Source organism: Stegodyphus dumicola, chromosome 7, assembly GCF_044657685.1.
Source record: "Stegodyphus dumicola isolate Sdum_Otavi_A_Nest chromosome 7, ASM4465768v1".
NCBI lineage: Eukaryota > Metazoa > Arthropoda > Arachnida > Araneae > Eresidae > Stegodyphus > Stegodyphus dumicola.
In genome coordinates, this window is record NC_140774.1 from 82,493,399 (window position 1) to 82,565,487 (window position 72,089).

At 34.8% G+C, this 72,089-nt stretch overlaps 1 protein-coding gene across 1 annotated transcript; it reads right to left on the bottom strand.

Moving 5' to 3' along the window:
* Positions 1-22,449: 22,449 nt before the first annotated feature.
* Positions 22,450-48,819, bottom strand: LOC146996247 (uncharacterized). Its single transcript, XM_085819773.1, has 3 exons — positions 48,585-48,819; positions 32,820-32,941; positions 22,450-24,057 (listed from the first exon to the last, which is right to left on the bottom strand). The coding sequence occupies exons 1-3, from the start codon at positions 48,613-48,615 to the stop codon at positions 23,887-23,889; spliced, it is 324 nt and encodes a 107-aa protein (XP_085675899.1). The 5' UTR covers positions 48,616-48,819; the 3' UTR covers positions 22,450-23,886.
* Between the last annotated feature and the right edge of the window lie 23,270 nt (positions 48,820-72,089).

Sequence of the window (72,089 nt, forward strand, 5' to 3'; positions counted from 1 at the left end):
ATACATACTCGTTGTCATTGATTACTTCACCAAGTGGCCTGAAGCTTATCCTATTCCTGATCAAGAGGCTGTCACAGTAACTGAGGTAATGATACAGCACTGGATTTCCAGGTTCGGAGTGCCTCTTCAGTTACATTCCGATCAGGGAAGGAATTTTGCCTTGGCAGTAATCAAAGAACTATGCAAACTACTCGGCATTGACAAAACTCAAACGACGCCATTGCATCCCCAGTCGGACGGCATGGTAGAGCGGTTCAATCGAACCATCCTTAATAACCTCTCATTAGTGGTTTCCAGAAACCAACAGGACTGGGACAAGAAATTACCACTCTTTTTACTGGCTTACCGCAGTGCTGTCCACGAGACTACCGGCTATTCTCCATCACAGATGCTCTTCGGTCGTGACCTTCGTCTGCCTTGTGATCTATTGTTTGGCCGCCCTCCGGATGCTCCTTCATCGTCTGAGGAATATATTCAAGATCTCCAGGCCCGGTTTGAAGTGATGCACAACTTTTCACGAGAGCAAGTCAACTTGGCGACGGAGAAGATGAAGACCCGATACGACACAAGAGCTACTGAACATCAATTCCACGAAGGAGACAATATGTGGTTGTGGAATCCGACTCGACGGAAAGGACTTTGTCCGAAATTACAGTCACCTTGGGATGGCCCGTACACAGTCCTAAACCGGCTGAATGACGTCGTGGTTCGGATCCGTAAGTCTTCGAACTCTAAACCTAAAGTCGTTCATTACGACAGGTTAGCTCATTACTATGGCCATAGTGCGTAATGTAAATAATTGTAAATAATGTAAGACCATGGTCCTTTTTGTTTTTAAATGTGTATTTGATTTGATTTCTATTTAGTATTTGTTTTGTATTTAGTATTTGATAGCATTTGATTTGTTTAAGTTAGTTATTGCATTTATTGTTTATATTGTTTGATATTGTAATGTAATGTTTATGCCTCAGTTGCATTTATGCCATAGTTGTAAGTTTAGCTTCCTGTCCAGGGATTGTACTGCCCGGGACGTGCAGTCCTTGGGAAGGGGGCAGTGTTACGAATTTGGTATTTAAAAAGCTAATGTTAGTTCAATTATAAATTAAATGGTTTTATTTCTCGCGCAGTGCAGCGCGTGACGAATATTAAAAGAAAGCTAAGCCGGAAAAATTAAAAATACAAGAGCGCGTGCGTTAAATAAATAAATATCTCTTTTTGATTTCGAGAAAGTACTGGAAAATTCTAGCGCGTGATTTTAAAATCTTATAAAAGGAGGAAAACATCTCAGTTTGTGAGTAGTTGCTTAGTTTGTTGTTGTTTAGAAAACTACTGTTGTTGATTGTAGCGAATTCGAGGATTAGCGTTCTTTAGCTGTTTTGAATTACGTTCTATTGGACATTTGAGTAGTTAAAAGAAAACTACTGTGAGATATTGTGATACTGCATGATAATTTGAGAAAATTTAAGCATTTCTGTTGTGATAATAATAAATTTTTGTTCATTTTTCATCGGACTTGTGTATTCATTTCATAACGAACCCGTACGCACGCAACAATTTTTGGTGTCAGAAGTGGGGTTTGAATGCCAATAACAAGAGGGATGGAAGAACAATTGAGGCAGCTCATTACTGCTTTTGCTGCTTTCCAAGAAAAGATGGAAGCTGGCCAAACAGCTTTTAAAGAAGAAATTGAAGAGAAAATGGATGCTGGTCAAAGGTCCGTTAAAGAAGAAATGAAATTGGGCCAGGAATCCCTCAAAGAAGAAATGAAAACGGCACAGGAACAAATGAAGTTGGGCCAGGAATCCGTTAAAGGAGAAATGAAATTGGGCCAGGAATCCGTTAAGGAAGAGATGAAATCTCTTAAAAATGAGATGAAAGCGGGTCAGGACGAAATGAAAAGAGAAATTACCTGCGTAATAGAAAATAAATTTGAGGCTATGGAAGGCAGAATAGACGCGGTTGAAACTAAAGTTGGACAAATAGAAGAAAGAGTTTCTTCGGTAAAAGAACAAGTAGAAGAAAGAATTTCTTCTGTAAAAGAACATATAGAAGAGAGAGTTTCTGCCGTCGAACAACAAATTGATGATAGGGTTTCTGCTGTCGTCGCCAAAGAAGTTGACAGCCTAAAGAAGTGCATAGCGACGGTAGGAAACAATTCTGAAGGTTTCAAATTTTTATCGATGCCTGCTCGTTCCGTTCTGAAACTATCTACATATGATGGGAAGACCTCCTGGCAGGTGTATAGGACACAATTTTCTATCGTTGCGGATGCGAATGGATGGGATTCCCAAGCTAAGGCCTGTCATCTCGCCGCTTCTCTGAGAGCAGACGCAGCGGATATCCTGCAGACGCTTCCCGAAAATCAAAGGCTAGATTTCGAAGCTCTATCCAGCGCTTTGGAGCTGCGCTTCGGCGAGAAATGCTTAAAAGACTACAGCAGGCTCCAATTAAAATCTCGTCAACAGAAGCTCACCGAAACGCTTCAGGAGCTCGCCACGGATGTTGAAAGGCTGTCACATCACGCCTTTTCGGAGTGCCCGACAGAAACAAGGGAAATCCTGTCCCTGCAATATTTCATCGATGGCATCCGGGACCCTGAAATACAGAAAGCACTGCGAATGGCGGATGTTAAAGATCTGAAAAGCACTTTAGTGTATGCCATGAAATTTGAGGCAGCCCAGCAAGCCACCCGTCGAGACCGCCATCCAGTCAGAGCTGCTCAAGTCCAGGAGCCAGGGGATCAAGTCACTGCTCGTCTAGATGATTTAACTAGACAACTGAACGCCTTGAGACAGAATATTGGTGACAAGAAACCGACCGTAAAGTGCTATAACTGCGGTGCTGAAGGACACATCCGACGAAACTGCAGAACACCCCAGGGCACGGATGCTAAGACCGCTCCTAACAAACAGCAGGGAAACTAATTAGTGGCCATCTCGCGGGACGGAGGTTGCCAGATCATGAAAAGCCCCAGTTTAAAGCGCTTCAGATTTCTGCAGTGAGAGGCGGCAGTAATGGACTTTTCATAATAGGACATATTAATGGAGTTCCCTGCAATATGACGATAGATACAGGAGCCAACGTTACCATCATCCGAAAAGATTTGGCTCAACAACTGGGAAGCAAACTTATCTGGACGCCGCCCTGCGTTACCCTACAGACTGTGTCCGGTGAGAAGATCAACATCGATGGAAAAGTAAATGCTAACATCACGTTTGAAAGTGCCGCTTACCATCACACGGCATATGTAGCAGAGATCACTGATTCTTGCATACTCGGATTGGACTTTCTAAGGAAATACAATTTTTCCTTGGACTTTAAAAATAACGAATTGCATTCTACATCTGAGGACATAGCGTTATTTGGAGTCAATGATGAAGTTAAATCTGTCCATAAAATCATAGCACAAGACAATATCACAATACCGGCAAGAACAGAAATTTTACTTCCTGGATCCATAGCCGAAAACAGAAATTTCCGCTACGGCATCATAGAATATCCCAATAACTGTAATAGCCCAAAAGGAGTACTAGTAGCCTCAACACTCGTCGACCTATCCAGAACGGTTATCCCGGTGAGAGTCGCCAACGTAACTGAGAAGGGGAGAATTATTAAGAAAGGTGAAGTGGTTGCAGCATGTACTCCAGTAACCACCGTTGAAAGAAAGAGTAACATCCAAGAATCCGTGTCCTCAGAGAGAATTACATCGGAGTTATTGCAGAATGCGCAATTAAACGATAAAGAGAGGAATGCTGCCGATCGCGTCATTAAAGATCGTCAAGTTGTTTTCTCCCGCTCGTCTTCTGACGTGGGTCGAACTAGTTTGACACAACATAGAATAGATACCGGCGATCATCCCCCGATCAAGCAACATCCAAGACGTCTACCGTTTGCTAAACAGGAAGAGGTGCGAACACTGTTAAAAGATATGAAAGAAAGCGATGTCATCGAGCCTTCAGTAAGTCCATGGGCATCTCCCATCGTCCTAGTCAGAAAGAAAGACGGCTCAACAAGATTTTGCGTCGACTATCGCCGGTTGAATGAGGTTCCGAAGAAAGACAGTTACCCTCTTCCTAGAATTGACGACATTCTAGACACTCTTTCTGGCAGCAAGTGGTTCTCAACATTTGATTTAAAGAGTGGGTATTGGCAGGTAGAAATACAGCCTGAAGACCGAGAAAAGACGGCATTTACTACGGGACAAGGGCTTTGGCAATTCAAGGTGATGCCGTTTGGACTGTGTAATGCGCCGGCAACATTCGAACGTCTTATGGAAACTGTTTTGAAAGGCCTTTCCTACGAAGCCTGCCTCATATACCTGGACGACATCATCATCGTCGGAAAGAGTTTTGAAGAACATTTAGAAAATCTTGGGAAGGTGCTTCAGAAACTGAAAGAAGCCAATCTGAAGCTGAGTCCCGCTAAATGCAAATTGTTCCGAAAGGAAGTGACTTACCTGGGACATGTCATCTCTGCAGAAGGTGTACGCACGGATCCTGAAAAGGTATCAGCGGTTAAATCCTGGAAACGTCCCGAAAATGTCCATCAGCTGAGAAGCTTCCTAGGGCTTTGCACCTACTATAGGAAATTCGTGAAGGACTTTTCTTCCATCGCAAGACCCCTACACAAGCTGACAGAGAGCAACCAAAAGTTCTTGTGGACAAAAGAATGCGAGGATGCATTTAACAACTTAAAGGAGGCTTTAACATCTGCTCCAATCCTGACGTATCCTCAGCTTGACCGACCATTTATTCTCGACACCGACGCGAGTAATGAAAGTGTTGGTGCTGTTTTGTCCCAAGAAATAGACGGCCAAGAACGTGTAGTGGCATACTGGAGCAAGTGCCTGTCTAAACCGGAGAGGAATTATTGTGTCACCAGGAAAGAGTTGCTCGCCATAGTCAAAGCTGTAGAACAGTTCCATCACTATCTATACGGCAGAAAATTCCTGCTCCGCACCGATCATGCATCATTGACCTGGCTTTTAAATTTCAAGAATCCTGAGGGTCAAATAGCCAGGTGGATACAGAGACTCCAAGAATATGACATCACTATCCGTCATCGTAAGGGATCATCACACGGAAACGCCGACGCCCTGTCTAGAAGACCTTGCCAAGAAAGCTGCCGATATTGTTCCAGGGTGGAAGCGAAATACGAGCTGCTGACTCCGGTCGCAAGACAAATTACAACATCAACATCGGCTGATCGAGAACCGTGGAGTGATGATGAAGTCAGGAAAGACCAGCTGGAAGACCGCAACATTAAACCCATAATTGATTTAATGGAGTCATCAAACAGAAAACCTACCTGGCAGGACATTTCTATCTGTAGTCCTACAACCAAACAATATTGGGCACTCTGGGATTCACTTCACATTCGAAACGGCGTCTTATACCGGAAATTCGAATCGGATGATGGGAAGACGTTCCGATGGCAACTTATACTTCCAAGATCCCGCATTCCTGATGTCCTTAAAGAGTTACATAGCACCCCTACTGGAGGTCACTTTGGAATAATGAAGACCTTGCAGAGAGTTCGTGAGCGCTTTTACTGGAATAATGCAAAGGATGACGTGCAAAAGTGGTGCCGATCTTGCGATGCCTGTGCAGGTCGGAAAGGACCGAGGAGACGCAGCCGAGGCAAGCTGCAACGTTACAACGTAGGGGCGCCTTTTGAACGTATCGCCTTTGACATCCTGGGACCTCTGCCACGAACTGCTGATGGCAACAAATACATACTCGTTGTCATTGATTACTTCACCAAGTGGCCTGAAGCTTATCCTATTCCTGATCAAGAGGCTGTCACAGTAACTGAGGTAATGATACAGCACTGGATTTCCAGGTTCGGAGTGCCTCTTCAGTTACATTCCGATCAGGGAAGGAATTTTGCCTCGGCAGTAATCAAAGAACTATGCAAACTACTCGGCATTGACAAAACTCAAACGACGCCATTGCATCCCCAGTCGGACGGCATGGTAGAGAGGTTCAATCGAACCATCCTTAATAACCTCTCATTAGTGGTTTCCAGAAACCAACAGGACTGGGACAAGAAATTACCACTCTTTTTACTGGCTTACCGCAGTGCTGTCCACGAGACTACCGGCTATTCTCCATCACAGATGCTCTTCGGTCGTGACCTTCGTCTGCCTTGTGATCTATTGTTTGGCCGCCCTCCGGATGCTCCTTCATCGTCTGAGGAATATATTCAAGATCTCCAGGCCCGGTTTGAAGTGATGCACAACTTTTCACGAGAGCAAGTCAACTTGGCGACGGAGAAGATGAAGACCCGATACGACACAAGAGCTACTGAACATCAATTCCACGAAGGAGACAATATGTGGTTGTGGAATCCGACTCGACGGAAAGGACTTTGTCCGAAATTACAGTCACCTTGGGATGGCCCGTACACAGTCCTAAACCGGCTGAATGACGTCGTGGTTCGGATCCGTAAGTCTTCGAACTCTAAACCTAAAGTCGTTCATTACGACAGGTTAGCTCATTACTATGGCCATAGTGCGTAATGTAAATAATTGTAAATAATGTAAGACCATGGTCCTTTTTGTTTTTAAATGTGTATTTGATTTGATTTCTATTTAGTATTTGTTTTGTATTTAGTATTTGATAGCATTTGATTTGTTTAAGTTAGTTATTGCATTTATTGTTTATATTGTTTGATATTGTAATGTAATGTTTATGCCTCAGTTGCATTTATGCCACAGTTGTAAGTTTAGCTTCCTGTCCAGGGATTGTACTGCCCGGGACGTGCAGTCCTTGGGAAGGGGGCAGTGTTACGAATTTGGTATTTAAAAAGCTAATGTTAGTTCAATTATAAATTAAATGGTTTTATTTCTCGCGCAGTGCAGCGCGTGACGAATATTAAAAGAAAGCTAAGCCGGAAAAATTAAAAATACAAGAGCGCGTGCGTTAAATAAATAAATATCTCTTTTTGATTTCGAGAAAGTACTGGAAAATTCTAGCGCGTGATTTTAAAATCTTATAAAAGGAGGAAAACATCTCAGTTTGTGAGTAGTTGCTTAGTTTGTTGTTGTTTAGAAAACTACTGTTGTTGATTGTAGCGAATTCGAGGATTAGCGTTCTTTAGCTGTTTTGAATTACGTTCTATTGGACATTTGAGTAGTTAAAAGAAAACTACTGTGAGATATTGTGATACTGCATGATAATTTGAGAAAATTTAAGCATTTCTGTTGTGATAATAATAAATTTTTGTTCATTTTTCATCGGACTTGTGTATTCATTTCATAACGAACCCGTACGCACGCAACAATATATTGTTTGGCAAATGACTGGATATAAGATATCAAGGCATATGATAGATATCTACTGCAGTAAAGTAAGTCAAAAAGTAGAAGTGAAGCAGTTACATGAATAATAATGTTACGAGTTACTAGTGTATAATGATGTTATGAGTTACTAGTGTATAACAATGTTACTAGAGTTTCTACAAATTATTTATTATCCAAATTCAAGATACAATCATAGTGAGTACAATTTTTTTTACACTGTTTTGCTAATAAGTTAAATGATTTACTTATTTTTTGGGGAAGGATGGAGGAAAAGTTAATATACCGCTTAATTTGGGTAGAAAGTTTATACTTTGTAGCAACAATATCAGTTTTAAATCCTAAAAGCCGATCTGCAGTGAGATTTTGCATATTTTATATTAGTAAATTTCTTATTACCGACATAGGCATAATTAAATACTAATAGAACTACGGTATGATTTTAACTGAGCATATTCAGCTTTTGAAAGGCATTTATAAAATTATATTAGATTCATAACAAAGCCTGACTTAAAAAATATAATGATTCTAAATGAGGTTTAATTTTTTTATACAGGGTGTCCCGTAAATGTTGCGACAAACTTCTAGCGGAGGTAGAACACACCATAAGGATTAAGAATTGCATAGAAACCTCTGCCCAGAAACATCATTGTACACCGCCAGAGGGTGTTGTACAGGAGAGGCTAGTGGAAAGTGAAGATTGTCTCGTTCGAGCGGTAGGCACCATATGAAGGGCATGGAACACTATACGAACGGAGAGCTTGTAAACATGTGGTTCCAACATGATGGAGCACCTGCTCATTTCGGACTCGATGTTCGTAGCCATTTGAACAGATCATTCCCGCATCGACGGATTGGGCATGATGGTCCGGTTCCCTGGTCCCCACGCTGACCAGATTTATCGAGCCTTGATTTTTTTGTGGGAAGCCATCAAAAGTGTCGTGTGCCACGATTCTTTTGTGTCTGTGGTGTCTGAAATGGATCTCGTGGCAAGACACTCCTGCGCAGCTGCTACAATCAAAGAAACTCCTGGTGTGTTTGAATACGTCCTGCAATCAATGGTCCGTCGGTATCAAGCATGTTTGGCGTCTAATGGTGCAAACATCGAGCATCTGTTTCAACCTTCAAGCTGTCGTACACCATTTGCATTCATGTCCAATAAATGTTTCAAATTAATCACTCTTGTTTCCTTTCCCATCTTCTACCTCTGCTATCACTTACCCCTGATATTTCCGGACATGGGTTCCTATGCAATTCCTAATTCTTATGATATGCCCTACCTCCCCCAGAAGTTTGTCGCAGCATTTACGGGACAGCCTGTAATTTTGATAGCTATTATTATGTAAGCATATTTAGATTTAACCTTGATTCGTCTGTAGCCGAGGAAACAGATTTCTTAGGGTAGTATATTTTTTCGAAGGGCAATTACTGTTCATTGTTGAATCCTGCAAACCTTGCTGTCCATTAGTAACCCACAATAACCACACGTTATTAAAAACATTTGAAATATGGCTGCTGCAGTAAAGGATATTTTAACCTATTTTAAATCAGTTTTTAATTATTTAAACTTATGCAAAAATATATTTATCATTACTCAACTTTTAGATTTTTTTGTATGAAAATAATGTCTATCACTGATAATGAGGTACTATTGTTTCAAAGCCAAATATAAAAATAATGTTAATGTGAAAACGTATATGTGGTCATTAAAGAAAAGTGATTTCACAGTACTACAGAAATTCAGAACTAAGAAAATATTGTCTATGTTTGGAAAAATGGAAATTGTATATTTTAGCAGCGAAGTTTGTAAAATAAAAATAAAAATCTAATATTACTCATCAAAATTTATGTGCAATATTCAGATATACAGGAAACATAAACGTAATATTACAAATAGAAGAATTAGGCAAAAGGCAAAATGTTAAATATATCCTGTTAAGATTTGTGATAATTTTAAAATAATATATTTTGTATTAACCACGGTTATTGGTGAAATAATATATTTATAGCCCCTGTGATTCGTGTTAATCATAATACTGAAGTTTGAAACGTAATTCAAAATAGTAAAGTGTGCTATAAGCTATTTGAAATTTTTTTGCTGATATTTCCATGTGATTGAGAAAATTTCACTATACTTATCCGATTGAAAGATATCGAAAAGGATGTTATTAACAGTTTACTATAAGTGATTTTAATCTTGCAGAATAATTGTATGAAAACACAGAAAAGATTTCACGGAAATTTTATGTTTCACAGAAATTTTTTCTTTTATAGTTTTCGATACGTTAAATTAAAAAATAAAAAAAATAAAAAAAATGAGGAAACGTTTATAGGTTGATAACTTAGTGTATTTGAGGTGTTACTTTATAGTTATTAACACAAAGAATCATATAAAACTACTATTTAAAAACTATTTGAAATTTTAAAAAAGGTATTGAGGGAAAACAATTGTGAGGTTTATCTATTTATTTTCAGCTAATAGCACATTTTAAGTTGAAAGCCCTTTCCTATTATTCTGTTTTCAACCAAGCTTTTCATGCCAGAATGTAAATGAAATAGTGAAAGTTATTCAAGTTAAGGCAGAATGAAGTGCTATTTAAGTAAGAGTTTCAGAAGTTAGATTCAGAACGTGTTTTCCTGTTCCCGGCCACGTTGTATTGTGATTATTAGCAACTTGCGTTAGCGGCGTTAATGTGTTCCTGCCTTTAGGCTTGTCTCGCCGGTTACTACAGACCAGAGCTCTTCCTGCGTGTTAAAGTATTCTGTGAGTCGTTAGGCTAACCTACCATATCTTGAAATTATTCTTTGTTACGTATTTCTGTTAAGCCAGAAGTGTTGTCTTCCTGTAACCCAAGTTGGGTCATTTGTTGATTTTATGCTTGAATAAAAGGGTCTTATACACTCTTCTTCTGATCTCTGTTTCGTTTCACAAGAGCTAGAAGATAATTATTCAAGAGTGCTTTTAAAAGTTTATGCTTACAAAGCGACATAGACTTCACACTGCCACCCAACGTTTAAAAAGAACTTGGATGTTACAGGAAACTTCACCATTTAGCATTTTGCCTTGAACTCGCGAGCCCCGTCGACTACGGTGAATCCCATATAAGGATTCAGCTCTATTGTCTACACCCTTAGAGCTGCTACGAAACCAACAGCAATATTTGACGGAAAGACGTCTGTCTTAAGTTTTTTGGAGCAGTTAAATTCACATTGTTCGCTGCATCCGATACAAGAAGTTGCTATCGCCACGTCCGTTCTTAGAGACCAGGCTGCTAGGTGGTATAAGAGTATTGGGAAATTAGTCTTGAGTGAGGAAAGCTCTCAGAAATTAAATTAAATAGTGGGACAAAAAGAAATTTAGAACCGCCAGGTAGTGCACATTTTGTTGAATAATATTCCTGCTGAAGCTCTTATTGATAGCGGAGCTCAATGCACTTTTATTTCAGAAACCTTCTTTAAGAAATATTTTTGTAAATTTAGACCTTTTTAAGTTAAGCGGTGAAAAGCTTATCGCTGCGCATGAAAAACAGTGCACATGTATCGGGGAAATGTTACTGCATGTGCAGGTGAAAGATGAAGTTTTGAAGGTAACCTTTTTTTGGTAGTGCGAAACTTATAAGCGGCCGTAATTCTAGGGATAGACTTCTTAAAAGCGGCACGGGCTTGTCTTAACTTTTCTGATTCTACTCTAGAATTACAGATGAACACAATCGAAGAGCAAGAAAGCCATCCACCACAACTCGACTTGCAACATCTGCAGAAAGAAGAGAAAGAAAAATTAAAAGTTTTGGTAAGCCATTTTTCAAATCTTTTTAGTGACAAACCAGTGTTTACTAACATAGCTACCCATGAAATTAATACTGTTGATTCGGCCCAACCAGAAGCAAGCACTACCGATACCAGACTGTCAAAGAAAGTATAATTAAAAAGCATAATTGAGGGCATGCTAAAAGAAAAAATAATTATACCTATTAGCAGTTCTTACGCAAGCCCCATGGTGAAGAAAAAAAAATAATTTACCTCCGAAAAATCATAAGAGATGGAATTTTGCAGTTGATTATAGGAAACTGAATTCAGTTATTAAATATCTTGTCTATCCCTTGCCCATAATTGAGGAAATAATCCGAAAAATAAAATCCACCAGAAACACGACAAGTTGGACCTTACGTCGGATATTTGCAAATTGGCTTGAAGCCTGAAGATTTATCTAAAACAGCGTTTACTACAAAGTCCAAAGTCTACTCTTTTCTACGAATGCCGTTTGGATTATGTAGAGCACCTGCCATTTTCCAAAGAGCTATAGACACGATATTGCGGACAGTGCTTGGGAAAAGCACTTTAATTATTTAGATGATATAATAATATCAAGCGAAACAATAGACCAGTACGCAAACGATTTACACAAAGTATTTTCGCATCTAAGAGAAGCTGGACTAAAAGTAAATGTCGCAAAATGTAAGTGCGCCCAGAATTTCGGTATCTAAGGCTACAAAATATCAAGTAAAGGCATAGAAACAGAAAACTAAAAAATAATAGCGATTAAAAATTACCCTCCGCCAAATACTGCAAAGAAAATTTCATTCCTTTTATCCATGTGTTCTTACTATAGGACATTTATTAAAGAGACTTCGCTCAAATCGCAGAACCATTATTACAGTTAAAACGAACACGGCCGGCCGGCCGTGTGTAAAGCCGGGGCCAACACGGCGTTTGAAAAGTTAGCGGTACAGAAATTCCGAGTTTATTTTGCCAAATCACTGATCACAATTTTTCAGATCATGCGGCTGTAGGACGTTTATACTAAGAAAAGAATTTATCGCCAAGACTGATCCTTTGGGCACTTAAACTGCAGGAGTTTAATTTAATCATAAAGCATATCCTGGGTAAGGGAAACACAGTGGCTGATGCGCTCTCAAGAGTAAAGTTAGATGATGAAGGAAATACATTAAAATGCGCAATGTTAACAGCGAAAATACTTGACTCACGAGAAACAGTTATTGAAGAACTGAAAAGGGATCCCGAATTTAAAAATATTTATTTTTACCTATACGATCCAGATCATTTTGAGCACCCAGACATTGCGTCAATTAAACAGAGCTGAAAATTATGAAGTCATTGACAATCTCTTATTTTATTCAAAATCTACAAATCAAAATTATGACACACCCCGTTATTCCAGCGACGTTAAGGTTAAATATTTTAAACGAATTACATGATCCGCCCATGTCTGTCCACCTGGGATTTATCAAAATAGTAAAACGAGTTCGTGAGGCGGTATATTTTCCGCAGTTACAAAAGTTCATAATTGCATATGTCAGGTCCTGCAATACTTGTCAGTTACATAACGACGTTAACTACAACCCGGCCGGGTATTTAAAAAATATAAAAGCAACGTTTTCTAAAGAATTGGTCGGGATCGACTTGTTGGGCCCGTTTCCATGAAGCGAAATAAATAAAAATCGTTATTTACTTGTTATAGTAGATCATTTTCCTAAATGGGTTAAAATAGTCTCCCTGAGAAGTGCCATGGCAAATATAGTAACGGATTCTTTTCTTAATAAATATGTCTTAAAATATTGAGCTCCATTAAAATTAATTTCTGACAACAGCAAATAGTTTGATTCGCAAATATTTGAAGGGCTATCCAGCTTCGCAGGAAAAGGCCAAGGTTCTGGAAGGCAGCAAGGAAGCGGAAGCTCAACGACGGATCGAAGGGCCAACCCCAATAAAGGCTTAGGATCCTGCATGAGGCCTATCCCAGCTGGAATGAGTTTCTGAAAAAACATATTGGCGAATGTCAAAGATCAAAAAGATAAGTTTAATTTTATTTTCACTTTAGTAAAGTTCAGTTTTGTTTTATATCTAGAAGGACTAGTTGCTAAATTCATTTAGTTTTTACCTCAAGTGGAGTTATTCTATTTCTTTTAAAGAGTAAAAGGGATCTCAAATTAAATTGTACTTTTCTGTGTTTTCGTCAATGTAGTCATGAAATAAGAATGCAATTTCACAAGAAACTGCTGTAAGGAAACGCGTGTGCAAATGTCCAAAGAATTTCTGAACAACTCGTGAATCTCGATGTAAAGAGCAAGCTGAATTTTATTGTAAATAGTTATTCAATATATTTTATTTTATTGTGAAAAGTATTCGCAAATATATGTTTGGTTACTTGCTTAGTTACAAGAGTTTAGTTCTATTGCATGAATGAAAGGTGATTACAAACTTGCGAATCGAGAAACTTAAAAGTAAATTTAGTTGTGTGCATTCAGTAAGTTAGGCTCTCCAGCCAAACTTAAATTTAAATCACGCTCTCTTTATTACATTAGATGCAGTTTTGTAAATAGGGAGTCCTCGAGGTCTTGTGTGTCAAATTCTAATAATTCGTAGATTGTGGTTAGTTGGTAGAGTCTGTAAATACACTTACAAAAGACACTGTTGTCACATCTACACTCCAGTTCCTCTGCAGAGCATAGGGGAAGAGATTTAATTGTGGAATAAATGTATGGCTTGAAAGTACAAAGTGAATCAATGAAAAGATGTAAAATGTTTATATATCATGTTTGTAGAAATTTTGTTAAAGTCTCTTTCTTTTCAGATTTTCTGGAAGGATGTGAGCAGGATGTTTCTGGAGGGTGTGAGAATGTAAATGAGATAGTTAGAGTTGTTCAGATTAAGGTAATAGAATGAAATGCTATTTAACAAGAGTTTAGGAAGTTAGTTTTATTTCCCATATAGAAATAACAGTTTCACGTTTGTTTAACTTAGCTACTAATCTAAGTTACGGGAAAGAACTTATGTTCCTATTTCCAGCCAAAAACCTCAGAGCACAACACTAACTTTAGAGGTCAAAACTCCTAGCGGTTGATGCCTCAAGTACCACCAACGATGTCCGATATCCGAGTTAGTTTTAGAGCGTGTTTGCCTATTTCAGGTTACGTTGTACTGTGATTATTAGCAATCTGTGTTAGCTGCGTTGATGTGTTCTCGCATTCAGGCTTGTCTCGTCGGTTACTACAGACCAGAGCTCTTCCTGCTCTCTAAAATATTCTGTGAGTCGTTAAGCTAACCTACCACACCTTGAAATTATTATTTGCTACGTATTTCTGTTAAGCCAGAAGTGTTTTCTTCCTGTAACCTAAGTTGGATCAATTGTTAATTTTATGCTTGAATAAAAGGGTCTTATACACTCTTCTTCTGATCTCTGTTTAGTTTTACAAAGGCTAGAAGATAATTCTTCAAGATTTTTTTCAAAGTTTATGTTTCCAAAGCAGCATAGACTTTACACTATCAATAAAAGAAGTCATACTTTGTTTTCATTTTACCCATTTCATCAGGGGCAGATATAAATACGTAAGTCAGTAGCAGATACAGTAAGAAAGAAATAATATTAAAAATCACTATCTCCCTTGTGTTCTGCTTTTCGTTACAAATGAAAATAATAATTTCTTCCAGTTCTCCCACAATAATTTCCATTTTCAGAGACACATAAATTCTCAACAGTTATAAGAAATATACAAGTATATATCTTGGTTGCAGTTTCGACAGAAAAAAATTAATCATAAAGCAAATCAAACACAATAAAATATTTCTGGTAGCTTTTGAAAACAATCAACAAGAATTCCAGAAAGATGCAACATAATTACTCATATTTTTATTCGAAGGAGGGTAAGCTTAGAAATTAATTATAATTTTCTTATCCTGTTAATGTAAGTTTAATAACGATTCACGTATCCTCATTTCTTATAAGATATTTTCCATAACTATGTTAAAATTAAATTTGCAGAAGAGCGGGATGCATAAAAGCATTCCGTACCGCGCCACGCGCGTAAGAAAAAAATCTGTACTTGTGATTGGACATATTTTCCGATCATATAATTTTTTCTTGGCGTAATGATATTTAAACGTGATTCTTACCGTTTTGTTTTCATTGAATGACCCGCATGAGTGACAGCATGAAAATTATCTTTAAGTAATAATGCCAGACGAAAAAATTTACAATGCAGCGTTCTGCAAATGGCTTCCTGTTTCACGGAATAATAAAATTATAAAATCCTTCAAAGATACTGTTCATATCAGAAGCAATCTTAAGCGCTTAGATTATATATAGCTGAGTTCATGAATTTAGTAGAAAAACCAAAACACATTGGATTACACGACGATCTCAACAAAGCTGTAAAGCCATTGTGTGGTATATTACTCTTGAAATCCTGTTGCATTCTTTTGTGTTCCTTTCACATTGCAGAAAATATTTTCTTTGCAACTGTACATGTTATTTACATGCTACTATCATTGTCTTACATATTTTTTATATTCTGTTGCCTTAAATGAAAGAAAAAGTACATTCAGTATTGTCGATGAATTTAATACACCTGTATAAGAAAAGAAATTTCCTTCCCTGATAAACACTATTTTTATACAAATGTACAAAAGATGTTAATTATGTCAATATCCATTTAAACACATGTATCTCTATTACTCTCTTCCAAATCTATATTGGTCTAACTTTAAAAATAAATTTTATTTTTCGGACTGACTACAAATATTGTTAATTTACTGTATCTATGTTAGATCCCAACGTTTTGCTATTTGCGAAAACGGACTTATCTCATGCTGTCGGAAAAATGCAACTGCCAGGAATGGATATATAAGGAACATGAAATAATGAATTAGTAATCACAATACCTTTCATATGAACTGTTTTAAATTACGAATACATTTATTAAAAACCTCTACACCTAATATTAATTCACATTTACGGAGTTTTCGCACTAGAAGAAATGATACGTTTTCACTCTAGAGAAAAAAAAAAAAAAAAAAAACGCTGCTTTTTTAATATTAAATTCACCCTATTACAGTGCCGTAAGAAGTATAATCTAATCCCATGGCAATAAAAATACAACTCACGTCATTTATAGTAATAATTGGTTTTGTACTTTTGGTACTGCTATCAAAATGAAAAAAAGGGGGGGGGGGTATGGAGGTGTCCTCTCGAGCCGAAGCAAAGTGTTCTAAGCGTGGAGGAAATATCATCGGAAGACATACCCAAACACAAAAATGTATTCTTTCCTATACGCGTGGCGCTGTGTGGAATGCTTATATGCGAGCGGAATATGCTACTTGCATATTAAGAATTTGCTTTCTTACTCATTTATTTTATTATGAGAAATATACTGCTATACTTCTAGTGATAAATTAAAGTCTTAAGCCGTTTCGAATGGCTGCTTGAAGAACTGGCAGTTTAGCAGGTTCAAGAAATGTGTTGTTTGAATGACACCTAGTGTTTTATGGGATGATTCTTCTCTTCATGTTTTTTTTAGCATGACCGTTAAATTACATATTAAACCTTTTTAGCTGAGGATTTTGTGAAATCTTCTCAATTCTACAGTTAACTGAATTAAAAAAAAAAATTTTTTTGCCAATGGCATCAATATTTTAACATTCCTTTACACGTTACCTGAAGACGTATATGGATTTCTTTCGTCTGATGACTTACAAATTATACAGTGGATTTCATAGTAGTGTAACAAATTGATTTATTAAGAAACAATACATGCATTTAATAATTTTTCTCTTTTCATTTTTAATAAAATTTATGATACAATTTTAATTAACACTTGCTACGTCAGTGTAATTAATAGAAGACATATATTTGGTAGTCTATTAAAAAATTTTCGATCACCCAACAAGGAATTTATTACATCTTAAAGTTTAATTCATATCAAATTAAAATTTAGAAAGAGAGTAAACTAAATGTCCGATTAAATTCTTAATTAAAAGTTAAAAAACAATATTAAAACGCCGGATAAAAGCTAAGCAAATTTCCTCTCTGTTATCTCAGTAAAATATCCTGGTTTAAATTCATTATTGTCATCCCATAAACATGAATAATATCTGTGGCATAAATCCTAATTTTTAAAGGTTTGGCTACCATTTATTGCTGTAAGGATAAACATCTTGGGAGACTGGAGTGTTGCAAAGTTGAAAGAGCTTCATTTCAACTGTCTTCACATGAAAATAAGCAAAATGTAATTTTTGAGGAAAGTTTATAAAAGAAACTACATTTTTCCCATGTAAACATTTTCAGTTTACTATAAAAAATTAAATAAGCTCTGTAAAACCGCAAAAATACTAATAATAATTTGGATTACTGGAAATTAGCATCACAAATACTTATCTAGCAACCTTCATCGACCTTGATTCAAATCGACAGAAAATGTATATTTTAATATTTTAAAATAACATTTGGTAAAGACAAATGAAATTTACAGCTGCACATTTCTTTATAACATATATAATGCATAGCAATATGTATTTGAAATGAAAATTGCTAAGAACATTCTTTTCTTTCTAATAAAAAGTATCAGTTCTTAATAAAGATAATTATGTGACTGATCTCATATGAAAGATGCCTTGTCTTCTCTTAAGCAGCCAACACTCTTTCATTCCTTATTACACACTTAGATTATCATTCCAAATTTCACGTTACTACTTCTTTACCATATTTAAAGGGAAAATATAAGCAGCTAATAAGGAGTTTTGTTTAATATAATGAGAAACACATTGTACTCTCTTGTAATAAAACTACTGGATATCCAGCGATTTCAAATGTTACATGGATATTGTCTAAAATCACATGTAAATAACATTTTAAGATATAATAAATTAATTGCACTAACAATAAAATAGACTAAGCAAAAGAGAAAAATGGCATATGAAAAATACACGTCTCCTAAAACTATTGTGACTGTTAGGATTTCTTTTTTTTTTTTTTGGAATGCCAAATAAGAAAAATCAATCGTGCCTTCACCAGGAATTCAATCCAACGCGTTTTACTATATTTATTGCTGGATGGGCTAAACACTTAACCCAAAGCACACATGGAAGGACAGCATTTTACTCCTTAAGAAATCAGAACGCATTGGAAGTTCTGGATAGGTTAAGGCAGAAACTCGAAGCTTAGGCGTAAATGTCATTAAAAAATTTGTAATAAATGTATCTCGAATGACTGATGGGTGTTAAAAAAGTTCACTTGAAAAATGAATTTCGTCAGAAGCCAGCAAATATCTGGAATCCAGAAGCTTAATTTTACAGAAAAGAACAAGTTTTTTCGAAGTGTCAGTAAAGAAATGATTGAATAATGCTCAGTGTTTTTGACATATATCAATAGATTTTAACAAGATTATTTCGAAGCTTTCTTCAATATCAGAATCTGCGTCAGCATCAGATAAAATTATCTCAACATGATGAATATGATCAACATCTAGTTCAAATTTTTTGGCAGTTAGCTTCTTAGTGTCGTAACTATTCTTTTTTACTATTTATTTTTCTTTTTCCATATATACGCTTTTATACAATTGAAGGAGATAATTCTTATTTAATTATTTTGAAGGTGAATGCAGTAAGTTTCGCGTATATTCATTATATGTTACATTACACTTAGTATTTTGTAACTTTGCTAGCTTACCCCTCCTTCCCGCTGCAGTCTGGCAACAAAAATCTAATGCAGTGTATACAAATTACATTAATTCAGAAATCTTCCTCTTAAAGTATGAAATAAATCATTTCATGGAATCACGTTAACTGATTACCGAGCTTATTGAAGTCATGTTAAACAAAGTTTTTCTGTATTCTTTTCTATTGTTACCATTACAGATGGCCTATTCTTATTGTCTCATTTAACTTCCTAAATTTTGTGCTAAATTTATACAAGAATTTAAAATATTAAGTATTCATTACTGATCGGTTAAATTATTATGTATGCTATGAATAACTGCCAATATACCATTAAGTATTACATAATAATTATTAAAAATGTATAAAATAGTAAATATATATATATATCTGATCTCATGAAACCTAACCATTTACATATATATATATATATATATATATATATATATATATGTAAATGGTTAGGTTTCATGAGATCATTAAAAATTTATCACATAATTCATAAAACTTTCTTTTTTTATGAGTTTTTAGCAAAGAAAGAACAACAACTTATTTTTAACTTATTAAAGTGCTTAAAAATTCTGTAAATGAACTAACATTCTGTAAATGAACAAACATTCACAGTTTTTAAAAACATTAGAACTTTGCAAAACTATAAATGATGTCAACAAATATACAAAAAATCACAGGCAATTTAGAGATTTAGAGAAAATATCAAGTATTTACAAGGAATGCTAATAATTTACAAAGCTTAAATAATGGGATACCAAAGATAACTATGAGATATACAAAAAATTAAAGTACTAAATTGCAACATGTAATGTCTTGATGTAACTATAATACACTACTTTTATTACTGCGCAACGAATCCGCGCAACAAAAATACATAGTTACAATAAATTCTTTCATTTGAGAAATCGACTTTGATATAAGAAAGTTGAGAGGCAGTAAAATTTTTCTCTTATAACTGAGCTTGAGTTCAAAACGGATAACATTTTACTAGTTAGTAATTTTGAATTGATTTTAGTGAAGTACCCTTTACGATGAGTTTTTATTATTATTGTTATTAGCATTTTGTTTGATTGACACAGACTGGTACTTTGTTAGCATCTTGTAGTTAAAGCTTTGTTATACAAATTTTGATTCGAAGACCAGCGAAACATAATAAAATGCCAACAAATGAAAGAAATTTAAGAAAATCAACATCATATGGGCCAGTCAAAAGAATGTGTATTATGCATGCCCGACTACATGCTCGAAATCATTGAGTGATATTTTATTCGTTTGCTTTTATGACCGTGTCATCTTATCCGCCAGAGCTAATACCGAACTACGAAAATTCCTTTATTGCATTGAAAAATGAAAATAGGCGAAACTCTTTCTATACTAAATTCTTGATGTAAAAGAAAGATAATTCGTTTATTGTTTTCAAGTAAACTTTTATCCAGAGAATAAAAATGAAAAACGTATATAAACATAGTTTGGCGGAAAATTTCAGGCCCTTCTCAAACACGAAATTCGATAAATAGGTTCGATATTCAAAACTCTTATAAACATGAAATCTCCCTTATTCTAATATTAGTTAAACCAACAAATTATTTTCCTTAATTTTTGGGGTATTTGGTTTATTATTATTATTATTATTATTTTGGTTAGAATTTTCCTAACCAAAAAATTATTTTCAAAAATTTATTTTCCTTCTGATAAATGAAGATTTCTTACTTCAGAGTTTCTTAAAAACTCGAGTCAACTGTATTTCAAAACTGATATTCAAATGCCACCTACGCTTGCTATCAATTTTACAATGAAAATTAAAATTTATCGGCTATTGCGTTTTAATTTCGCACAAGCAACCTAGGTAACAGATAACTGAAACTGATTATTAGGAGAATGACTCATTTGCATGCCTACAAGTAATTCACACACAAAGATTTTACATTTGTGTTCACAAATTCATTTTTAGCAATAGAAGTTGTTAAACAAAAAAAAAAAAAAAAAAAAAAATCCAAAAATTCCAAAAAAAAATCCAAAAAGATAGATATGTCCTCCAACACTTGCACGCACAGAAGTTCACTCTGAAATTCTCGCAGACTGAGGTACGTTTCCTAAAATACTGGACTATAATCTTTCGCCCATTATAGGTTAATGATAAGAAGGGCTGTTTTTTAATATTTGCATAATCTCAAAGTTCCAAAATGCTTGAAAATAAAAATGGAAATGCAGAAAGAAGTTTTAATACATATGCAAAATCTAGATATGTATTGTGTTAAACGTGCCCAGTGATTCTCCTTTACACTTCATGTAATGTGTGTACAAAGATATCTACTCGTCTCAGATGCGAGATTCTCCATGGTATTAGATATATTCAATGCTAAAATGCAGCTGAAGTTTATTGTAGATTTGTACTTTTTATTGAAATGCTTAATTATTTTTATTCTGTTTAAACGGCAGTGTTGTCTGTAAAAAGTGTTAGAAATTTTAAAAAGGACGAATAAGTGTCAATAATCCGAAAGGTATGAGGAGAAAGTCAATGGTGACTAAAGATTTCCCTCAAATTAAGAGATGGATTTTCTCACTGTTCGAGGGCCAAGATTCTGTGACAGCATGACAAATAGGCATTTATGTATTATCGCGAACACCTCAGCAGAAATCATCAAAACTTCAGAATGTACCAAACTTTGGTAACCACGCGCATAGCTATTACTCAAGCAATCATGCGCATGACAAATATTCAGCTTCGAACGTAGCAATTTTCGTATGTGTTCGTTTTGTTGTATTTCAAGTTCCACGAGCGTTTATAAGAAAATTATGATTATTTTTGTCTTAAATTAGATTTCAAAATTTGTATTTGTAGAATTTTCCTTTAATTAAGGTTCCTATACATTCCTGTAAAGAAATCTTAAAATGTTAGCATTAAAATACCCAGAAAAGGCCGTAAGAGTACTTGAAGGCAACCTATCCTTATTTTCAGAAACACATTGCAAAAGGAAAAATTTTAATAAACAATTTTTGAACCAAAAATGTTTATATAACATGAAAAGTGGAACATAAGAGTGCAAAAATATTTGTTAATCCCCCTTTGTTCAAAGCTTCAAACAGAACTTGTCAAGGGAAAAGTGTTTTGAAGCTTCAAACCAAGTTGATTAACTAGACCAACTAAAACAAGTTTCATTCCAACTTCAAATGGTATAATCGAAATTAAATTTTTTAAAGTACTTAAACAAACTGTCTCATTGAATTTGTTTCAGTTGTCTAAGCCACAAAAGTACTAAAGTGCTGAAAGCAAGTACTACTATTTAGAGACATAAAATTGAAACAGATAATATACAAGTAAAATCCTAAATATGCCTAGCATGGCAAAGGATCAAATTTCAATTTAAATGCAAAAGAATAAATGTAAAAGAAAAAATCATCATCATAAAAAATATAAAAAAAGAGAAAGCTCAAACAATTTTCATAGATGAAAATTAAGTTCTGCCTACCTTAAAGTTAAAAAAAAGGCCTGTCTCTATTGCGAAAATTAATCAATTTTTGTTAAGTTCTGTTTGAAACTTTGAACAAAGGGGATTAACAATTGTTTTTGTGCTTTTATGTTCCAATTTTCAAGTTATATAAACATTTTCGGTTCAAAAACTATTTATTAAATTTTTTTCTTTTTGCAATGTGTTTCTGAAAATAAAGATAGGTTGCCTTCGAGTATTCTTACGGCTTTTTCTAAGTATTTTAATCCTAACTTTTTTAGATTCATTTATAAAATTTAGCAGTACTAGGCGCTAATTTTGAACTTATTAGTACATTCGTAATTTTTGTAAGATGCACTATTGACTACTTTATTAATTCCTGTAAAGAAATATGTAGGAAAATAAAGTTTCTATACATTTGTTATATAGAAAAAGAGGGGAAATGTTCTGCAGGAATATGTTATTTTGCCGCAAAATTGCTAAAAGAACCATGCTTCGAATTCTTTTCAAAGCGATCGCTACGAAATTTCCACCACAACAAAAACTCATTTGTAACTAGATTTACTGACTGTCTTTTGAAATAAATATATAGTTGAAAGAAGAATATGTACGTATGTAATTTATAATCTTTTATACAATAAAAGCAATCGTTCTTTATTTTCCATAAAATTCGAGAAACTGCGCCAAGGTGTTTGCGATAATACATAAGTACCGACAAATGTATAGTTAGAAAAATGCCCTGTGAAAAAATCGCATTAATTTGTATCTATTTCTCGTGTACTACATTTTTTTTCATTCTGTTCTTTATTTCAAAGTTTTCGAACCATCTAAAAATAGCCCTCGTATTTCAAAAAATAGTTCACTGAGAATCATATTATCGCCACCAAATTAAAGTACATTAATGCAAGCGATTTGCAGTCTTAGGAAATGAGTGCTTATAAAGAAGCCGCCGAAATTTTCCATTAATTATGCTTATTTTTTATTTTAGTATGCACTATGCAATATTTTAGGCTAAATTAGCCTTTTGAAATTTTTATGCGCAGTTAATCTAAACAAATGTGAAATAAATATCCTTTAATAGGGCTTATTTAATAATAAATTTTTACCCTTTGATTTATGTATGTAATTATATGAGTTTCCAAAATGAAACGATTCATCGGAATTATAAAAAATTTGCTCATCGTTGTATTAACTAGCAAAAATGTTTGCTTATTGGGGCATAAATATCACAAAAATTTTGTCGTTTCAAAATATCATCAAATTTATCAACCAACTGTAAAAGTTGACAGTCATTTCGCAAATTAAATGTTAGGTTCCAGAATTTTAATATGCTTTAATTTTGTTGATTTTCAATCTGCTTTTATTACTTCTAGTCTAATAACCAGTTCTGCTTGAAGAAATAATAAGAATTATAAATTCTACGTACATAAATAGTAAGAACTATTAATACAGTGATGTCATTGTTTCGTAATAGCCAGCTTTTCAATTTTACTGCAGACAGCTTTCTTTATCGACCATGAAAAATATGTATAGTTTCTTCATTACAATTAATACAGTTTTCGTATCTAAAATTTATTTCCGGGTGTTCCCGATCTATCTGAGCAGCGTCGACTACAGCTAGATTTCTATATTTTCGGGAATAAGTAACAAATAAAGAATGGTTTGATGAAGAACCGTTCAATCGTCTGGTTCAAGTTCCTGTTGCAACCAGATGTAACCGGTTCTAGTTATGGAGCAGTAGGCATCGTAATACTTCCCAGGAGATCTGCAGAACGACCATTTTGGGCACCTGCACCGGAAACGGACCTGGAATTCCCTCTTGCAGACTTCGTTCCTCATGCAAGTCCTCTTCAAGAATTCAAAAAAAAGAATAGAAAATGTACTCAGTTATAGGACGAATTTTAAAACACAAGCATTCATATAATAAATTTTGATTACAAATACTCCTAAAGAATGATGATATCACTTATCAATTTAAGCTACAAAGTATGTTCGGAATAAACTGTCACAGGAAAATATACTGCAAAAAAGAGCGGGAACTTCTGCTTGTGTAACGTTAAATGAAATCAGTTTTCTTCTTTGTTCATTTAAAACTGACAAAAACTGAAAATTGACTGAAATCGATTTAAAACTGAAAATCGACTTTAAGATAAAAGTTTATTTAGCAATTTTAGGATTATCAGGTTCTGCGTTAATTAACTGCTGCTTCACTTCAAAGAAATAATTGACTAGTATGAAAACTGAGTCAAATTGATGTCTACAGATCACAAAGATGTCTGCTTTCATAAACTTGTTTTTAAAAACCGACGCAGACAAGTTCAATTTAAAATTCGCATAGGCCAAGATTTCTTTTCTTAGTTGTCAGACTAAGAAAAGTAAGTTTAAACTACAATTGATTAGAAAAAATACAGAGGAAAAAAAAAAATCAGATGCTTTGTAGAGTACGAAAAAACAACAAGTATAATTTTGATAGCTATGAAATTATTGTCAATTTTAATAAAAGCGGCAATAGCATTTACTTATCAGCGCAAGATACTTAGCAGTTCTGAATAATTTGCAAAAATAATACAGCTTTTAAAAATATTACTAACGTTCATATATTTAGCATAATAATAATAATACAAAGGTTTCCATAAGCCATAGCTTAGCAGAAATTCAATTATCAGGTTCTATGTTACCCAGAAAGTCTAGTAAACATCAATTCTTTATGACCGAACTTCCCGATATAACCGTCAAGCTTAGGTTACCACCATGATCGCGTGCTCAGAATTGAGTGACACGTTCATTTAACTATTTTTAGTTTATTTTCATAACAAAAAAAAATACTTACAGGATCTTCCCGTGCTATTACTAAGCTTACGGCATAAAAATTTCTAAACACTCTTTGGATCCCATGACGGCAGAAGTAGATTCTTCAATCACTTAAATGTTTCACTTACACTGCTGCTATTTACTTCTTTTTTTTTTTTTTTTTTTTTTTTTTTTTTTTTTTTTTTTTTGTTTGTTTGTTTGTTTATTGGAAAACGGGGTAAAAAGCACTAAAAAGATAGCTGTCAAAAATAAGTCATTTACAAATTATAATACAAAAGTAACAATTATTGGGGTTTTATTAGGATAATTTTAGGATAATTGCTAATCATAGTCAAATGACTATATTCTAAAATTATGCTTTTTTATGCTTCTTAAATTAAAAGAAAAAAAGCATTTTGAGAAAAATATGTTACCTTTGCACTACTATTTTTCTTACAATTATTCAGTATCCCTTTTTTATCATTTCCATTTCCATTAAATATTCATCAACACTATAGTTTCTATTTTGTTAATACATTTTTAATTGATGCATGTTATTTCTCCTCTGGCTTTGTTGAAAAAGATGATTAATTATTGTCAGTCGATAAGAATTAAATTTTAATATAAATGTAAAAAATAAATCAATCAGCAAGTTTATCAGGTTCTATGTTTCTCCTTACTTGCTTGGGGAACATTCAAGAACCTGACTCGGAACAGGGAGCTTACTAAAGCTATGTTCAATAAATGTGGAAAGTAGACAAGCAGGAAGGGTATACGAAACCCTTTATTTTTCACTCTTTACAATAATTTCCGGATTTCGGAATACAGAGACCAACCACTTGTGGTCTGAACGTAAGAATATAAAAATATTAACTAAACTCTAACTTAACTTTGGAATAATAAACAAGGGCCTACGTGGAAGATTGGCCGTATATTAACAGGAAGCCGTATGTAGTACAGAGAACTGTTAACACTACAATACGTTTAAAATTATTAAGAGGATTAAACCTCTGGCCTGGAAGCCAACCAGCAACCGAGTAAAAACTGCTAAGGCAAGCGGTCTGCTTCTACTAACTCCTTCCTCTCTCTTGCTTGGCAAAAAGGCCACAACTTAAGTACTTGGCGTTCGCCAGACAAATTTGCATAAATAAGTTAAAGCTTTTAATTCTGGCCGGAAGTAGAAAATAAGAAGTGATAGTAAAGATTTAAAATAAAATAAACGTTAGTAAAACTTAAGATCCTTACATACTTCCCGCCAGAGTTAATTAGTTTGAAACTGAGGTCTAAAACGACCTTGTTGAAAACTTTAGCTCTAGAATCTAACGCGAGGCCAATCTTTTACAAACATTCCTCACTAGAAACTAGAAATTAAAAAAAAAAATTTGTTTTTACATTATCAGCTCCATGGACAATTACTTTTCATCTGTACTGCATCTAAACAGGAGCTTTTAGTTGAAATCTGGTTCCTTCCAGAGATCTGGAAGGAAAACTAGTTTAATGAAATGTTACACAATTAAATGGCAAGTCACATGAATATTTATATTTCTCTTAACATTCTTATTTCATTCATGACTTTATTTTAATTATCTCTCCCCGTGCTCTCTGACATGTGTTGTAAGAGAAAACACCAAACACGAATGTTTTTATGTACAAGTGTTCAACACTGCCGCCTACAATCAAAACACTAACTTGTTAAAATTCAACATAACAAGACCTCGTAACACACCTTATCTTCATCTCTAAACCCTGAGGTACTATTCTGAAAGTGGCTAACTCTAAAGTGTAGCGTCAGAGAGCCTAACTACATTCATTCAACCTTTAACACATATTCACAATACTTTTCTCTTTTTTTTTTTTCAGTCACACGAATAAGTTTAAAATTTTTGGCATTACTTTCACTTTTACCATATCACAGTATTTCTTAACATTTAAAATAACAGTTCACATTGTATATAAGAACATATTAACATGCCGTTAATTTTACGCAATTTAAAACATACATTAGTAGTACATTGTTAACTTCTATTCTTTTCGAAGCAAGTGCCAATTCTTCTGCATTGAAACACTACATTTCAAAAGTCTTTCAGACTAAAACTTCTTTCTTGCCATAATCTTTTAAATAAAATTTTATACAATAACTTTTACAATATTCAAGTATTTACACATTCCTATTATACATCAACTTTAGTTTTACTCGCGAGTAATTGAAAAACATAATACCAAAATAGGTAACAACTCATTTCTCGCCTTTTTGGCGATAAAGGTAGACCTCACATGAGGTAAAACGTCTTGAAATCTGCCGCTTGCAGTAAGAATGAAAGATTAACTTAAGTTTGCAAAGTAACATACTTATCTTTGTGATATTCGGACATTCTTTTCTCTGCCCAGTTCTGGAAGGTAGCGAAAATTCGTGTTTGATTTATCCTCCTTCTTGTGCGGGCTCGCCCTTCAGTTCCTTCCTCTAGGAGCTTTCTTTTCCCTCCAGTTCGGTCACCCTTGAAAACCTTCTTTTTTGCCTCTGCCTGTGGTCTTGGCCGTTTGATGGCAGCTGGTCTTGGCGGAACCGGGAAACTTCTCTCTCGTTCCTGCTTGGATCTCGTTGCTGGCCGTTCAAATTTTCCTTGTATCTTTTCCTCCGCCGCTGGTGGTCCTTCCGGAATTCGGCGACATTTGCTGCGTAGAGTCCTGTCCGATGAGTAGATCTTCCGTTTGGGAGGCGGGTTATAGTTGCCGTTATTTCTCCTGGCTCTCTTTGCATTCGTCGTACTTCTCCCTTCTTCATTCTGGGGGTGGTCGATAGCTCTCTTTTCTGCTCGGTGGAACGGCTTCTCTTTCTTGTTACCTTCAATTTTCCAACGGGGAAACTTTCTTTTCAATTGCTCCTGCCTCCTAATGGCTTGTCCTTGTGCTTGTCGTTGTTCCACCTCTGGAGCTTGTGTCTGCAGTGCCTGCCGTGCCGGATCCTGCAAAAGATCTGAAAAGATTTGCATTTTATTACGATCGAAGTAGGGCTTAATTTGATCAATATTTGCGGAACAAGTTTCACCATTTCTGGCCTTTAACACTACAACAGCGTGAGTTATTTTTTCTATGACATATGGTCCTTCAAATCGTGGAAAAAATTTGGCAGTTTTATCTTCTGGTGCTGAAGAAAGTGAATGCTTAATTTTTAAAACTTCATCCCCTACTTTATAAGTTACTCCCCGTCGTTTCAAGTCATAATATAATTTCTGTTTTCTTTGTGCTACTTCCGTATTCTTTTTTGCTTCTTTTATTAGTTTTTCTACATCACCCATTTTAAATTCTGGGGCTCTTTGTTGCACATAAAATAGTTTATCTAACGGTGTTATAATCTTTCTGCCTAGAAATAACTCAGCAGGAGTTTTTCCCGTTGTATCATGTTTTGCGGTCCTAAGGGCGAAAGCAAATTCATTGACATAGCTATCCCAGTTTTTATGAAAATTTTTAACATAACTACGGATAATTTTCACTATATTTCTATTGACCCGTTCCGCTATATTTGATTGCGGCCGATACGGTACCATTTTTAAATGACGTATGCCCAGTTTTTGGCACATGTCTTTAAATATATTACTTACAAATTGAGGACCATTATCCGATATAACTTTTAGGGGCGCCCCGTATTTTAAAATATATTTATTTAAAATAGAATCAGTAACTAATTTCGCGGAGGCTCGTTTTAAGGGAACAATTTCGGTCCACTTACTAAAATGATCAACCATAACAAGGAGATACCGACTTTTATTTAACTGACTTTTTGGGAAAGGGCCCAATAAATCGATGCCAATTATTTCATTTGGAGAATCGGACTTAATACTATTTAGAAACACGGCCGGGCGGAAATTAATATAATTAACTACTTGACATGTTGGGCAGGACTGGACATACGCCCTTGTTAACTTTTGCAGTTCAGGAAAATAGACTGCCTCGCGTACGCGTTGGATAGTTTTTCGAATACCAGCATGAGAAGCTAAAGGGCTGTCATGTAACTCCTGCAGGATATTTAATCTAAGACTAGCTGGGATAACAGGTTTAAATTCGTTGTTGTAATTTGTAGTTTTTGTATAAAATAATAGACCATCTATTAGTTCGTAATGGGCCGCCCTATTTCTTATCGCCACAATATCTTGGTGGCTAAAATTTTCAGGATGCTTTAAATACTCATAAATGTTTCCAAACTCAGGATCCTTACCCAGTTCGGTTATTACAGTTTCTCGGGAATTTATTGCACAAGCTGTGAGCATTGCCACCTTTACAGTATTACCTTCTTCATCTATTTTTATTCTGGATATGGCATCTGCTACGATATTTTCCTTTCCGGGGGTATGCTTGATTACCAGATTATATTCTTGTAGCTTGAGTGCCCATCTTATTAACCTTGGCGATAAGTTTTTCCCTGAGTACAATCTAGTTACCGCCGCATGATCAGAATACACTGTTATTGGCGCTCTTCCAAAATAGACTCGGAACTTTTGCACTGCTAACAGAACTGCAAGTGCCTCTCTTTCAGTCGCGGAATAATTTCTTTGTGTTTGATTTAAAGTTCGACTAAAAAATGCCACGGGCTGCTGATTTTGCGAAAGTACCGCTCCTACCGCATAATCCGAAGCATCCGCTGAAATTTCTAAATTCTCATCCTTTTCAGGAAATTTCAACACAGGGGCTTGCGTTAATGCTTGCTTTAATTTTTCGAAAGCACTATTGGCTTCGGCCGTCCACGAGAATCTTGCCTTTTTCCTTTTTAATTTTAACAATGGTTCAGCAATAGCTGCAAAATCTTTTATAAAGGACCTATAATATGAACAAAGTCCTAGAAAAGAAGAGAGCTTCTTCGCCGTATTTAGCGGCGGATACTTTTGTACAGCGATTATTTTTTATTCGCCTGTCTCGATTCCTTTCTGAGATATTTTGTAACCTAAGTATTTTAATTCAGGGGCTGCAAATTTGCACTTTTCGACATTAACTTTTAGACCGGCCTCATTTAATAATGAAAACACCTGTCTTAAATCCTGTACATGTTGGTCCAGATTATCACTAGTAATAATGATATCGTCTAAATAGATAAATGTGGATTTTCCAAGAACAGGCCTTAGCACAATGTCCATACATCGCTGAAATGTTGCCGGTGCCCCTGAAAGGCCAAACGGCATACGCAGGAATGCATAAGTGCCAGACTTGGTTATAAAAGCAGTCTTAGGCACGTCCTCCGGTCTAACCCCTATTTGAAACTAACCAGTCGTTAAGTCTAAAGTCGTCATGTATTTGGTAGACGTTATGTTCCTTAGAATTTCTTCAATAATAGATAACGGATATACCGGATATTTAGTTACGGAGTTTAATTTACGATAGTCAATCTCGAAACGCCACCTTTTTGGATGTGTTAATGGATAGTCATTGTTTTTCTTACATAAAACCACCGGGCTAGCATAACTACTTGAGATGGGCGTTATGATCTTTTTACGTAGCATATCGCTAATGTGCCATTCTATATTTTTTTCTTTATTCTTATCATACCGGTATTCTTTGTGGCAAACTGGCAATGAATATCTCGTGTCGATACTATGGTTAGTAACTTGAGTAAATCCTGGAATATCACTAAATAACGAAGCAAATTCACTTACCACTTGTCGGATTCTTTGTTGCTCTTCCTTAGGCAGGTGGTCAAGGTTTAACATTGGCGGTTCCGTTTCTTCTTCTCGAACTGGTTTCATCGTCAGCTTAAGGGACGCTCCATTAAAATCCAGCGTTGTTTCTGCCTCTGAAAGAAAATCTATCCCTAAGATAATATGTGCTTGCAGATTCTTTACTATAAAAAACATAACCTTTACTTGTTCGTCCTTGATACGAACGTATAGCGGTAATTTACCTATGCACTTGCATCTTTCTCCTTGCGCAGCTAACACTGTCGTATTATCCGAATTATATATACGATATTTCCGAAAATACTTCCTAAAAAAATCTGCCACACAGGAACACTGCGCGCCTGTATCCAGGAGTGCGGTGGCTGGGATGTTATTCACCAACACTTCAATCTTCGGAAGACTCAAATTTTTCACCATTACTGTATTTAACTTGAAGGAAGAGGGGTTTTCTTGGCCTTCGGATTTCTGCACCCTCCCGTCAGCAGAAATCCGTTTTAGTTTAAATCCTTTTTTCTTTCCATGCTTTCCTTCTTTTTCCACTGGCCTTGAGACTTTTTTTCTGGATTGCTATTGAACTGTCGACGTTCGCCGGCTGTTTTTGGATGCTCGGGTTTCCTTGCCCACTGATTCGCTTTGCTTCCGTAGCCGTGTGCTTGACTTTGCTGTGGTCTTGGCTCACCAAATTGGTTTCGTTGTTGATATTGGCGTCTTCTTTCAATGTCCGCCGTTCTTCTACTTTCAAACTGGATTGCTAGCTCAAATAACTTTTCCAGTGTAGTCGGATTCCTTAATTCAATAAAGTCTTGTACTTGGGGAAGTAACCTCGGCAAAATCACTTGAATTATCTCAGGATCCGGACGGTTTCCATACAAGAGTTTGAAGACGTGAATTTTTCTTAAAATAAAGGTGGAAACATTTTCGATTCGTTGCTGATATATGCTGAAAAGTTCCGTTTCTAATTTTGCACGATCCCTTACGACAGGGAAGGCTTTTACTAAGGCAGTCTTGAAATTTTCGTAAGTATAGGTGGGACTTCCCGCTTGACTCAAGAGACTTCTGCCTATGCATTTGAACCAATTAAGCGCTTGGCCCCTCAAAGCGCTGGTAGCTAAGGTGACTTTTTGGAACTCGTGCACGGGATACATCATGAAGTGGTCATCTAGTTTTTCCAAAAAACTGGTTACCGGTGAGTTTCCATTAAATGTTGCTTCTGGTTTCATCGCTGCGCGCATGGTCTGGACGATGTAACCAAATCCTTCCAGGGCGGCAGCTGGCATTTCTGGATTCTGAGCCGCTTCTGCAGGCAGCACAGGTTCTTGTTGAAACTCGGCCATGGTTATTCTTCTTCGTCGGGCGCCACTATCAGGTTCTATGTTTCTCCTTACTTGCTTGGGGAACATTCAAGAAGTTGACTCGGAACAGGGAGCTTACTAAAGCTATGTTCAATAAATGTGGGAAGTAGACAAGATACACAGGAAGGTTATACGAAACCTTTTATTTTTCACTCTTTACAATAATTTCCGGATTTCGGAATACAGAGACCAACCACTTGTGGTCTGAACGTAAGAATATAAAAATATTAACTAAACTCTAACTTAACTTTGGAATAATAAACAAGGGCCTACGTGGAAGATTGGCCGTATATTAACAGGAAGCCGTATGTAGTACAGAGAACTGTTAACACTACAATACGTTTAAAATTATTAAGAGGATTAAACCTCTGGCCTGGAAGCCAACCAGCAACCGAGTAAAAACTGCTAAGGCAAGCGGTCTGCTTCTACTAACTCCTTCCTCTCTCTTGCTTGGCAAAAAGCCACAACTTAACTACTTGGCGTTCGCCAGACAAATTTGCATAAATAAGTTAAAGCTTTTAATTCTGGCCGGAAGTAAAAAATAAGAAGTGATAGTAAAGATTTAAAATAAAATAAACGTTAGTAAAACTTAAGATCCTTATAAGTTAAAATACCGAATTACCATTTTTTATTCTGGTTCCCTGAGTAATTTTTATCTATAAATACGTTTTCTTTTCTCATAGATATAAATAATTTCCTATCTGCATATCAGTTTAAACTTTCTTAAACCTTCAGCGTCCGAGAGAATTCCTTCACAGAAGTTATTTAAATCGCAAAAACATAATGCATATAAAAAAAAACTTACTTCACTGAAATAGGAAGCAATGGAATCATCGCTGTAGGCTCTTTTGTCGTTATTGCATTCCACGCTGATCACAAAACATAGAAAGCCAAGCGTCAAGACCCATGCAGCATGATGTTGCTTCTCTAAAAGGAAAAATACCATCAGTTGGAATTTTTGCCATCAGTTTAATTTCTGATTTTACTTCTCTAGCCTACGTATATGGAGGATATTCAGGCATAATGGGAAATTTTCCCATTTCGAAAATAATACATATTTTGAATAACAAAAATCTGAACTTCAGCTTCGATTTTAATTTAGAAATTCCTCATTCCGTAAGATTCCATTACATTAGTTTCCTGAGCCATTCAAAAGCAGTACTTAGCTTCATACAATTTCTTTATAAAGATGAAACTATTAACTTTATCCTCGAAAACGTGAGTATCGGAAATAAGATCTTTAACTTCATAATCTGACTTGCAACTTTAAAGAATATTTCCGAAGTCGTTTTCACAGTCAGAAGTATTCTTGAAAAATTCGAACTCTGCATGTTCCGCTTCCTGTAAACGGCGTAAGATATTTGACTGATATGGCAGGGGTTCTCAACCGGTGGTACGCAAGAAAAAAATAGGTGGTTTGCAAAGAAACAAAGTATTTTTAACTATTAAATTCAAAAATCTCGTGAAGAAAAAGAACAATTGATAGAAATTTCCTGTGATAGAACTCTAACTGAAGATTGTACAAATAACACACTTGTTAACTTTTGGCTAACCCCCCCCCCAAATAAAGAATTTACAGGCGTTTCAAATAAAGCTGTTAAGTTTTTATTGCCTTTTTGCACGACCTATTTGTGTGAACAAGGATTTTCTTCCAAGTTTTATTTGGGGAAAAATAAATAAATAAATAAAAAGAACAAAATTAAGATTGGAATTTAAGTGACGGTTAAAGTTAAGTAAAATAAGCAGACATAAAGAAATTGATCTCTCTTAAACAGGCCCATATTTCACACTGAATTTCAGAATTAAAGCATTATAACTTAAATTTTGATAGTTAAAACGGTAACCAATTTTTAATCTAATATTTTTATGTGTGCACATTTAATATAGCCAATAAGTTGCTCAAATGGCCAAATACATATTTTTTAATATTTCTATTGACACAATGAAAAATAATCATTGTAAAATGTAGTGATGGCACTAAAGTTTTTCAGTTTTTGCTTAGATGGTACGCGTTAGTTAAAAGGTTGAAAACCGCTGATATATGGAATTACTATGATAGGAAAATCGAATACAGCTTTTCAATCACTAATGCTAATCATCTTCACTAATGATATCTTAGACATGAGTATTTGTGGCCTCATATCAACTTAACAAAATAATTTTTATCAGCTTGCAAAAACACAGGGTATGACGCACCTTTAAAGATTCTACAGACATGAATTTACATAAAATAACTTGAACAAAATCAGTAATCAAGACAGATGGGTTTTAGAGTTAATTTTCATCCTACCACAAACTAACTGATTTGAATGGCTGATCTCTGTAAAATAATTTATATAGCTTATGAAAGTATTTAAAACTCTCATAAAAAATACAGTTCAAAAGCAATTCAACAGCAAACTTATAACTTAGAAGAATGCACCATTCGCAAACTTTCAGATGTGCAACTAACTCATTTATGGTAAAAAGCACTATGGTGTGATAGGGAATTGCCTGAAAAGCAACTTTTTTTGGTTGTAACAGTACCGGGCATTACAGTCATTCAGATCGTGGTTTTGGAATATGCTGATTAAAATTATTTACGAGTACTCTTATTATTTCTTGTGAATTGAGCTTCTATTAAAAAAAGGAATTGAGCTTCTATTAAAAAAGGGAGAGAAGGAAAAAAATGCATATGACTGAAACATTAGGAAGATTAATAAAATAGTACAAAATCTTATCAGATGAATCGATGCCAATATGTTAGTTTATAAGATATTTCTCCCGCCTTCTTGGCATGCCTTCGTGGTCTAGTGGTCTGCACACTGGGCGCGTATTCCAGAGGTCCGCGGTTCGATTCCCGATGAAGGCGTTGCTCATTTTTCAATCTTTCTTGCTTCCAAAAAGACATCCTAATGGCTCTACAAGTGGAGCTCGAACTAAAAAGGGTGGTGGACCATGGTTATCCACACCCAGGTTTTGGCGATTGGTCCCCTAAAAACCCCAGTCACCCTTTAAAAAGGGTAGTATGTAAGGTATTTCTCTCGTCTTTTTAGCATGCCTTTGTGGTGTAGTGGTCTGCACACTCGACACATATTCGAGAGTTTCGTGGTTCGAGTCCCGGCAAAGGCATTGCTTATTTTTCATATCTCCTATTTCAAAAAACCTAATGTCTCTACAAGTTGATGATGAATATGTCTATAACCTAACATGATCTCAAGGTATTACTTGCGATTAATCAATAACAAAAATATTGCAATTCAATAAAATATGCTGCTGTTCAATAAATTTCAGTATCAAGAACAAGTTAAAAGGATTATCCAGAAATTCGGCAGATGATTCGCTTATAACCTAGAATGTAAATGCGTATTCTAATGTGCATAGAAATAAGATGTCAAAGACCATAAAATGAAAATTCGAAAACCCATTTATAATCCTTTCCCGGAACCACCGTTCATACTCTCTAAGTTAGATTCCTCTATGAAATTGTTTCTGGTGTTTAAATGGAAGACTTTTTCCTCTGAGTTCAAGTACTTTTCATGAACATTCAAGAATTTAATTAAATCAGAAAAAATACATCAGTACACTCAACATAGGGCCATCGACGCAATACTAGGCATTAGTAACAATTGGCGAACTTTGAAAGGGAACAAATAATCGAATTGACAGAAAATAGCTGCTCGTACCGCAAGATCGCAACTGATAACAATTATGAAAGGCTTCGATTTCGAAATTCAGAAAATAATGTAATAAAAAAAATTATAAATAAAATTTAAAAAAAAAAAAAAAAAAAAAAAAAAAACGAAAAGAGAACTATAGAACTAAAAACATTGTTAGACATTTGCTCTAGAGCTATTATCATTTAAATTTTGCATTGTTTACGAGGTACCTTAGAAGCCTGATTATTTAAGCTCCAATTTCTTCATTATTCGAAACTATATTTTCCTGTAAACAATTAAAATTTTACCAACAGTATTTTTTGTAGCGCAGAAAAATTCCATCAAGAATTCTCATACAGATACTCTGTTAAATAAATTGAATAACATTTGTAAGGTATTTCTTCCGCCTTCCTAGCGTGCCTTCGTGGTGCAGTGGTCAGCACACTGAGCCGCCGGTATTTCAGAGGTCCGTAGTTCGATTCCCGGCGAAGGCGTTGCTAATTTTTCATCTCGTCTGCTTTCAAATAACATAATGACTCTACAAGTGGCGCCCAAATTAAAAGGGTTGTGGATGATGATTCTCCGCACCCAGGATTTGCCGACTAGATCAGCTAAAAACCCCAGTCATCCTTTGAAAGGGGGAGTATGTAAGGTGAGTGAGTGAGCGCCACCAAGGAAGACCACTGACCTGGCCTTAGCCTCACAGTGTGTTATCTTCCTGGCAGAAACCATCTACTCTCTGCTCCATCCTGCTCCGGGAACGCAGCCGAATAGACGGCTAAGAGCCTCATAAAGTCTACATATAAGCTTGGATGTTGTTGTACGGGGAAAGAGTATCCTGTTAGGAACTACTTAAAATTAAGCAAAGAAGCAATCAAAAGACTGTTAAGAATCGCTGTTAGAATAGACAGAAACTTGTGTTAGATAAAGTAAAGATAGGAGGACTTTGCCTGAAAAATTAACTGCCGTGTATTTTCTGGACTTGCTAAATGTCTACATGCGGGTGCTTATCCTGACACAACCGTCATATCTATATGGGGCTTCTGTGAAATCGTTGGTCCTGCATGGAGGAAAGTTGTAACCTATTAAATTATTGCACATAGTAAACTTAAAAAATAAATAAATAAATAAATAATAAAGAGAGAGATTAAAAGATGATTAAAAAAAATCCTAGCGCCCAAACATAATTTAACGCAGTTTACTTTCCATGTGCCTGACTCATGTAAGAATGTAATGTAAGAACATTTAAAAGAATGGGTACCTGTTATCACTAAGATAACAAATTCCTGCATAATTTAGATCTTTGAGCATACTTAAACTGTAGTTGTTTTACAAATTGAACCATTCACCTACATTTTCTTTCGTAGTACTTGCAGACAGGATAATACATACATAAGTACAAAACTGAATATTAAGGTGAAAAACTAACATGATACTGAGTACAGAAATACAGAAAGCTGATCCCTAATGCCTGCATACATAACACTTAAAAATGCATACATAATACATGAAAACTAAAAATAAAACTGATAAGCATAATACATAAAACTGATCATTAGGTGCTGCTAGTCTAAATCCTAGCCAAGTACGAACTGACCTTCATAGTACATGCAGAGAAGGAATAAATACAGACTTGAGTACTTTAAAGTGAACATAAACAGAAAAGTACAGCACCATACTCAGTAAAACTGATATCTGATTCCAAACACTTGAATACATAATGCTGATACATAATTACAAAGAGAAACTTACCTACATTAATTCCATAGTTAGTTTTATCACCTTAGAACATGCACATAATTTATACAAAACATAATTAAGCACGTAATGCTGATCACTAGGGAAGAGATTCAAACATGCAATTGATCACATAAATACAGATATTTCTTCCCTAAATTTTGCATAAAAAGTTGAATATTTATTAAATTTAAGAAGGCAAAAATGCCATACCAATAATAATATCATTCATAAACTTGAGGTGATAACATAAGTTGACCTTGCCTTTCTTGAACATATTTATCACAAACTTGTAATTTAATACACGATTAGTAAGTGTAGGAAAAACTCATTGCTGTTGAAGATTTTACTGGCACGATCTGGTCTTGCGAGTCCTAGACCTGTACATTAATTGCAAAAGTAAACATTATAAAGAATATAGGCAGGTTGTTGCCATAGTCCTAATTATCTAAGTTAGTCTTGAGTTGAGAGGTTTGAGGTGTGTGCCCAGATTGATTTAGTGTGATTTATACATTTTATGATTCAGAGCGCTAAGCACTTGATTATTTCTATTTGTGGACACTTATCGTCGTATTAGAGAATACTTTCTCTGACAATGGTTGATTGCCGCTTGTAGCTTTTTATTTGCTGTTTTGTTTGTTCTCATATTTGCCGCCCATTGTGGCCAGTAAGCTTGACTTGGCTTTCTTATATGGTACTGTGCCGTGTTTGTGCAGTGGAAGGCGTAGTGGTCTGGATCCCCCACCTCTCCACATTGACATCTTTCTGTGTCACTCAGGCTGAATCTATGCAGATAGGTCAGGAATGGGCCATGACCTGTATAAAACTGTGTCTGACTACCACTGCTGCAGTTTAACTCTAGCGTTGTTTTGGGGAAGAACATACACGTTCTCCTTCCTGTATCTGCTGTGTCCCATCTGGCTTGCCATCTGTCTATCAGTTGTTTTAGAGTGATCTTTTTGAGATGAGACCTAGGTAATTTATCTGGCAGTTCTGTTCTTGAGACCTCCTTTGCCGCTTCTTTTGCCAGGGTGTCTGCTTCCTCATTGCCTTTAATGCCCACGTGAGCCGGAACCCACGTGAGGCATGGCCTTTCTGATGGTAGAAGACTGAGGAGGATTTTTCTAATTTCTTGGACATACTGGCTTCTACTTTTGTAACCTTTGATTGCGTCAAGGCTAGAGGCAGAATCACTGTAAATAGTAATGTGGATAAGTCTGTTCCTCTTCACATAATTAATTGCTGCTTTAAGTGCTGCCAGCTCAGCTTGGAATACTGAGTTCCTACTGCCAAGTCTTCTTTTCCATTTATACACAGCTGTATTACCTTTTAGAACGCAGAAGGCACTGCCAGTACCCGTCTCGGTTTTTGAGCCATCTGTAAATATAGCTGTATGGTTAACTTTTGGTGTCACATAGTGGCCTAGAATACACTTTTTTGGATGTGTTTCAGCCGGATGTCTTTGCGTCACTGGCTTGTGTTTTTCAAAGTCTTCAGCAAAGTGGTGTTGTTCCCACAGAACTCCATCCTCACCTAGCCTTAACACTCTTGCAATTAACGACTCCCTTTCTGCTTGCAAGTCTAGCGGAGGAATTCCTGCTAGAACCTGCAGAGCTGTCGTTGAAGTAGTTCTGTAGCCCTTGCAGATGAGCAAGAGTTGCAGCCTTTGCATGGACAGGAGTAATCTACGCATGCTTACGTTGAGTGTATTTCTCCAGATCGCTACGCCGTAGAGAACAATTCTTTCTGTTATTGCTTGGTACCACCTCTTAAGCACCCATGGTGGTGCTCCCCACTGCAGTCCTGTTGTGCGTAGCATTGTGTTTGTGAGTGCGATACATCTTTTCCTGAGTTCTTTTAAGTGGGGAATCCAAGAGAGATTATTGTTGAGGATAAATCCTAGGTATTTTATGTTTGAAGAGCATTTTATTGAGCTACCGTTGAGTCTAATGGTAGGATTTCTTTTCATTACTCTTTTACGCCCTATAAATAGCATGGTAGATTTTTCTGCTGAGATCGTAAGTTTATGTGTTTGTGCCCACTCTAAGAACCTATTTAGTGCATTTTGTGTAATTTTCTCGATATTCTTTCTTCCCGAAGTTACTAGAAGGAAATCATCCGCAAAAGCTTGCAGATGTATTTCGCTCTCCATCTCAAAAATTTGGAACGCTGAATTAGCTACTAGGTTCCACAGGGTTGGCCCTAGTATGTAAGGTATTTCTCCCGCCTTCCTAGCGTGCCTTCGTGATGTAGTGGTCAGCAAACTGAACCGGTATTTCAGAGGTCCGTGGTTCGATTCCCGGCGAAGGCGTTGCTAATTTTTCATCTCTTCTGCTTCCAAAAATTACCTAATGTCTCTACACAATAATTAAATTGTTTTGAATGATATGATACATGTCCGTTTGCAGGCTGCAAAAACCCAAATGCCGCGGTGGCAAACTAACAAATTTCATTAACGATATGAATATAAACAGTACTCAGATTAGTTCAAACAGTAAAGTAATTTTAGCCAGAAAGATGAAAGCTTCAAGGAAAAAAGTTCTTAAAATATAATACACTGGATAAGCCAAATTTTAACGCACTAAAACAAAATTAGAAAGAACGTATACTACCTTATTTTGTGCTAAATATTTAACTACATGTCGTATCTGCTCTTAACTCGTATTATTTTAAGCGAACTAACGAGCCCAAGTAAGGAACGATATTATTGAACAAGTTAAGTGCAATCCACTCTCACTGAGTCAATCAATTATGCGAGCAAAATATGATAAGGGGAAAAATGTACATGATAGCGAATATTACAGTCTGAAATAATAATACTTATGCAGAGCTAAGTTGGCTTTCTAGAGGTAGATAATATCCATCTAAAAGCATTATCAACATACTCCAAGATCATTTTCAAAGGCCTCTTACACTCAAATGCATGACAAGAAAGGATGCCTTTATAGAGTTTTTTTTTTTTTTAAAGTTGCACTATTAGATTTAAAAAACAAATGCTTCAGAGTTCAAAAACAGAAAACACGTCATGAATTTAAGTCAAAAATTGAAAGGTTAAGTTAGGAATATAACTATGACAACGCACTCGAGAAAATTTTCCTAGGCTTTCCTGTGTCTGAGTCAAATATCTCTTCTGAACATTCGTTGTTCAACCTGAGTTCGAATCTCCATAAATGAGTTTATTACATGGGCGTTTCAAGGCTTTTCTTAATGTGTAATGTAAGTATGTGCCAATTTCACTTAGAATATCCTCCACGAAAACATGCCTACTTTAAAGCAGGTTATTCCATAATCAAACAATTAATTCTTAGGAAGGAATGCCTTCATGAAAATATCCTGAATTCTGTTCGCGCTTACGTCGCAGATAGAAAAAATTACAAACATAGGCAAATAAATAGAAATAATATTTTTAAACGACTGCTAATGTTTTTGAATATATCCAGCGAATAGTTTATATAAGTATGAACTTGAGCTTTTAAAAAGTTTTATTTTAACACTATTTAGCCCTTTCACATCTCGACCAATAAATAGTCGTACGGGTAAGGCACGGGTAACATTGGTAGTTTGTTGGCCGAGGGTCGAAACCCAGTGAACGTCCTGGCTGCATAATGTTCTCGTAGCTTTTCCCGTGTATCGTGTAAATACGATTCAAAAGTGTTTTAGAAAGTTTTCGACGAAGGCATCCCTCTCTTGGCAGAGAGACCTCGTGTATTTTGCCTTAGTAAAGTCAACCAGCCCTTCCAAGCAATAACTGAAACGAAACAACAAATATTTTCTTTACTTTCAAGATAAGAGTAAGTCTATTTTAGTTATGTGTTCCGCCACCTTTGAATAGAGGCACTAGATGAACGGACCTCACACGTCCATATTAAGAGGAGGCTGCAAAATCGTCAAGAAGCCCCCAAAGGGAAGACCTTACTCATAAACTTCTCGCAAAAGGATCGCACTCCACTCATTCCTCACTTGTCCGTCTGAAGTTTCGTTCAGACGGGGGCATAAAGGGCATAAGTGGTTAAAGCCGAGCTCCGTTGCCAAGGCTGGTACATCACTGGAGTCCCCCATACTTTTAACTTTACCTTTACCTTTTACTTTTCTACCGAAAGATTATGACCATAATTGCTAAAAGAATACCTATCAAGAATTTTAATTGCTAAATGAATTGCTATCATTTTATTTACGCATTCCCATATGACGTTTCACCTGTCAGATTTCTCCTGCGGGTTTGGTACTAATGCACCTTTATTTAACAATCAACATACGTTTTTGGCCTTTGGCATTACCTTAATGATACTGGCAAAAACTCTATGTAGTTGTGTACCAGATTGGAAAAGAAATGATTCTGATTCTGATTGCGTTTTTCTGTGGTTGAGTTTAAAAAATTTGAACTATGTCTTATTAGCCGGCATCCTTCGAGGACACCACGAAGGATGGAGAAGCCTATTGAATAAACAATCTAGCCATCGTTGCTGCCAGAGCCACTACTTTCATAGTAAAATACCAAGCTAGTGTATGAACTCCAGAGGTGTGATAGCGGAGTAGATTGTCCTAATTTTTTACGACGATTCTCCTCGGAATTTAAAGAGAGTTTGTCTATTAATCTTGACGCAAAAACTGCTACAGTGTGGCAAAAGTAAACAGTAACAGCTTCAAAGTTTCGTTAAAGTTGTATGCCTTGTGAATTTTTCAAATCAAACTGGTAAAATATTTATCATTTTCGGCAGTTTTCGGTTAAAGGCATATCATTTGGTGGTTTTTAGGTTTTGATGTATTTCGTCGACGCAAGGTGTCGCAGTTTAGTTCGGCTTCTTTCTTGATCTTTGGAGCCGTGGCTCGTGCGACCATGTTTTGCATCTAATCATGGGTGTATGTCTCTTCAAAAGAACAATATTTTTTTTCTTATTTTTATGTTTGAATAGTTATTTTATGAATTAAAGTGTGACTCGAAGCCGAAATGGCTACTCAGGCTTCGCTCCTGAAGATTCGCTGAGAAAGAAAAGATGCGTGAATACGAAAGCGATTTGCTGAATCACGCATTCTTTTCGTTACTGTCGTACATCTTATTTACTTATAGTGTCAGGAGTTAACGTATATAGAGTTTTGCAAAGCTAAGTTTGCTTCAAATGAATCACGATACGACGGTTGATTGGAGTAATTACATAAGAGAGGTGTGTGCTCCTTGTTTATCTCTTTCTTACATTAAAATTAATAGTTATAATTGAATATGGCTAATATCAGAAGTTCCGAAGAGAAGGGATATCTTCCTAAAGAGCTTTCTAAGGGAAACTGGCTCGTTTTTATATTATACATAGGGAAAATCACGATAACCATAAGTATAGCTGGCCCATTCAACTAGGATCGAACTCTTAGTATTCAGCGGTCTTAAACACTCTGCCACTAGTGAGACCTAAAATCAAGTACTTAAAAAAATAAAAACTTAATATATACAAACACACACACACAAAGTAAGATGTGTTTTTTTCCTTATAATAGCTGTTTGGAAGATCTTGACGTAAAATTCGAGAATGTTTTTTGTCGTTGTTCCAGTTCGTTTTGCTTTGCTTAATATAAAGTCAAAGACGTGGGAAAAGAAAGAAATCGGAATATCCCAACATTACGCCAAAGATTAGTGATATGGCATTAACGAAAAGTAACCCTTTTTTAAACTCATTTACGTCATTTTTATATTATTTATATAAAAAAACGCTACAACAAATGAATAATTTCATTTTATTTTTATTTTAACACTAGAAGACAATATTTTTCAATTCATCTGTAAAGCATGTATACGGATAAGCTCGGTTCATCAAAGAGATATGATGTCGTCACTATGAAAAAAGAGAGGTATTGTTCATATTAATTAAAAACTAAATTTTTTAAGTTTATAATTACTCAGTTAAAAGCATTTAGCTGAAAAGCATGTATCCGAAGAAGTTCGGTTCACCAAAGAAATATATGATATCGCCACTATGAAAAAAAAGATATATTATTCAGGTTAATTAAAAATTAAAAGTAATAGTTACTTTAGTAATAGTTCAGTTAAAGCATTTAACTGAGTTAAAATTAAAAGTAATAGTTCACAGTTAAAGCATTTAACTGAGTTATATCATTAGTTAAGGCTTCTTTTAAGATGAATAATGAAATATATAAATGAGTATAAAGCATCTTTAGTTCAATATATTGTAATTTATAACTCACATCTGAGTCGCAATCTGAAAATGTAAAATAGGTTTCCTAAGTCATTAATTTCAGAAATGCAATTATGGTAAACTAAATCTACAGCATAAAGCTATCGATACTTTATGTTAAAATTGAGAATTTTAAGGGGTGACGGCATGTTGTTTCTTAACGCTTTTCTGTCAGCGAGTGCTGGTGGTATATAGTAGATAGCATTTCTCTAAAATCTGAGTAATTTTCCCAGCGTGTTTGAAATGCGAACAATTGGAAACCTTTAGGCAAGAAACACTTGTCTAAATTTGATTTTTATGAAAATGATGAGGCCAGTCTTTCATGAGACTTGGTCAGAGGTTCCAATATAAATCGTGAATGAAAAAAAAAATAATTTGACTGAGGTCAAATGAATAATAATATTAAACCTCTTTTACCTTATAGTTTTCAGTTAAGTTCATTGTTTCATTAAAAATGTCTTCTAACCTTTATAAAAAGAAAGAAGAAGAATTTCAAAAAGCAAATACTAACGACATGTGATTACTTAGAAAAGTTGTCTATGAAAATATTTTCAATTTAAAAAAAAAATGGTATACCTATGCATTACACGATTTTGTTACAAACTTGCGCATTAGAACCTAGAGAATATTGAAAAAGGCAAAATCTTAAATTCTAAAAAAAATTATTACTGAAAGAAGTGATATACGTGCAAACTAAATTAATTTGTCGAGAGAAAGAGTCACACTAAAATGTAAGATAATTTTTTCAAAGGAAGACAACAAAAACATTTTACCTTTGTTTAAAGCAACAGTAAAAATTTGCATTAAATTATTATAGCAATGAATCAATAGCTGTAAATATTGAATATTTTTATAGGTTTCTAAGGCAACTAAAAATTATTTTATTGGTTCTCCGCCAGTGCAAGCTAAGGTAGAGCATTTATTGGGAAAAACATTAGAAGGACTATGTTAAGAGTCAGACTTAATTCCAGGTACAAAAAGGTTGCAAGGAACTACTAGTTATGCTCACTTCATCTTCTAGGCAACGATCCCAGATAAATTTATTTAACGTTTTATTCAATGGTATACTAAGAACATTAATTAAAGCGTAAATTAGGGACTTTGAAGACCATTGGAATACCTAGAACTCAGATGAGTATTCCAAGAGCTAATATTGAAAATATTTAACAACCGTTGCGCTTCCACAAATGAAGTATTCATTTACATATATATATAACAAATCGTGTAATATATAGTATTTTTTTTTTGCGTTATATATATGACACATTAGTCATATATATGACACATTAGTTTGAAACGGAATTACAAGATTTGAACTCTTTCAAAAATCCCATTTTTATTTCAGAACAATTATTCAAAATATATATAGAAGTAACTCTTTTTGTGAACTGTTATAATAATTTTAAAAAATACAGTATTTTTAAACAATGCGCACAGCTAAAACAAAAATTATATCAAAGTTCTCTGTTTCTACAGTCATTGTTAGATACATGTTTAAGTATTTATTCTATGTTAAAAGAAATTATTTGTAAATTAGGTGATGCCGAATTCTTTAAAAATTATTCATGGGTTCCGTGCAAATTATAATTTACTTTTGCAGAAGAAATTTTGCTTCGCAAATTTTTCCCATACATAAAGGTTTTCGTTGAAGGCTTTCCAGTATTTTCCAGTTTCGGCACAAAAATCGCCCTCAGGTCGGCAGATGGTACGGCTGGATTTGATGTTTTTATTTATGACCCTCCCATTGCAACATCTTTCTCTAACGATCGCTGTTTCCCCACTGCCAATTAAGCGGAGGGAACGACAGTACAGAATATTCCGTCGTCAACGATTTCGAGACGGAAAATGTAAGGCAGAAAAAATCGTTTGAAATTCTTTCGGATACATCAAAAGCTGGCAAAATAATCCTTGTGAGACGATTTGGAAAGCCATCTTTCAATACAGAAAAATCCGTTCGTAACGCTGAGAGGGTTAAATGTGGACGCGAAAGGGTTGAAGATGAACCAAAGATAAGGTGCTTTAGCTTCAAAGAATAAGGGAAATGTGGAGAGAATTCATGCTTTGGTAAAAGCTGATAGACGTTTAACAAGTCAGCAACTTTCAGACATTCCTGGGATAAGCAAAGAAAGCTGCAGATTAATTTTGATTGAAAATCTGAAAATTAGGAAACTTTGTGATAGCTTTGTGTCTCGAATTTTGATAGAACAGCAAAATACAAGACACAAAAGCTTGCTGTGAATACTTGCTGACTATTGAGAGACAGAAAACCAGTTTCTTAAATTGTATCACAGTTGAAGATCAGATCTGGTGTCTATAATATGATCCGAAACAAAAAGACAAAGTAAGCAGTGGACTGTCTTCTCCATTAAAAAAAAAAAAAAATCACGGATGCTGAGATCAAAGATTAAGGTGATAATGATTGAATTTTTTTATTACAAAGAACTTGTTCACCGTAAATTTGTCCCTAAAATCAATCAATTAATCAACATTTTACAAGTAAGTGCTTTTTCGATTAAGAAATAGGACAAGGTGAGTTAGGAAAGAACTTGTTGATTCTGGACAATGTCTTCTTTCACATGATAATGCTAGGCCACATACAGCATTATCTATACGACAATGGCTTTCTAAGCATTCAATTGCAGTGATAAATCACCCACCATATTATCCCGACTTACCGCCGCCTGAATTTTTTTCCTTTTCCCGAAGCTTAAGATGGCTATGAAAGGATAGAGATTTGAAAATATTTCGGATATTAAATCAAATGCTGTGTGTGTTTTGCGTACTGTTAACTTCAGTGCCTATAAACAGTGTTCCGATGACCTGTAGAAGCGTTAAAAAACTGTATGGACTCCTTCTGGCGATTATTTTGAAAGAGATAAATTTATTTGAAGGTGAGTAATCTTCTTCTTAGTTATAAGAAATTGTTAATTTACTTTAGCGGCTCACCTTGTATTAATTAAATAAATTAATCTATGTAATAAAAGTTTTGATTTAATAAAAAATAATTAAAGCAAAGGCATAAGAAACATAAGCCTCATAATAAAAACATGTAAAGTGGCTCACATTCGTTTTTGTATATTTTTATTTTTGAAATTTATTTACATAAATTTTGTGCTAAATATTGAAACATAGACTCCAAAGTTTTTTATTATATATTTTTCTCGATATTAAGCCTTGTTTCTTACAAAATAAATATCATCAAAATATTCCTTAGAATAAAATAATTTATTCAAAACGTATTAGAGGTAACTCACGTAAATTCGGACACACGAAACTTTTGTTGAGAAGTTTTAATAGATTAATTTCCTTGTCATAACATTTTGTTTGAAATGAAAATACATCACATGAATTATATTTGGAAATTATGGCTTGTTTAGCAAAATATATTAATAGTTCTACATCTGAAGCATAGTAAGATGCTACAAACCTACAAGCTCTGTTATGAATTTAAATATTCATCATTTTTTAAAGCTAGTGAAAATAATTAATTAAAAGGTTCTGAAAATATCTGTTTTTTTAAATGCTGTTACATAAGCATTTGGACGCTTTGAACAAACAGTGTATATTTAATAAAATTAGGAAAATTTTGGGAAATTCATTATTTTGCTGGATATCCTTTAGCTAAAAATTATACTTTTCATGCGTTTTGGCATGGATTCAATTAATGTTTTTCGTGTAAGAATGTTCTATTTTGCACTCTTTCTCCATATTGTTTTTAGTAGTGGTTTCGAAAAGATGCTATGTTTCTCTATTATTTCTTCAATGTTCGATACATGTTCGACAGCATTTATGAACGGAGAATGTAAAGGAGTTTTGATAACTTATGGACACTTCAGGGTAAGAGTTGACCAAATCAAAAAAGTCATTAATGTACACGGATACAATGGGCGATCAGCAAATAGGAAATTCATCGTCAACAAGAAAACAAGACAAATACGCTTGGCGTTCGCAAAATCTATAGTAAACAAAGATTTAACAACTTTGTATTTGCAGACAAGTCAGAGTTTAATATATTTAGGTCCGATGGACAACCTGCTATGTGGCAGACTCTGAATGAAGAATTGAATTAGACAAACGCGTTGTCTTCTTTTAAGTATGAGGGTAGAGGCATAATAATTTGGAGATGTTTTGCTGCCTCTGGGATGAGAAATATAATTTTTATAAAATATAATATTCGTATAAACATATAAAAATTCTTCATGAAAACTGAAAGCATATGGAATAAACCTTAGAATGCAAAATACATTCAGTTTCTATCATGATTACGAGCCTAAACATAGAATCCTAAATATTCGCTTGTGCTTTGTGTCGCTTATGTTCCTGAAGTTGTCAAAACTATTTTACATTCTCCGGGCTCAAATGCTATCGAGCATGTATACACTGTACTGGAAAAATAATAGAGAAACATGGTATTTCTTCGAAAGATGTATTAAAGGCAGTTCTTATAGAGAAATAGTACAACACAGAATATTCTTACACGAAAAAAAAAAATTAGTTGAATTCACGCCAAAATGCACCAAAAAAAATTTTAGCTAAAGGATATCCAATAAAATATTGAATGTCCCGTTATTTTTGTGTCCGAATACTTATGTGAGTTCATTTTCAGAACGTTTTGAAGAAATTACTTTTTTTCACCAAAAACGCTTTAAATAACTTTTTTTAAAACAAGTAGGTTTTAAAAAAGGTGATCAACAGTATACATGAAAAGAAATAAAAATTTGTTTGTAGCATTTAGTAACTGATATTTGCAAACAGAACTGGAAAATACGTGTCCGTAAAAAAATGTGTGCCACTGAATATTATTTTCCGAAATGTAATTAAAAATATCTTAATTAACAAATGGAAGACCAGACAAAAAAGAAACTCTTTTTCTCTCTAGATGAAAAGAATGTTAACAAATTATAGAATCTTCTTGTTTCAGAAATAATATATTAATGATGTAACTTGTTCTTTGGCAGACGACGCAAACTTTCGTGTTAAAAAGTGCTGATAACAGAAACGAAGTCACATTACCTGGACAGCGGGAGATTCCGTCTTCTGTCATCTCGGAACGCCGTCAATCAAAGAAAGAGCTGTAGCGCTCGTTTGCCAAAAACGGCAGTTTACGCGCCTCTGAGCTAGCAGACGATAAAACCGATCGTTTGAGCACAGGTGAACCCTAGCGACGGCAGTTCGCATCAGTCATAAATATCATTTGCTACCCCTCTCAAAACGAAAGAAGTCGAAGACATGTTTTATGACGAAATATATATAAGGTTAAAAACAGCAAAAGAAAATCATGCAATCTGACTTCAGATGATAAGCTAACACATAGATAAGGCTCACTTTAAAAGCTGGGGAACTAAAACGTTTATCATCTGAAAAAATTTAAAACTTTTTTCCCTGGTCACATCTTGAAGAGTTACCATTTTAAATATTTTATTGCAGTTTCTCTTTGAATATTTTATTACAATAAAAATAGCATTGAAAGAAATTGAGCTTTTTAAGTCTTAAATTCAAAACGAATCAAATAAATTATTGGTGTTAAAAAAATACTGAACCAAAAAAATAGCGTTCAGATACTGTAGCTAAATTTAATTTTTCGAAACTTAATAAAGAAGAGTCTGATTCAACATATATTAAAAAAAGTAGAGACTTGTTTACCTTGTTGAGCAATATCGTCCTAAACAGTCAAAAGAAACTGGAGCATTGGACTGGACCTTTGAACAAATGGAGGAACAGATGCAAGGCTTCCGCACCGTTTGTCTTTGGAAGTTTGAGTTTAAATCGGAATCCCTGATACAGCAAATAGAGCATTTGTTATGAAAGTTATCAAGCTTTAAGTGCTTAATGAATAAGATTAAACTACCGCGTTTGGAAGAAACGTGGAAGAAATGGGCAGTGTTTTTCAGTGGCAATGAGCAAGTTTGTGTGATATTTTAGAGAAAAATAAAATTTAATTAGCGTTATTTACAAGAATAATCCTTTTTATACTGTACCTTTAAATCATTGTGGATTTTAGGTATATATATATTGTTACGAATTTGGTATTTAAAAAGCTAATGTTAGTTCAATTATAAATTAAATGGTTTTATTTCTCGCGCAGTGCAGCGCGTGACGAATATTAAAAGAAAGCTAAGCCGGAAAATTGAAAATACAAGAGCGCGTGCATTAAATAAATAAATATCTCTTTTTCATTTCGAGAAAGTACTGGAAAATTCGAGCGCGTGATTTTAAAATCTTATAAAAGGAGGAAAACATCTCAGTTCGTAGTAACGGCTGAGAAGTTTACTGCCGGGTTCAAAGCAACCATGACACTGATGAGATTTGCTGAAAGTGAAGAGTAATCACCAGCTTAGAAGCATTCGAGGGAATTTCACTATGTTTACGATTTCGTTCACTTTTCAACACACAGGTTCCCCTGTTTACAGCAGCAGAGCTCGGGGTCAGTACTTGGGTGGGTGAACACCCACGTGACTGGCCTCGACGTATCATCTTTCTTCAACTAGTGAAGATACATCACAGCTTGTACGGCGGCCAGATGCTCCTTCTCCAAAGTCTACTTGACCAACTCACGTGCATTAGCACATGTCCCTGCTTCACCTTTCTCGGTGCGGTGTAAATCACCTTAATTTTTAATTCTTCCCAACGCCTTAGGGCATATCTCCAACAGAGACGGTTAAAGTAGCAGAGGCTACTAAATGCCGCCTAACCATTCACTCGATTTCGATTTCGATTTCAGTTCGTAGTAGTTGCTTAGTTTGTTGTGGTTTAGAAAACTGCTCTTGTTGATTGTAGCGAATTCGCGGATTAGCTTTCTTTTAATATTCGTCACGCGCTGCACTGCGCGAGAAATAAAACCATTTAATTTATAATTGAACTAACATTAGATTTTTTAAATACCAAATTCGTAACAATATATATATATATACCACTGTTCGGGGCACTAGAATTTTGCTATTGGTTGTACAGGCATAGTCGTCCTACTGCATTAATTGTGTCTCTTGGCCTCGAATTTAATGTAGAATTCTCTGGGACACTCCGAAAGTCTTCCGCACTTCTCCACCATCAAACGACTCGAGAGAACAGTTTTGCACAGATTTTTGAGTTTTGCCATGCCGCAAAGACATTACGGACATTAGATATCCATCCTTATTCTAGATTCCAACCCTGTTCCATTGGTACAATGGTAGGATTTTCGGGAAATCAAGGGGCATTAACTATAGTTTGAGGACTTTTTGAAAGACTCCGTTTTGTGAAAATGTACTTATCGCTGCATTACTCAGAGGAATGTAATAATACAGTTCCAAGTACTGACTTGGAATGAATGAATGTATGAATTTATTTTTCATTCAGAATTCGCTATTTAGTGCTAGTAGAGTTCTTATATCAAATAAAGTGTAGTTGAATATTAAACGTAATCGACTCAGTGCATGCTGGAAAAAAAAAAAAAAAAAATTGAAGTTTCTTGCGGATGGTAGAGACTTCAGTCCTCCATTCACAGAGATATAACGAGCTTTTCAGATGCAGAATAACGGGAACTGCACGTACTAACGGGAACTGTACATGTTTTTATTAAGCGTGCATGTCAAGTCATGGGATGTGCATGTCACTCCTTTTAAATAGCAAACTATGACAAGTATAGTGATATATATATTTTGCTAGACTAATTCCCATTGCTTCACGTCATTCTGACCAGCAGTCATTTTTTTACAGCCTTATGAAAAAGGAGCTTTAATTATTGTTGCGTGTGTACGGGCTCGTAATAGATTTAATGCTCAAGTCTGATAAAAAAAAATTAATAACATTTATTCTTATCACAAAAAATAAAACAAAATGCTGAAATTTTTCCTCGAGGATATTCGTACAATATCACAATATCACACAGCAGTTATATTTTAAACTACTAAAACGTTAAATTGAACACAATCCAAAGCGCAGAGAAAGCTAATCCGATCTCACCGCGAATTCGCTGCAGTCAATAACAACTAAGTAAACAATTGCACTGAGATGTTTTTCTCCGGCTTTTTAAAGCTTTTTAATCGGCCACGAGAATGTTCTGGTAATTTCTATTTTCTCGAGATTTCTGGAAAGCAAAAGAGTAGAATTACGGTTACAGCTAACATAGTAGTCAATCACATATATTCAAATTAAAATTAAATTACCGAGGTAAACTTTTATTCAATGTTAAATGAACATGCTCTTGTATGTTTACTTTTCCGGCGTAGCTTTCTCCTAAAATTTGTAACGTGCTGCATTCCATGGGGAAATAAAACAATTTTAATTATATTTCGACTAAAATATCTAACTAAATGCTAAATTCGTAACATTATAATTACCCTTTACTTTTAACCATTTCAAAAGTAAAAGCAATGACTTGTATACATATTACTTTCGGGACAAACTATGTAATGCACCATATAGTAATGTAAAACAATAATAAATACAAATATTAACAGATTAAAGATGGATTAAAGCTTCATATAAAGTTCTTAATATCTACAGCATATTAAGAGAATTCAGATCAAATAAAATATAAAAAGAAAATCTTGCTGAAAATAACTAGAAATAGGATGATGGAATCTACACAATTTAAGCTTCATTAATTTAATAAATTTCATTTATTGCTGAAAACATTTTCCTTATTAAAAGCTGAAAATTAAAAACCGAGAGATTCGGTGATCTACCAGGAGATCGGAAGAAACGAAGAAAAATGTGAGTCTCCGGAAGAGCTGGTGACTATGCAATGTATATGTTATCGTGAAAGACCGAAATTGGAGGATGTCGACTTTCACCGGAGAATATCAACATTCACCAAATACGTCGGTGAAAGACCGAATATTTCACTGCATTCTTGTATATCCGGACCCTCACCGGTGTATGTCGACAATCACAGATATGCTCTGGTGAAAGTCGAAAAGAGAGGTCATAAAGTGCCATAATAGTTTAAGTTGTTGCAATAAATAAGATTTGAATCACATAATTTAGTAAGTTTTTTATTACTGTTATTTTATTTTCTCATTTAGAACGTACTGTATAGTAAGTTTTTAACTTCTATTATTTTCCTTTCTCATTTTGAATGTATTGTGTGTTTTAGGTTCTCATGTTCTTAAGTTCTTATTTCAAGTTTCAAGTGCGTTTATTCGCGACTGAATTACGGAGAAGAGAATATAATATTTTTATATGTTCAACATTCACCATTAGTAGATGGTGGTCGACATTGACCGGTGTAAGTCAGAAATAAGAGTATTTGGAAAATATTTCGGACATACACCAAGAGACTAGGTAAATGTTGACATTCACCGGTGAAAGTCGACATTCTTCAGATTTCGGTGTTTCACCGTAACATATACAGTATGGTGAATTAGGAATACTTTTGAGAATAAATTAATGTAATTTATTTTTCTATTAATTCATCTGAACTATTTAAAAAAATTGTCTTAACTCCTTCTTTGATAGAATGGAAAATGTGCAACAAAATGTATGCATTAAAAAACCGGATTGAAGGAAAATAATAAAATAAATAAGTTATAATAATTATGTTGCTTTTCATGTTAACACTATGCTGTGTCAAACGTGAATTAAAAACGCCACAGCGGAGAATCAGGTAGTCAGAGGGTGTTTACTCTTTTTAGGATGACTTCGATAAAGAATTTTTAAAAAAGCAAATCTTTTGGAAGAAACGATTCTGGTATTTTATTTGAAATGAGAAATATCGTCTACTACTTTTAAATACATTCTTCTTTCAAAATTTCGCATATAAGCAAGCTGTGAACTGAAAGATGTGTTTTTTCAAAGAGAAATATTCCTAGTCCATAATTAAAAAACTTTGTAAAATACATGGTATTAAAATCTGCAAGTATAAAATAAGCAACATTAGGTAATTGGAAAGAAAAAAAAATCGCCAATCTTTATTTTTACGTGGAAACAAGCCACCAAATGAATATTCGAGAAAGATATGTAGTGTTTCTAATGTTTAAAGTAAAATTATTGGTAATAAAAGAAAATCGGCCGACTCATAAATTTATTGAGAAGTCTTTAAATACATGTGTTTCAGAAATAAATAAGATAATAAAACAAGATTTGCGACTAAAAAAACATAATGTTCACCAGATTTTGCCGAGGTTTGTGGCTCAATTTCTACAACCCTGTGTTAAAACTACTTAGTAAGAGATAAACGGAAATATATTGGAACCCTTGATGAAGCATGGGTTTACCTAAACGATTGCAACATATTTATTACTGAAAGTGGAGAGAAGAAACGTACAAAAAACGTTCCATCAATACGAAGAAAATGTCAGTAAGGGCTTTATGATTGACGCAAGATTCTCTTACAATAGGAAATTAAAAAATAAGGAGAGTAAGAAAAAATGCTAAAATCAACTCAATATATTATCAAGAGAAAGTTTTACATCCAATGATTACAGAAAAAATCCAATTTTTAAGCTTTTGACTTCAAAGTGGGGAAACTTCATCAAGACAACGCAACAAGTCATACTTCGAAAATATAACTGCGTTCCATAAAAAAAATGAAGCTTGTTTTAAGTATTTCAAATATACTTTTCAACGATTTCTTCCGAAGTCTCCTGATGTTTCATCAATGGACTAATGTGCCTTTGGTCCATTGAAAAGAACTTTTTCTAAGTGCAAACGCACCACGACTAGTGGACTCTGGATAGTAGTGGAAGTGAAATGGAAATCAATACCTCTGGAAATTTTATGAAAAGTCCTTCTATCATGGAAATTATTTAATTAATTAAATGGAACCGAAATCGTTCTAAAAGTATATAAGCAGCCCCTGCAGTATCGACAGTGAAAGCAATATCAAGAATAAAATGCTTTTATGCTATCGTAAAAAGTGCTAATAAAGTTTTGTTATTTTAAATATGTGTTTTAGAATTATACTTTTTGTTACGCTCAATCTAAAATTAATAATCACAGTTTCTTTTTTAAAATAGATGTTAAAATTTTCGTAGCCCTTTTAGTATTCCTTCTACTTATTCATCTGAAGCGCTTTACTCGACTTTGTCTTTCTGTCTGCTTTTTTGTGATCAAAAATTATTTTACAGAAGAATATTTGCATGCAAGTGACTCAAGACTTACGGGATATAACTAATGTAGCATAGTTCGTAACGCTGAATGCCATTTCCTACAGTACAACTGCCAACCTTTGAAACAGGAAACACACGTAACTTCGATATCCTAAAAATATTGCAATAATTAAAATAATTTAAGTCCTTACATGACAATGATTACAGGCAATCCCATGTGTGGCAAATCCAAAAATCAAAATGGAATAGGTACTCTGAGATCACTGAAATTCGTATAAAAATATACATATTTAATACAACTGCATCCATCTGTAACTCAAAATTGGCGCATATTTTTATGTCGTGTCCACACAGCTATTCCATCCTTGCTGTGTTATTTCTATGTTATAAGATGGCAAGTGATAAAATTTTTGTGCTTTTATCAGGAAAGCTTTTGCTCAAAGACAAGCACAGCTGAAAAATAAGCTGAAAGATAGCTGAAATAACACATTTATTATTCTCAAATCAGAAATATCCAATTTAGAGCAATAAGATAATTATTGAAATGGTAATATTTAACATTTAGCTCATGTTTTATTATAAAATGACAAGCTAAGATAAAAAAGAATGCTTTTCACTGAGATCAAGAAGAATATGAATTATTTTGAATCGCTAATAGCCGTTCTTTCAACAATTTGCTATTTTTATAAGCATTCATTGTTATTTTTATTTATTTACCTTTTTTCCCTTATGTCCACTCCTATGTAAAATCCAATCTCGGAAGTAAAAGAAAAGGCTCGGAGAAATATATTATTTTCCCAAAAATAAAAGCCACTCCCTTTGCACAATTACATGCGTACCTTTCCCCTATCAACGTTCCCCATTCTTTTCCGCTGACTTCATTTCTTTAGTCTTTCGTAGTAACTCTCCATTCTACGGAAACCGGACGAGAATTTTTTTTTTTTTTTTATTCCTTTTACCCTTTTACTTCTTTTCCTCCAGCAGGAAGACAGAATTCGACTTTCAGCGGAAGCGAAGTGAAGTGGGGCGAATGCACGAACTGTGAGGGAAACGAGGACGAAAATAGCTCGACATTTTGAAATAAGGCATTTTTTTTAATAATTTTTCGTCAATGTTTAGTTCCCCATTTAGGATTTTATGGGTAATTTTATGGTATTTGGAGAGAGAGAGTCGTGACAGGAACGCAAGTCAGAGTTATCTGAGAGAATTATTTTCAGTCAGCTTCGTATTAAATCATTCGGCATTTGCAGGTAGATTTCTGTTCCTCCATTTTTTTTAATGGATAATCGAGAATGTTTCAGTATTCCCTCGCGACACATAAATCTGCTTTTGGCTGGCATGGTTTCTAAAATATCATTAAGAATTACTTTTACTGACGCATTTAGCAATTGCAAGAACTTCGTAGAATACTGCTCTTCTTCCTTCGAATATTTTGCTCGTAAATCCATCTATCATATTCAGCTGTAATATTAGAAAAGAAGAAAAATTTTCCGCAATTAAGTACATGTGCAATATTGTCCTACGTTTCCAGGTAGAAGTTGATTAGCATTTAGTTTTGACAGGAATATTAGTTAAAATGACTTGGATAATCGACTATGAAATTTAATCTTAAACATTTATTATAGTTTATGTATAATTCTGAAGTATGATACTTACATAACGATATAGGCATCCCAGCTTTATGAGACTTTGTTATAGGTTGCTTTAGATTTACGACAGGTATACTTTAATGCATTTTTCTGTTTGCGAAAGAAATTCTGTGAAGATGTGTGCGTTTTCGACAAAAAAGCGAATAGCAAAAAATATCATTTTGTTTCTTTTATGTAAAGTTTAAAGGAGTGTAATTACTACTGTGAAGGATCGTGTTTGGGATAATTTTTCCAAAAATGGATAATGCTTTCTCTAACTTAAGAGTCTTAAGTGTGCAATGTTAACTGTGTTAAGTGTGCAATGTTAAGTCTTTCACTGACAAGCAATTTATCACTTCATCTGAAAATGCATGACAAAGTTTTATGAAGTTTCTTTAATGAAACCTTTAAAAAAAAAAAAAAAGCTTGAAATGAACATAAAGCACAACTTTTGGGTATAATCAAAATTTCGCCACTTGTGAGTATTAAAACAATATATATTTGAATTTACAGTTTATGGGGATTTAATTAATGCTAAATCCCCACAAATTAATTAACAGTTAATTTTATTTTGAAGCAACTTTTCCTATTACTTTCGTTTTAAACTCACGCTTTCTTGCCAGAATGTAAATGAGTTAGCTCACGTGTATTCAAATGCAGTAGAAAGATGTTAGTGTTTTTAACGGAAAGTTTTTGAAAGGTGATTTCGGAGCCTATTCTGTCTGCCCGAAGGCCACATTGCTATTTTTGTTTTCTAGCGATTAGATTTCTATGGCGTTGAGCGCTTCTAGCCATTCAGCTTGTTTACGCCGACGTTTACGAGTCAGAGCCTGGTTGCGCGTTAAGTAACCTGTGAAAAGTCGTTAGGCTAACTTAATTCTATTACATTTTAAATTACTTGTTACATTTTGAGTTAAGACAAAAGTGTTGGCTTTTGTGAGCACGACTCGGTGCCATCTGTGAATAACTTTGAGTTAATAAAGGGTTCTTTTCACCCTCTCTCTGGACTTTGTCGTACTGAAGACTTAGGAATAATTCCCTACAGAGTCTGTTTAAGTCTAGTTAGTTTATGCTCGTTAAAAATATGAGACTTTATAAGCTTAAAAAGGAATAGCAACCGAAGATTAAGCAAATTTAGTCTAAGTAAGTTGTTCAAACGTCAGTTGCGAAATTTAACTTCGGCTGGCAAACTGCTAATGCCGAAATACTAATTGCCAGAGCTGGACGATAGAAAATAAAAGTGCGAGCATTACTGCCAAAAGATCTATATCTACAACATTCAAAACCTTTGCCTTAAATGTTCTTAACTCATTTATATCCTGATGAGGATTAACGAAAACAAGAAGTAAGGGTACAGATTCAAATCATAAAAATTTGTTAATTAACATAAAATACGCATAAACTACGAATTTAAAAAAAATTCATCAGCCTAAGCACTGAAACTTTCGTCCTACTTCGAGGCTTTCACAAAAGCCAGAGTAGTTGACTAAACTGGAGAATGCACACAGGAACTACAGATATAATAATCTGAATAATACAAACCACAGGCATGTCGCTCCTACATTGCAGTCTTCTTCATGTCTAACTGCTTTATCTCCAGCATCTCAGTAAGGTCCGATTATCAATTTTAAGCCATTATGCTCGCTGTTTTTTCAATTTAGGGAGATGAAAGCATACTACATATTTCATTTCTGTATTTGAGCTGTGCCTTTATCATATCATTATTTCTTTAGGCATTATTTTAGATGTTATGCGCTATACACTGTCGTATGTTACCAACAGGAGACCTAAGAACGCTTAATTTTTTCTAACCGTTTTATGTCGGGAAGGTTTCAAATGTAGGCTTTTTTTCAGTTTTCGTAAATCAGAGAAAATCTACATTTTTCACATTAAATATCAAATAAAAGGCTTGAAAAGTAAGTACAGTATTCAATAAAATTTTCGTAGTTAACCATCTTAGTTCTCTGAACACGAAAATAATTTATCTTTAAATTCCATTTATGTAGATGGCATGAATGGCAGAAATTTAGAAAATGAAATTACGCTACGGATCTCATTTCTGTTTAATATGGATTGTGTATTTATTAGAGCATACATTTTTGAAATTTTCGTATTTTCATATGCAGAAGTTGTCCTTTTCACGTAATTCTTACGTAAGATTTACATGATTAATTGCAATATAACCAATTTTGTATTTTCTTTATGTATTAAACATATTAAATATTTACGTTTTATATTGCTGCAAATCATATTAATGTTAGAAAAGTTCTTAGCAAATTCTTTCCGAAAATTTTGGAACGTCACAGTACATTACTATATGTCAAACAAATAATACTTGCCTAAATGATGAGGATTTAAGACACTTTTTTTATATTTCAGAATAAAATCTAAGCTCTCTTGATGCTTTGTGTAAGATTTTTGTTATTATCAATCGTAACAGAGTTTTAAATTCCTACTATTTTCAAATTAGTTATTTTTATATTTTAGTGTTCATTTAAGCATTCACTAATTCAAGTCCTGTAGCAATAATGATTTGCTTTGTACACTTTAAGACTATAACATTGTTCAAAATTTAACATAAACTCGACTTTACCTTTAAATCCTCAAACTAAACCTTTAAATAATTAATTAATAATTTACAACAGTGCACCTCATTCATATATCAGTAATCTAATCAAAAATTAATAACATGTAAATTTAAAAGAAAATTCAATGAGACACGTAACATGGAAAGAAGGGCATTGCTTAAAAGATTACGGATTTCTTTTCTTTTTTAAAAATGTTCTTTCTTAAATAAAAAAATTTTCAGTTCTTTCGATATTACATCACACGGATTCCCTAAGAAAGCTCCATTCCTTGGTCTAGCGTTACTTATTTTTTATGTGTCTCTCTTTTACCTTTTACCTTAAAATAGCGAGTATTCAGCAATAAATTTCCACATAACGAGCCTGTTTCACATCATTGGCTTGCAATATAGAATTATACTATTTTCAGTAAATGGTCTCACATTATGTAAACTGTTCGTATTTACTACGGATTTTTGGTAACTCATAAATGCAACAAAAAAGAAAATAAAATTTTGGTTCCTGTGCCACAAACACCTGTTATTATTTCTCACGCTGTTAATATTGCAATATAGAAGTGATGGAATATTTTACTCATTCATCACTTACCCCTGACGCTGACGAAAGCATCAATATATTAAAAAAAAATTCCGAAAACAGTCTTGGCATGACATGTATTGCAAAACAATTAATCGATTATTTGTGAATAAAAGTGGAATATTATATCATATAATGAATTTTTTAATTCGGAAGAGTTACTGTCATCATACCACATGATGATCTGAAGCTTCAGCGATGATTTTCTGTAGGTCCCCCGTAGTGTTTTCGATCAAAACTGGGTCGAAGTTATGAAGATATCCATCATGTAATCTTCCATAAGGAAGTAATCCAGCAAATTTTAATGGTGTCTGCTTCTACCTGCTTAGAAGCATAAAACGTTCTAAACGCTTCGGACAAAAATATCAAAGAATAGGAAACAAATATCTTTGAAATGGTTGCAAACAGAAGGCACAGAATCCACGCCTCTGAAAGCTATTCCAAAACCACGTATCCATTTGTTCCAGATAAATCAAAATATGGCGTCACTTTCCAAATTCTTTCTTGCACAGGAATTAATCTCTCACGAGAAGAAAAAACAGAAAGAAAAGTACTTTTTGATAGAATATTTACTATTTGTTTTCCTATGTTACTAAATATAACCTATGTAGATTACTGTGTAATGTCATATTTCAATTTACAAGACCACTGGGACGAATATCAGGTAGTGCTATCCTTTCTAGTCAGCAATACGATGTCCTTGCTATTGTGGTATATTTTATACGTCAGAAGAAAAACAATGACAAAACTGCTTGAGGACATGAGCATAACATGTGATGGCTTTCTTGTGATCCAGCGTAAAGAAACCAGAATGATCAATTCAGCAATTTTTTTTTGCGTAATATTTGTGCCCTTAGCATATTCCTCCATTTCTGTATACTTGATAAATTATCATGATAAAAGCGATGATTATTACGCATTCTACACTTACGGTTGGAAAGTGCAGAATCTTACTCTGTCAATAAACATGTATTTATTCTTCAAAAACCTGACAACTTCTCTTCTGGATCCTGTGTTCATAAGCATTATAACATTTGTATACTGCATGATGTGTTGCCGTTGTTGTGAGCTTCTGGGGGACTGTAGTCGAAGAACTATGAAGCTTCTCAGATTCAGATGTTTACCGTCCAGAAGAAGCTTACTGAACGTGATGAAAGAATATTCTAGAATCATTCAGCTTTTAGAGCGCTTTCAAAGTGCATTCTCATTACCATCCTTCTTATTAACTATGGTGGGTTCTACATCAAGCTTCACAATCCTGGCATCCGCTCTGCATTATACACCTGAAGAAGTCACAGCACCAGTGATAGCTGAAAATACCTTTGTTTTCCTGACATCTGCATTTTCATTAATTGGCGTCATAGCCTGCGCAGCTCAAGTACCCATAGCAATGAACACAGTAAAAGCTTGCTTACAGAAGTTGTACGAAAAAATTCTTTGGTGTGATGATGATATAAAGGTCAATAAGTCATTAATACTGCTTCTTAATCAGTTGAAAGAACGCCCTTCAGTAGTATTATCCGGCTGCGAAGTAATATTTTACACAAGGACTGCTATTCTAACAGCACTTGGAACTCTTCTGACTTATGGGCTGCTAATAATTCAGCTTAAATAGACGTTAGAAATTCAGTAGGCTAAAATGTAAAAGAAACACAGGACGAAATTAAAAGGTGGCATAGAATTAAATCCTGAATTTATAAAAATTAGTATAATTAAATTTATACATGTCCTGCTATTTATTTGTATTGAATAATATAGAATCTATTAGCGATTAGAGTAACTATCTTATCGGTTTCGTCAACAAAGCAATGAAAATTAGAAATCTATAATTTTAAATTTTTATGCATCGCAATCTTAACTAAGTGAAAGAAAAGTCTAACGCTTACATATCCACAACTCAGGAAAACACGGCATTCTTTAACTTAATATGATAATGCATGACTTTTTTAAATTACAATATGATGCATGTAAAATAATTCAGAAACAGTTTATTGACTTTACCTATTCGTTGATGATGCAGCTTTTTCCACTTTTCATTTGATAAAAAGAGCGACTATATCAGATGCTCTTTTGTTCTTTTGATTTATGAATCAACTTTTCTAAATTTAAAGGTAAGTTTTTTATTCTGCACTTTTACAAACATAAAGTTATAAATATCCCCACGAATTTAGAAGTGATATAATGTGCATGATTTATGTTTTTCGACAAACAGATTACATTATGAACTGAAAGTCTTGGGTGTAATTCAATGATTTCTGACAGACTCCGGTTTTAATCAGTCACAAACATTTGCATAATAAGCAAAGGAATAAACGTCATGCATATCAACTATGCACGATATCAGTCAAATTTATTTAAGCTTATTAATAAAATAACTCAGATAAAATTTCAACAAGAAATTTTATAAATGCACATTCGGCCTGATATCCAACGGCTTTTTATAAAACGCAGTTAAGCATTCGTTTCTAGCATTTCCCCATATCGTTGTCTTTTACGTGGATGAGAAACCCAAATTCAGTATTACATTCTACTTAGACGTTAGTCAGTCAGGCATTTTGATCCTTTTCATGTGCCATATGTTTAAAAATTTGAGCTAAGCCTCTGAAATTCAGAAAGTTTCTTGTATTTTATGGAAACGATTATGATAGTTACATTTTATGCATAAAGACGTATTTCTTGTTGCGATTTGCTTGAGCTTGATAATCTATGATTCTTGACTGTAGCTCAAATTTTCCATGAAAGCAAACTTTTTCTTACTTCTGGCATGTCAATTTTATCCTATTCTTCTTGCATCGTTTTCCAAAGTCCGTTCAGTGTTCTTTAATGTCGTTTTCTTAAGGTCTGCTTTAACAACAGAAAGAGCAAAAGTCTATAGAAACCTCAGGTGATTTTGCATGTATTTCATTTGACTGTAGAGTGATTAGATTATTTTGAAGCAGGAGATGGGGAAAATGTGTAGTGCCCTCACCGGGACTTTAACCCTGGACCTCTAGAATACGCATCGAATATGCTTCCAGTCACATCACGAAGGCATGCGGAAAGGAGAGAGAAAATGCCTTATAAAATATGATGCGTTTTATTCCTATTTCCTCTTATTTCTTTGCTGAATAAGCAGCAGTTGACTTAAACTTATGGCTAGGGGCTTTGACCATATGGAGCTGAAGTTTCTGATGTTCTATTCATGTAAAATTGAAATTTCTTTTTTAAAAATTGGTTCTAAAACATTTTGCAGTAAATTAATTTTAGCTTTACTTAAAACTTTTTAGCCCAAAAGCGACGTTAATCCCCGAATGGGATATTAATCTCGAAATCGCATTTTGCGTTGCATAGCTATAAATGGCGTACAACTTTTCCAATTGTTGCCACCAAATATTATTGCCATGTAATATATTAAAAGAAATTAAAAATGAAGATTCCTCCCCTCCCCGAAGATGGGCATCTGGAAGCCCGAATTTTTAATTTGGAATTAATTTTACTACTTAGTTCATATTTGTAAAACTTTAATGACTTTTCGATAGACAAACTCAAGAATTTCAAAGTGAACGACGGCAACGTTGTACGGAAAATAAAACAATTTTATCTCCAGCGCGCGAGACTGTATATCGGAAATTCTAAAAATATGCTGTTTTTAAATATCATGTGATTTTGCGGTTAAACAGAATTTTATGTGGCTAAAGAGCCAAGAACGTGAGATTTGATAAAAAACGTAAACACACAAAACATCAATGATTAAAAAAAAAAAAAAAGAAAGAAAGAAACTTTATGGTAAAGCCATCTTAGTAAGAAAACTAAACATTGGTATAATGAACAGGAAAAAGACTAAAAGGGAAAAAATTAAAATCTGAAAGATTTCAGAATTTAAATTACGTTCAAAGGGGCATTTTTTAACATTGTTTGTGTTACCTTTATTTATTAAATATCATATTCTTCGCACTTAAACTATAAAACGCAGTTCAAGAGCAATATCGCAAAATAATTCTTAAATGAGCATATCTTTAGAATTTCCGATACACAGTCCCGTTCGCTGGAGATAAAATTGCTTTTTCTGTTCAACGTTGCCATTGCTCGCTTTGAAATACTCGAGTTTGTTAATAAAAAATTCGTTACAGTTTTCCAAAATATGAAATCGATAATAAAACAAATTCCAAATTTCAAATTTGGGCTTCCAGATGCCTGTATTCGCAGGAGGATTACGTTATTCAAAATTTGATGGCCCTAGGTACCGTTGTTTAATCCCATTGCGAGAAACATACATACATTTATGCAGGTTCTTCATTATTTTAATTTAATACAGGGCGATAATATTTGGTGACAATAATTTGAAAAGTCATCTAGGTGTACCTTAACCTCTCCTGAAAGTTTGTTTCTCGAGTTTTGAATCACCTCGCTATGATATGCTCGCTTGAATTATATGCTGCATTCTTATAACATAATAAACTAGACAGACTGAAATATTAATAAAGACAGCACACATCTAACAATGCTGAGAACTTATTAATAACATTTATAATGACCATAACTCTTATTAATGTTATAAACATACACTTGCATAGTTTTTTTAATATTATGTGTATTATATGCTGTATTCTTACAAGAAAAAATATTATTAACAAAGACGGATATTATCTAAAAATGCTGTAATTTAGTATTTATCCACACCAAGATCAAATTTGATATTTGAAAAATAAACTTGTTTATCAGTATTTACATCATTACTGTATTGTATTACTTAAAACACTGTACATATTATTTTTTTTACTAACATTAGATATCAAAAACGAAAACGTTTTGAATATAGATTTGTGCCTATTTGCTGTTAATAAATGATAAAATAAATTAGAATTCATACATATTTTGGCCATTATGATAGTGGTTCTCAACACTTAACACTTATTCCTTTCCTTTTTGCCATACAACAAAATGTCATCTCTCGTTTTTGTAGAATGTTGCTTTCTAAACTTTAGATGAAACTTAAAATTGGAATCAAATGTTCGATTGAAGTTTACTGTATTTATAAGTTTGAAAGTTATTATATTTAGTAAATATTTTTCATTTATTATTATTATATAAACTATTACTAAATTCAAAACATATAAATTAGAAAGGTTATATATTTTTCTGACAGACTTAAATAATGCTTAAATTTAATATTTTTTGGTCTACTCTACGTTGCCGACTTCTTTAGGGCCCACCTAGACAGGAACAATCTTCTAGGATGCTACGCGGGCGACACAGCTTTAGCTGTGAGGTCCGCCAATGCTAATCACGCCGTCAAGAAGCTACAAAGTATCATGCCGGAAATTGAGGATTGGTGCACTAGGTGGAGGATCTGCATTAATGCCCAGAAATCCCAACTTTTAGTAATCAGAAGAAAGCACACTAAAACGCCTCTCAAACGAAAACTTCATTTATTCAATGAGGAAGTTCCGCAGATTAATAAGGCTAAATACCTGGGCGTCGTGATTAACAATAAGCTGAACTGGAACGACCACAACACTAATGTTCGAAGAACGCTTACGGTGTGATCAATAGCCTGAAGCCACTTTTAAACAAATTTTCCAGCTTACACCTACGTAGAAAACGCCTCATTTACATAATAAATATCAGGCCAATTATTTCCTATGCTTTCCCGGCTTGGAGCGCAGCGAAGAAAAAAGATCTGCACAGGCTCCAGGTGATTCAAAACACGGTACTCCGTATAATTACAAATGCCCATTTTTTTGTTAGAAATGATACATTGCAGAGAGACTTGAAAGTCTAGCCAATTGAGGCACATTTACAGAAAGTAAATAGAAACTTCTTTACGAAGGCATTCAACTGTACTCACCTGCAGAAATTTGATACCTTCGATTAAATCATTCTGAACGAAGACTGCGACAAGTGACCACTAGCGGCACACCTCGTTAAAGACTCCAAATTTTCGACTTAACACATACAGCGATATCTTATCATTGTATATTTGTATATAGCCGTACATATGTTTATTTAGCGTTTTAGATATCTGTTTGTATACCTAAATTAATTTTTTTTTCCTCCATCATGTTTCTTTTCCCTTATGATTTCAAAATTTTTATGATACTGCTCCACACGCCTTGCTGTCCATGATCGGATTATTTCTGACCGAGCGATGTATCAGTCCCCTTTTTTTTCCTACCTGCCTAGCTCCCTTCGGAGATACTACGCCCGGACTGTACCATGCGATGCGCCCTTGCGGCATTATTTTATAGAGCCGGGCACACTGCACTCTGCGCGGTATTCCGGCAATACAGGAACAGTCAGTTTATTTTTCAGCCCTTTTAGATTACATGATTTCAACCAAGGCCTAGCTGCTCTTTGTCATGTAATTTTACTGTAGTCTAACAGTCTGAAATCGAACATTCCCTACCTCCGAGACAGAGCCCCTGTATTATGATGTAATCCAACTATAACTTGAAAGTCTATTAGTATTTATATCATTCCTATCTGATATGATGCAAAACATTGTAGATGTTATACCTATTGTAAATAATAGACATAAAAAATAAAAAGATTTTTCAAACGATTTGTGCACATTTTATGACTGTAAATGATAAAATAGATTAATATCTACATATATTTTTCGCATTTTTAATATTCCAACTATTTCTTCTTCTCCTCTCCTCTCCTCCATATTTCTGTTCAACTGAGTTTATCTGAAAGCTTTACAGATTCTTGATAATGTTTAAGAAATATGTTAGAACTGCCTTTCGTACAAATATTCTATGCATTAGCAGGAAAAATCTTGTATAAAGGCAGCTTCGCCTCATGGGCTAGATATACTTAACGTACTTGTTTTTTTCTCTTTTGTTTCTAAGAATAAAATTTTAAAACCAATTTTAGTCCAGTTTTGCCGTGCTGAGGTTCAAACATTTTTTTACACATACAAAATTCAGACAACAAATTAGAGCCAATTCTCTGCTTAGATCGAATTAAGTAACATCTACCTGTAATATCATCTTTATAACAGTTTAGCTATAACTGCTAGTAAAACAATTTACAGGCGTTTCATTAATGAATCGTGTTGCTTTATTCATGTATCAGAAACCCTTTCCCCCCTTTCTTTCTTTCTTTTGTGCATTACCTAAATTTTTAAGATTTCTTGCCAAGAAAACCAGGCAATTACTTTTTGCATTAATTATTAATTATTTTATTATTAAATTATTTTACGTAAAATGTTTCTTGTTAAGTGAAGAGTGATAGGAAATACGTTTTAACGCCTTTAAATTAAGTATCATTTTCGGAGTTTATTTAAGTTAGTTTCTCTAATTTTTGCATTAAGAAAAGCTTCTAAACAAGTTTAGATCATTTCTTAAAAGCGTATGATTTTTAGAAAATAGAGTTCAAATTTTGTATTGCTGTTTTCTGCCTAGTATAAAAGTATATATGAAAGTATGCAAAATAAAAATAAAATGATAGTATGTGTCATGTATCTGGCTGCGGTGAGCCAATCAGCTGCATGGGAGAGCCCAGCAAGTGAGAGAGACGACAGTTGCATGTTAGCCTCAGAGGAGGGTGGTAGATTAACTATGTTGTAGGAGCGAGGTAGTGCTCCGAGTTTACCATTATTCTTTGAACGTTCATTTTTTTACCATTATTCTTTGAACGTTAATTTTTGTACCATTATTCTTTGAACGTTAATTTTTAATAAATGTTTGTTTCGTTTTCCTTATGGTGCCTTAATCATCCGTGAGGTCATTACAACACGCTCTCTTACGAGAACCAGAGCGAACGAAGCCGACTGGATTTTGAGAAAAGGTGAGAAATTTTTGTTGTAACTTTAAGGAAAATTTCTTCTCAATATGTTTAAGGGAGTAGTTAAAAGTGATTTGATTTCGGTGTTGAAGGAACTCGGTGAAGAAGCCGATTCTAGTTTAAAAGTTGTAGAATTAAAAGATAAGCTTTTAAGTTCTAAAGAATATTTTAAAGATAAAGATTTTGTTATTGAATTTCTTAATACTACGGTTGAAGAAAAGAAAAAGTCAGAAGAAATTGTGAAATTGCGTTTGATGCAAATCGAAAGTAGCAACGAATCCAGTAACAACGTAGAAAATACACTTTCATTAGATAAGCTTTTGAAAGCTGTACAGGCATTATCGATTTCTGTACCTAAAAAGGGTGAAGCATGGAACTTATTTTTCGATTCAATAGAAAGGGCTTTTAAGCATAAGAACGTACCAAATGAGTTTAAGTCTGAAATTTTACTTAAACTGATAGGTGATAAATCTTCCAATATTCTAGTATATATTAAAGATGATGATTTGAAAGATTATGAGAAAATTAAATCTTTAATGCTTAAGGAATATGAACCATCGCCAATTATATGTTTAGAAAAGTTTCGCCAAGCTCAAAGGTTGATGGGGGAAACTCATTTGCAGTTCGCCTCTCGTTTAAGATCATGTTGGATCCATTATTGTAAAAGTAGAAACGTCAATGATTTTGAGTCTTTAATTAACTTGATAATTTCTGACAAACTTTTTCAAACGTTGGATAGTGATTTAGCGTGCCATGTTGCAGTTCGACAAGGTGAAAGTTGGCTACCTCCAGAAGAACTAGCGAAGGAATGTGACACTTATTTCATTGCAAAAGGTAAATCTTTTGATGACATAAGACGTGAAAAACGCACTAATTTTCATGATTCATGCAACAAAAACTCTAAATATATTCCACCAGCGCTAAGAAAAGTTTCAGTGGTAAATGAACACAAACATTCGTTCAAACCGCGAGAATGTTATGTGTGTAGTAGCAGTTTACATTTGGCTAAGGATTGCCCGAACAGGCGAAATAAATTTGAGAGGTCCAATAAACAGAACGATAATTTCCCGGTCAAACCGAAAGTTAACACTTCAAGTAAACCGAAAGACAATGCGGTTGTTACAAATGTAAATTCTAAACATTTACAAAAACGCGAGTGTTCCGACGGAAAACTTAATTTCTATTCCTTGGAAAAGATTACTATTTACATTGCAGAGAAGCAAGTAGAAGCTATAAAAGATTCAGGTACGGAAATACCAATTTTGAACACTACATTAATTCCTGATTTAAAAATAGAAAGTAAGGGTAAAATATTTTTAAGTTCTGCATTTGGCGACGTCATAGAGGCAACGTTAGCAACTATTCCCATTTATTACAAAAAACCAAATAGTTCTCTATATTCGCGCGTAGAAGCTTTTTTCGCGTTGACAGATAAGCTCAATGTTCAATGTTTAATTACACCAGATGTATGGGATCGCATATTGACGAGAATGAATCAATAGTCTTCCATGAAACGAAACCGGAAAGTCATGAACAAAAACAACTTGAGGTTGGCGCGGTTGAACTGTCAAATGTAAATCTTTTTTATAGCTCAGTTCCGAATCAGAATGATGAAAGACTAAACAGTTATTCGGAATCGAATAAATTTAAGGTCGATCAGAGAAACTGCCAAACATTAATAAATTCTTTTAAGGACGCAGAATTAGGGAAGAATATTTTTTTTAACAGGACGAATTATTATTTCATAAAGGAAAAATTTGCGGGGAAAACATACAACAGTTAGTTTTGCCCGAGAATTATCGAAATGAAGTCCTTCAATTAGCACATGATTCCATATTCGGAAATCATTTAGGTACGAGGAAAACTAAAGAAAGAATTAAGCTTTCATTTTATTGGCCGAACATATCCAAAGATATAGTGATAGTGACAGTGACGGAGGACGTGGCCACCACCCCTTTACTATTAAGTTAATTAGCATATAGGGCCACGTCCGCTCTTATACAGAGTAAAGCCAGAGAGGCCACATGGGAGGCTTGCACAAGGCGCCCAAACCCAACGCCTGGACCATCCGGTTGGCAGTTCCGCGAACAAAATGCCACCGGGTAGACACCCGTCCGAAGTGCCCGGGTCCGGGTCCAGTGATTTTGAATCTTCAAGAATAGCATTGTACATGGCTAAACAAGGGCAGATATACATTAGTAGTTAATTACATGCTTCTGTTAATACATATTTGCTGACATGCAATCCAGCACTGTTACATACATCCTACATGACATTACCTTAATTTGCTTTGGAATAATAACACAGAGCTAGTATATACACTTAGCACAATAAAAATAAAAATAAAAATAAAATAATAATAATAATAATAATAATAATAATAACATACATTAGGACACGCTTGCCCACACTATATACACACATCGCAGACATACCTAGATTGCTTATGCTTGAATGATACTGATTTACATTGAAATTTGCTTACATACTGACCAGTTATATTTACACATGGCATAAGTCTGGACCCATGTCCATTAGCTTATCAATTATATGAGTAATTTTGTTGGTCTGGTGTCGCTGCTTGACCATAAATCTGTTGAATGCCTCCCTGTTCGTCTGCGGGAACGGAATGTGCATTCCCTCCGTGAGAGGACATTCATGAACGTAGTGTTCTGCTGTGCCCAGATCACCGCAGCAGCACTGATCCGAATTAGAGATTCCGAATCTCTCAAAATATACTGGAAAGGGCCCATGCCCTGTGATGTAATACACCATTTGTGGCCGTGCAACCAGTAGTTCCCTATCTACTTTAGGCAGAAATGTATGCGCTCGGCGGCCTGTGTCTTCGTTGTCCCACGCAGCCTCCCAGAGTGCTAGAGCTGTGGCGCGCAGATTCCGTTTTAAATGAGAAACCGGCCATGGGATTTGTACTGGGACTGCTTCGACGTTATGGGCTGCTTCTTTTGCAAGCCGATCTGCAGTCTCATTACCATGATTCCCGATATGGGCTTTCGTGCATTCTAGATTAATTTTTAATTCTTTATGAGCACGTAAGTATTCCTGAATAGCTGCTATTATTGGAGAACTGTGGGTGGGGTTAAGGATGACGCATAACGTAGACAGGCTGTCTGTTATTATGTAACTATTGTATAGCCTCTGCTGAATTATCGCTTGCAGTGCATAGCTTATAGCTGTGGCCTCGCTTTGAAAGACACCATTGTGCGCTTCCATATGCCCCTTCCATTGGCTTACTATTCTACCCTCTTTAAGTGCTGCATATGCACAGCCTACACTGTCGTCTATTTTAGATCCATCCGTATAATAGGTAACATCTATGTTCGTGGATCTTGTGGTCTGCTTTAGGTTGACATTAACACCCCGTCCTTGCAAAGACGGGTGCTTGTCAAGGCTGATGACTGCTCTTTCGAGGTTATCTGCAGTAAACACCTCTTCCCCAAATTGCATTGTTTGGCCGAGTTGCTTGACTATCTGGTACGTAGCTTCCTTCTCGACACTAATGGACAAGGGTAGTATGCCAGCCAGGACTGCCAGTGCATTGGTCGGGGAAGTTCTAAATGCCCTCGTGATATTTAATAAAAACGGCCGTTGGATGCTTTGCAAATGCTTTACTTTTCTGCCCTGCATCGGTAAGGCCCAGACAGCTGCTCCATACGTCACGATCTTCTCAGTGACGGTGTTATAGAGGATCTTGAGGATATGGGGGTTGAGACCCCAGCGATATCCTTTCATCGTCTTGAGCTGCTGAGCGATGCTTGCTTTGCGCTGTTTTAGAGAGAGCACATGCGCTATCTAATTCAGTTTGTCATCAAATATTAATCCCAAGTATTTGAGTTCTCGCTTGATTGCAAGTCGTTTCCCATTGAGCGTGATGCGTGGTTGTCGCGTTAGGGAGCCTCCTTTTTTTGGAATCAATAAAACTTGGGATTTTTCTTCGGCAATCTTCAACTTCAGCGTTGCACATCGCTCCTGAAAGAGGTCGCAGGATTCTTAGCAGTTTCTCTGCAATTGCTCTCTAGTGGGGCCTTGTACTATTAGTGCCGTGTCATCGGCATATGCAACTATTTTCATGTGACTTGGCCACGGCTGTGTAAGTATACTATTGTACGTTAAGTTCCATAGGAAGGGTCCCCCGCAGGAACCCTGCGGACATCCCCTTGTTTGATTATTTTGTAGTATGCCACTATTATGCTGCAGAATTAGTTTTCGTTTTGCGAGATAGTTCTCCAGTGTCCGATAGATATTCCGTGGACAGCGTGAGTTCCTTAGTGCCCGTAGGATTGCCGGCCACCACAACGTGTCAAAGGCACTTTTGAGATCAACTGAGATGAACGCGGTGTGATGACCGGACAATCTGTTTTGTAGGAGACATTCTTTAACCTTCATGAGAGCATGGACGGTGGATCTGCCTGTACGGAACCCTTGATCCTCGCTCAGGTAATTACTAGAGTGCAAGTGATGTCGGAGCCTGTTCACTAGCAACTTTTCAAATGTCTTACCAAGCGCTGATAGTAAGCATATTGGTCTGTAGGCATCCGCTCTTCTCGGATCCTTGTTCTTTTTAAGGAATAGAATTACTTGGCCGATCTTGAAGCACCTGGGGAACGTGCCGGTACTTAGTAGCTTGTTGAATAGCTGTCGAAATAGATTGATATTCGAACGCACAATGAGTTTAATTATACGATAGTCTACTCCGTCCGGCCCAGGTGCTTTCTTTTGCGGTAGGCACTTTAAGACGTGCAATATTTCTTGTTTTGTGAAACAAGCATCTTCTGCAGTATCAATGTCCGAGGTATCATATCGTATTATTCTATGTGCTTGCGTGTCTTCGGAGGGGTCGTCTGTGGCGAAGACCGCCTTCACTATTTCTGCAAGCATGGTCTCTGTGAGTTTATTGGAAATCTCTGGGAC

Excerpts from the sequence above, each read along its gene's own strand:
- LOC146996247 (XM_085819773.1), bottom strand. The coding sequence starts at position 48,615 with ATGACAGAAGACGGAATCTCCCGCTGTCCAG. Across the intron at positions 32,942-48,584 it reads CGGAATCTCCCGCTGTCCAG|AGAAGCAACATCATGCTGCA; the intron begins GTAATGTGACTT and ends TTTTCCTTTTAG. Across the intron at positions 24,058-32,819 it reads TTGCTTCCTATTTCAGTGAA|AGGACTTGCATGAGGAACGA; the intron begins GTAAGTTTTTTT and ends GAATTCTTGAAG.